The sequence below is a fragment of the Rattus norvegicus genome, chromosome 15 (genome assembly GCF_021556685.1).
Source record: "Rattus norvegicus strain SHRSP/BbbUtx chromosome 15, alternate assembly SHRSP_T2T, whole genome shotgun sequence".
NCBI lineage: Eukaryota > Metazoa > Chordata > Mammalia > Rodentia > Muridae > Rattus > Rattus norvegicus.
This window is the reverse complement of record NC_141548.1, coordinates 33,761,807-33,833,895: the sequence shown is the minus strand read 5'-3', so window position 1 is coordinate 33,833,895 and position 72,089 is coordinate 33,761,807. Positions and strand designations below refer to the sequence as shown.

At 41.4% G+C, this 72,089-nt stretch overlaps 1 protein-coding gene, 1 non-coding gene and 2 pseudogenes across 2 annotated transcripts; 3 read left to right on the top strand and 1 right to left on the bottom strand.

The window, feature by feature from the left end:
* The first annotated feature begins 31,454 nt into the window (after positions 1–31,454).
* On the top strand, positions 31,455–34,478 carry LOC134482224 (granzyme-like protein 1). The gene is made up of 5 exons (XM_087586857.1): positions 31,455–31,692; positions 32,560–32,710; positions 33,081–33,216; positions 33,352–33,612; positions 34,220–34,478. Exons 1-5 carry the CDS (start codon positions 31,638–31,640, stop codon positions 34,361–34,363), a joined length of 747 nt encoding a protein of 248 aa, XP_087442983.1. The 5' UTR covers positions 31,455–31,637; the 3' UTR covers positions 34,364–34,478.
* Positions 34,479–41,285: 6,807 nt separating this feature from the next.
* LOC120097241 (small nucleolar RNA SNORA17) lies at positions 41,286–41,414 on the bottom strand. Its single transcript, XR_015639198.1, has one exon. It is a non-coding gene; the product is annotated as a small nucleolar RNA SNORA17 (small nucleolar RNA).
* Positions 41,415–45,357: 3,943 nt separating this feature from the next.
* Positions 45,358–46,113, top strand: LOC134482068 (granzyme C-like; annotated as a pseudogene).
* Positions 72,046–72,089, top strand: part of LOC100361261 (uncharacterized) — a 2,937-nt pseudogene continuing 2,893 nt past the window's right edge.

The following is a 72,089-nucleotide window of genomic DNA, read 5'->3' as shown; positions in this document are numbered from 1 at the left end:
TCCGGGCTGCTCTTAATTCTAATTGGCCAGCCCTCGGGGCCAGCTTTACTAACTCCTAACCCATGGCAGATTCTCCTTCCTCTTCTTGAACCTTCTTCTGCTCCTGGTTTTCTTCTGACCCTAAACTGGGGAAACCTAAACACCATCTATGTCTCTTCTGGCCAGCTACTGTGCATTGGCATCTTGATTTACCACTCAGAAATAACTCAGGGCGCAGGATCACAGGTCTATATCCAGCTTCAGGTCTTGGGGACCCACATGTAGCATTGCAATAGACAGCAAGACCAAACCTCAACAGATGGATCTCAAGCTTTGCCAACTATTGCTTGGCTTTACCTCCATCTCTCTTCCATCCCCCATCCCTGAATTTCCTGTAGACAATTTTATTTTGAGTTGAAAGTTTTGTGGGTGGGTTTGTACTCCTATAGCTTCACTGGGGTTCCTGCTTGTCTACTTAAGGTGTCCTCTTCAGGTTCCATATCCCCAGTGCTGTGTCACTCTTGGGTTCCTCCCTTATCCCAGGTCTCTATCACATCCTGAAGATGCCCTCCCTACCTCACCACCCCTGCTGGATGCAGATTTGAATTTATCCTCATGGCCAGATAGCCATCTCTCCTGTTCCTTCCCCCAACTGATCCTGATCATTGCAATTTCCCTCCCCATCTACTCGCTCACCCAGTGCCCTCCCTCCATTTGCCTCTTATGGCAAATTTATTTTCCTTTTTAAGTGAGATTCACACTTCCTCACTGTGCCTTCCTTCTTGTTTTGCTTCCTTGGGTCTTTGGAGTGTAGTATGGGTAGCCTGTATTTCATGGCTAATATTTACTTATAAGTGAGTACATACCATGCATGTCTTTTTGGGACTGGCTTGCCACACTTGATATGATATTCTCAAATTCCATCCATTTGCCTACAAAATTCACAATGTATTTGTTTTTAATATTTGAAGAGAATTTCATTGTGTAGATGTACTACATTTTTTGCTCATTCTTCAAATCACCATGGACTGATGCTGGACTTCAACAAGAGAAACATCAGAAAGCCTACACACTCATCAAACGTGAACAAGTCTACTGAATGATCTCTGGGTCAGGAAGAAAGAAAGTAATTAAAGTCTTTCTGGAATTCAATGAAAATTAAGGCAAACATACCCAAATTTATGGGATAAAATAAAAGCAGTTCTAAAAGGAAAGTTCATCGCACTAAGTGCCTTCATAAAGAAATTAGATTGTTCTCATACAAGTGATTTATATTGAAAGCTCTATAAGTAAATGAAGCAAACACACCAAACAGGAGTAGAAAGGAGGAAATAATCAAAATCAGGGCAGAGATCAATCAGTTGGAAACAAAGAAAACAATACAAAGAATCAAGGAAACCAAAAGCTGGTTCTTTGACAAAATCAATAAGATACAAAACTCCTTTACCAAAGGAACCAAAAGACAGACAGTATCCAAATAAGCAAAATCAGAAATGAAAAGGGAGACAGAAAACAGAAACTGAGGAAATTGAAAGAATTATTAGGTCTTATTTCAAAAGCCCGTACTCCACAAAATTAGAAAATGTTAACAAAATGACGATTTACTAGACAGATGTCATGTACTAAAGTTAAATCAATCAAGGAAATTGTTTAAACAGCCCTATAACACCTCAAGATATAGAAATAGTAATCAACTGCCTCCAAACCAAGAAAAGCCCAGGGCCAGATGGTTTTAGTGCAGAATTCTAGCAGACATTCAAAGAAGAGCTACTTCCAATACTCTTCAAACTATTCCCCAAAATAGAAACAGAAGGAACACTGTGAGACTCCTGCCATGAAGCCGTAGTCAGTGGGATACCTAAACCACACAAAGACTGAACAAAGAAAGTGTACCTCAGACCAATATCTTTTTTAAACATTGATGCAAGAATACTCAATATGTTTTAATATTATACATCCTAAATCTATTCATTTACCTGCAAATTTTAACTTCATTTTATCTTTAGAATTGAGTAATATTCGCTCATACACACACACACACACACACAGACACACACACACACACACACACACACACTCACACGCACTCCTGTGAGTCTATGTATTCAATTTTCATTATCCATTAATATGTTGATGGAAAACTAGGTGGATTCCAATTATTTGGTGTGGTGAATAATTCATTAATAAATATGGGGGTACAAATACCTCTGAGATAGTGTACTGATATTTCTGGGTATATTTCTAGGAATAAAACAGCTGGGTCCTATGGTATTTCAATTTTTGATTTTTGACCAATCTCCAAATTGATCTTCTTTCTTTCCTTCCTTCTTTCCTCTTGAAATTTACTATTTCATTCATTTGCCCATATCTGGATTGGCAGTTTTATTTCTTTGGTGTTTAATTTCTGAAATTCTTTGTAAGTTTTGAATAAGTCTGTGATGGCTAATCTTGGTTGTCATCTTGACTGTATTTGGAAGTAACCAAGCCCAAACAGCTTGGCAAACCAGTCTTGATTAGGTTATTTGACATGGACAATGGATCCTAAATTTGGGTCAGCCCTTCTAGTGACAGCTCACATAAAAGGACACAGAGATAGGAAGGTTTGGTTTGCCTGCTTGTCCCGTCCTTTCTGGCTCCATCTATCCTGTTGCTAAGGTTTCCTTCCTTGGTTGGAGAACCCACTTCTTCAGGTCCCCATCACAGATGAGAGCAGCAGATCTCTAGGAATACTCAGTTGCTCCGGCATGTGACTGGGACAGCTGAGACATCTTGGACAGAACAACAGGCTCCTTGGCTTCCTGTCAGGAGTCAGCCATGATGGTTTCTTTTGCTACACAGCATCTTTAATTCAATTAGTCCTGCCTGTTGATACTTATGTTAATTCTTTTGCTTTTGGTGTTTTGTTTAAAAATACTTGCCTTTCTCAATAGCTTGAAAGGTTTTCCCTTTGTTTCCTTCTAAAAGTTTGTATTTCCTATCTTTGAAATATTAATATAGATATTTATTTTTAATCCTTACATTGAGAATTGGTCACATTAAACAATTCCTTTAATAGAAAAAATTAAAACAGTATGAACCAACATATAATTAACACCACATATAATAACTCTCCAAGTTAGAAGAGCCCTACTTTTTAGATTCAAATTTGTATTTTATTGTTTTTTTTTAATGAACGGATACAATAATTATTCACTGTATTCAAGATCTCAAGCTAAATATAGATGGTTAATAGTCAACATTTTTCATCCTGTGACTTAATTAAGGAAATGGATTACAGAACACTGAAAAGCAGAAATGAAGATAAAATGCATAATGTAGGTGATTTTTGGAAATCATCATCACTTTAATTACTGCCTAGTTAAAAATATTAAATTAAAATAAAAAGCAAAACAAATCAAACTGAAAGAAAGGATCATCTATGAAAACACTGAGTTATTTTATAGACACCCCTTCCAGAGTGGGATTGTTTTCAATCTGCTCAGTCATCACTGTCTGTCTGCAACTGGTCATCATTCTCATAAAGCAAAATTTTCATCCACTAAAATAAAGACTATGACTAGGCTGAAGAACCAAAACAGAACTAAGAACTCTTACTTCGTTTATGAAGGACACAATTTGACTTCCGAACATCTCTAAGAAAACTCCTAACCATCTGCCACTCATGCTCCAGGGGTTTATTACTCTCTTCTGGCTTCTGTGTGCACCTGCATTTATTCATGGGTGTGCATCTGCACATAGACACATAGGTATACACATACATGCATAGTTCATAATTTTTTCTATTTTCTGTTCTTTTATTGAATATTTTCTTTATTTATATTTCAAATGCTATCCTCTTTCCTAGTTTCTCCTCCAAGATACTCCCCATCCCATCTCCCAAACCCCTGCCTCCATGAGAATGCTCCCCCATTTACCCACCCTCTCCCTCCTGCCTCCCTACCCTGGAATTCCCCTACACTGGAACATCAGGCCCTCATAGGACCAAAGGCCTCTCCTCCAAGTGATGCCCTACAAGACCATCCTGCAGCTGGAGCAATGGGTCACTCCATGTGTACTCTTTCATTGGTGGTTTACTCCCCTGGAGCTCTGGGGGGTCTGGTTGGTTGATATTGTTGTTCTTCCTATGGGGATGCAAAGACCTTCAGCAACCTCAGTTTCTTAGTTCCTCCATTGGGGACCCCATTCTCAGTCCAATGGTTGACTGTGGGCATCGTCTCTGTATTTGTCAAGTTCTGGAAGAGCCTCTTAGGAGACAGCTATATCAGGATCCTGTCAGCAAGCACTTCTTAACATCCCTAATAGTGACAGGGTTTGGTGACTGCATGTGGGATGAATGCCCGTGTGTGGCAGTCTCTGGATGGCCTTTCCTTCAGTCTCTGCTCCACACTTTGTCTTCATATTTCCTCCTGTATTTTGTTTCCCCTTCTAAGAAGACCTGAAGCATCCACACTTTTTTTTCTTCTTCTTGAGTTTCATGTGGTCTGTAATTGTATCTGGGCAAGAGCTTTTTTTTTTTTTTCTTATTAACTTGAGTATTTCTTATTTACATTTCGATTGTTATTCCCTTTCCCGGTTTCCAGGCCAACAACCCCCTCCCCTCCCTCTCCCTTTCTATATGGGTGTTCCCAATCACATACTCATCCCATTACCACCTTCCCCTCAAGAATCACAGTCACTGGGGGTTCAGTCTTAGCAGGACCAAGGGCTTCCCCTTCCACTGGTGCCCTTACTAGGCTATTCATTGCTACCTGTGATGTTGGAGCCCAGGATCAGTCCATGTATAGTCTTTGGGTAGTGGCTTAGTCCCTGGAAGCTCTGGTTGATTGGCATTGTTGTTCATATGGGGTCTCGAGCCCCTTCAAGCTCTTCCAGTCCTTTCTCTGATTCCTTCAATGGGGGTCCCATTCTCAGTTCAGTGGTTTGCTGCTGGCATTCGCCTCTGTACTTGCTGTATTCTGGCTGTGTCTCTCAGGAAAGATCTACATCCGGTTCCTGTCAGCCTGCACTTCTTTGCTTCATCCATCTTGTCTATTTGGGTGGCCATATATGTATGGGCCACATGTGGGGCAGGCTCTGAATGGGTGTTCCTTCTGCCTCTGTTTTTTTTTTTCCTGAGTTCAATTCCCAGCACCCTAAGACATCTCATAACTCTAAATTGTAGTCCCAAGGGATCCTATGCTCTTTTTTTTTATTAACTTGAGTATTTCTTATATACATTTCAAGTGTTATTCCCTTTCCTGGTTTCCGGGCAAACATCCCCCTCCCCCCTCCCCTTCCTTATGGGTGTTCCCCTCCCAACCCTCCCCCCATTGCTGCCCTCCCCCCAACAGTCTAGTTCACTGGGGGTTCAGTCTTAGCAGGACCCAGGGCTTCCCCTTCCACTGGTGCTCTTACTAGGATATTAATTGCTATCTATGAGGTCAGAGTCCAGGGTCAGTCCATGTACAGTTTTTAGGTATTGGCTTAGTCCCTGGAAGCTCTGGTTGCTTGGCATTTTTGTACATATGGGGTCTCGAGCCCCTTCAAGCTCTTCCAGTTCTTTCTCTGATTCCTTCAACGGGGGTCCTATTCTCAGTTCAGTGGTTTGCTCTTGGCATTCCCCTCTGTATTTGCTGTATTCTGGCTGTGTCTCTCAGGGGCGATCTACATCTGGCAGCTGTCGGTCTGGCATCATCGGAGCCCAATACTCCCACCAAAATAAACATGGAATATCCAAACACACCAGAAAAGCATGATCTAGTTTCAAAATCATATTTGATCATGATGCTGGAAGACTTCAAGAAAGACATGAAGAACTCCCTTAGAGAAACACAGGAAAACATTAATAAACAAGTAGAAGCCTACAGAGAGGAATCGCAAAAATCCCTGAAAGAATTCCAGGAAAACACAATCAAACAGTTGAAGGAATTAAAAATGGAAATAGAAGCAATCAAGAAAGAACACATGGAAACAACCCTGGATATAGAAAACCAAAAGAAGAGACAAGGAGCTGTAGATACAAGCTTCACCAACAGAATACAAGAGATGGAAGAGAGAGTCTCCGGAGGAGAAGATTCCATAGAAATCATTGACTCAACTGTCAAAGATAATGTAAAGCAGAAAAAGCTACTGGTCCAAAACATACAGGAAATCCAGGACTCAATGAGAAGATCAAACCTAAGGATAATAGGTATAGAAGAGAGTGAAGACTCCCAGCTCAAAGGACCAGTAAATATCTTCAACAAAATCATAGAAGAAAACTTCCCTAACCTAAAAAAAGAGATACCCAGAGGCGTACAAGAAGCCTACAGAACTCCAAATAGATTGGACCAGAAAAGAAACACCTCCCGACACATAATAGTCAAAACACCAAATGCACAAAATAAAGAAAGAATATTAAAAGCAGTAAGGGAAAAAGGTGAAGTAACATATAAAGGCAGACCTATCAGAATCACACCAGACTCTTCGCCAGAAACTATGAAGCCAGAAGATCCTGGACAGATGTCATACAGACCCTAAGAGAACACAAATGCCAGCCCAGGTTACTGTATCCTGCAAAACTCTCAATTAACATAGATGGAGAAAGCAAGATATTCCATGACAAAACCAAATTTACACAATATCTTTCTACAAATCCAGCACTACAAAGGATAATAAATGGTAAAGCCCAACATAAGGAGGCAAGCTATACCCTAGAAGAAGCAAGAAACTAATCGTCTTGGCAACAAAACAAAGAGAAGAAAAGCACACAAACATAACCTCACATCCAAATATGAATATAACAGGAAGCAATAATCACTATTCCTTAATATCTCTCAACATCAATGGCCTCAACTCCCCAATAAAAAGACATAGATTAACAAACTGGATACGCAATGAGGACCCTGCATTCTGCTGCCTACAGGAAACACACCTCAGAGACAAAGACAGACTCTGCTTCTGTTTTAATCTTTGCCTCCCTATTCCCTGCCAAGGGTATTCTTGTTCCCCTTTTAAAGAAGGAGTGAAGCATTCATATTTTGATCATCCATCTTGAGTTTCATGTGTTCTGTGCCTCTAGGGCAATTCAAGCATTTGGGCTAATATCCACTTATCAATGAGTGCATACCATGTGTGTTTTTCTGTGATTGGGTTACATCATTCAGAATGATATTTTCCAGTTCTATCCATTTGCCTATGAATTTCATAAAGTCATTGTTTTTGATAGCTGAGTAATATTCCATTGTGTAGATGTACCACATTTTCTGTATCCATTCCTCTGTTGCAGGGCATTTGGGTTCTTTCCAGCTTCTGGCTATTATAAATAAGGCTGCTATGAACATAGTGGAGCACGTGTCCTTGTTATATGTTTGGGCATCTTTTGGGTATATGCTCAAGAGAGGTACAGCTGGGTCCTGATGTAGTTCAATGTCCAAGTTTCTGAGGAACCTCCAGACTGATTTACAGAGTGGTTGTACCAGTCTGCAATCCCACCAATGATAGAGTAGTGTTTCTCTTTCTCCACATCCTCGCCAGCATTTGCTGTCACCCGAGTTTTTGATCTTAGCCATTTTCACTGGTGTGAGGTGAAATCTCAGGGTTGTTTTGATTTGCATTTCCCTTATGACTAAAGATGTTGAACATTTCTTTAGCTTTTTTCTCAGCCATTCGGCATTCCTCAGCTGTGAATTCTTTGTTTAGCTCTGAACCCCATTTTTTAATAGGGTTATTTGTCTCCCTGCGGTCTAACTTCTTGAGTTCTTTGTATATTTTGGATATAAGCCCTCTATCTGTTGTAGGATTGGTAAAGATGTTTTCCCAATCTGTTGGTTGCTGTTTTGTCCTAACCACAGTGTCCTTTGCCTTACAGAGGCTTTGCAGTTTTAAGAGATCCCATTTGAAGATTCTTGATCTTAGAGCATAAGCCATTGGTGTTTTGTTCAGGAAATTTTCTCCAGTGCCAATGTGTTCGAGATTCTTCCCCATTTTTACTTCTATTAATTTGAATGTATCTGGTTTGATGTGGAGGTCCTTGATCCACTCTGACTTAAGCTTTGTACAGGGTGATAAGCATGGATCAATCTGCATTCTTCTACCTGCTGACCTCCAGTTGAACCAGCACCATTTGCTGAAAATGCTCTTTTTTCTATTGGATGGTTTTGGCTCCTTTGTCAAAAATCAAGTTACCATAGGTTTGTGGGTTCATTTCTGGGTCTTCAATTCTATTCCACTGGTCTATCTTTCTGTCTCTGTACCAATACCATGCAGTTTTTATCACTATTGCTCTGTAATACTGCTTGAGTTCAGGGATAGTGATTCCACCTGAAGTCCTTTTATTGATGAGGATAGTTTTAGCTATCCTGGTGTTTTTGTTATTCCAGATGAACTTGCAAATTATTCTGTCTAACTCTTTGAAGAATTGGATTGGTATTTTGATGGGGATTGCACTGAATCTGTAGATTGCTTTTGGTGAAATAGCCATTTTTACTATATTAATCCTGTCAATCCATGAGCATGGGAGATCTTTCCATCTTCTGAGGTCTTCTTCAATTTCTTTCTTCAGAGTCTTGAAGTTCTTATTGTACAGATCTTTTACTTGCTCGGTTAGAGTCACACTGAGGTACTTTATATTATTTGGGACTATTATGAAGAGTGTCATTTCCCTAATTTCTTTCTCGGCTTGTTTCTCTTTTGTGTAGAGGAAGGCTACTGATTTATTTGAGTTGATTTTATACCCAACCACTTTGCTGAAGTTGTTTATCAGCTTTAGTAGTTCTCTGGTGGTACTTTTGGGATCACTTAAATATACTATCATATCATCTGCAAATAGTGATATTTTGACTTCTTCTTTTCCAATGTGTATCCCCTTGATCTCCTTTTGTTGTCTGATTGTTCTGGCTAGAACTTCAAGAACTATATTGAAAAAGTAGGGAGAGAGTGGGCAGCCTTGTCGAGTCCCTGATTTTAGTGGGATTGCTTCAAGTTTCTCTCCATTTAGTTTAATGTTAGCGACTGGTTTGCTGTATACGGCTGTTACTATGTTTAGGCATGGGCCTTGAATTCCTATTCTTTCGATGACTTTTATCATGAAGGGGTGTTGAATTTTTTCAAATGCTTTCTCAGCATCTAATGAAATGATCATGTGGTTTTGTTCTTTCCTTTTGTTTATATATTTTTTCTTTTACCTTTGTTTATACAATGGATCACGTTGATGGTTTTCCATATATTAAACCATCCCTGAATGCCTGGGATGAAGCCCACTTGATCATGATGGATGATTGATTTGATGTGCTCTTGGATTCGGTTTGCCAGAATTTTATTGAGTATTTTTGCGTCGATATTCATAAGGGAAATTGGTCTGAAGTCTCATTCTTTGTTGGGTCTTTGTGTGGTTTTGGTATAAGAGTAATTGTGGGGGCTGGAGAGATGGCTCAGGGTTTAAGAGCACTGACTGTTCTACCACAGGTCCTGAGTTCAGTTCCCAGCAACACATGGTGGCTCACAACCATATGTAAAGAGATCTGATGCCCTCTTCTGGTGTGACTGAAGAGAGATAGAGTATACTCACATACATTGAATAAGTAAATCTTAAAAAAACGAGTAATTGTGGCTTCATAGAAGGAATTTGGTAGTGCTCGATCTGTTTCAATTTTGTGGAATAGTTTGGATAGTATTGGTATGAGGTCTTCTATGAAGGTCTGATAGAATCCTGCACTAAACCCGTCTGCACCTGGGCTCTTTTTGGCTGGAAGACCTTTAATGACTGCTTCTATTTTGTTAGGAGTTATGGGGTTGTTGTTTAAATAGTTTATCTGTTCCTCATTTAACTTTGGTACCTGGTATTTGTCTAGGAAATTGTCCATTTCCTGCAGATTTTCAAGTTTTGTTCAATATAGGCTTTTGTAGTATGATCTGCTGATTTTTTTTGAATTTCCTCTGATTCTGTAGTTATGTCTCCCTTTTCATTTCTTATGTTTTTAATTTGCACACACTCTCTGTGTCCTCTCGTTAGTCTGGCTAAGGGTTTATCTATCTTGTTGATTTTCTCAAAGAACCAACTTTTGGTTCTGTTGCTTCTTTCTATGGTCCTTTTTGTTTCTACTTGGTTGATTTCAGCTCTGAGTTTGATTATTTCCTGCCTTCTACTCCTCCTCGGTGTATTTGCTTCTTTTTGTTCTAGAGCTTTTAGGTGTGCTGTCAAGCTGCCGACATATGCTCTCTCCTGTTTCTTTCTGCAGGCACTCAGAGCTATGACTTTTCCTCTTAGCACAGCTTTCATTGTGTCCCATAAGTTTGGGTATGTTGTACTTTCATTTTCATTAAATTCTAAGAAGTCTTTAATTTCTATCTTTCTTTCTTCCTTGACCAGGTTATCTTTGAGTAGAGCATTGTTCAACTTCCATGTATATGTGGGCATTCTTCCCTTATTGTTATTGAAGACCAGCTTTAGGTTGTGGTGGTCTGATAGGACGCATGGGATTATTTCTATCTTTCTGTATCTGTTAAGGCCTGTTTTTTGACCAATTATATGGTCAATTTCGCAGATAGTTCCGTGATGTGCTGAGACGAATGTATATCATATTGCTTTAGGCTAGAATGTTCTATAAATATCTGTTAAGTCCATTTGGTTCATGACTTCTCTTAGTCTGTCTACGTCTCTGTTTCATTTCTGTTTCCATGACCTGTCCATTGATGAGAGTGGCGTGTTGAAATCTCCTAATATTATTGTATGAGGTTCAGTGTGTGCTTTTAGCTTGAGTAAGGTTTCTTTTTCATATGTAGGTGCCCTTGTATTTGGAGCATAGATATTTAGGATTGAGAATTCATCTTGGTGGATTTTTCCTTTGATGAATATGAAGTGTTCTTCCTTATCTTTTTTGATGACTTTTATTTGAAAATCAATTTTATTTGATATTAGAATGGCTACTCCAGCTTGCTTTTTCTGACCATTTGCTTGGAAAGTTGTTTTCCAGCCTTTCACTGTGAGGTAGTCTCTGTCTTTGTCTCTGAGGTGTGTTTCCTGTAGGCAGCAGAATGCAGGGTCCTCATTGCGTATCCAGTTTGGTAATCTATGTCTTTTTATTGAGGAGTTGAGACCATTGTGTTGAGAGATAATAAGGAATAGTGATTATTGCTTCCTGTTATATTCATATTTGGATGTGAGGTTATGTTTGTGTGCTTTTCTTCTCTTTGTTTTGTTGCCAAGACGATTAGTTTCTTGCTTTTTCTAGAGTGTAGCTTGCCTCCTTATGTTGAGCTTTAGCATTTATTATCCTCTGTAAGGCTGGATTTGTAGAAAGATATTGTGTAAATTTGGTTTTGTCATGGAATATCTTGGTTTCTCCATCTATGTTAATTGAGAGTTTTGCAGGATACAGCAACCTGGGCTGGAATTTGTGTTCTCTTATGGTCTCTATGACATCTGTCCAGTATCTTCTAGCTTTCATAGTCTCTTGTTAGAAGTCTGGTGTGATTCTGATAGGTCTGCCTTTATGTGTTACTTGAGCTTTTAATATTCCTTATTTTGTGCATTCGTTTTTTTGACTATTATGTGATGGGAGGACTTTCTTTTCTGGTCCAATCTATTTGGAGTTCTGAAGGCTTCTTTTATGTTTATGGTCATCTCTTTCTTTAGTTAGGGAAGTTTTCTTCTATGATTTTGTTGAAGATATTTACTGGTCCTTTGAGCTGGGAGTCTTCACTCTCTTCTATACCTATTATCCTTAGGTTTGATCTTCTCATTGAGTCCTGGATTTCCTGTATGTTTTGGACCAGTAGCTTTTTCCATTTTTCATTATCTTTGACAGTTGTTTCGATGATTTCTATGGAATCTTCTGCTCCTGAGATTCTCTCTTCTATCTCTTGTATTCTGTTGGTGATGCTTGTATCTATGGCTTCTTGTCTCTTCCTTTGGTTTTCTATATCCAAGGTTGTTTCCCTGTGTTCTTATTTCATTGCTTCTATTTCCATTTTTAATTCCTTCAACTGTTTGATTGTGTTTTCCTGGAATTCTTTCAGGGATTTTTATGATTCCTCTCTATAGGCTTCTACTTGTTTATTTATGTTTTCCTGCATTTCTCTAAGGGAGTTCTTCATGTGTTTCTTGAAGTCCTCCAGCATCATGATCAAATATGATTTTAAATCTAGATCTTGCTTTTCTGGTGTGTTTAGATATTCAGTGTTTGCTTTGGTGGGAGAATTGGGCTCAGATGATGCCATGTAGTCTTGGTTGCTTGGGTTCCTGTGCTTGCTTCTTGCCATCAGATTATCTTTGGTGTTACTTTGTTCTGCTATTTCTGACAGTGGCTAGAGCCTCCTGTAGGCCTGTGTGTCAGGAGAAATGTAGACCTGTTATCCTGTTTTCTTTCAGCCAGTTATGGGGACAGAGTGTTCTGCTTTCGGGCGTGTAGTTTTTCCTGTCTACTGGTTTTCAGCTGTTCCTGTGGGCCTGTGTCCTGAGTTCACCAGGCAGGTTTCTTGGAGCAGAAAAGTTTGTCTTACCTGAGGTCCTGTGGGGTGTTGCTTTTGAGCTCTCCATGAGGGCAGCAACCAGGAGGGCCTGGGACGCCTTTTCCAGGAGCCCTCCTGCATCGGGGTCCCAGATGGCGTTAGGTGTTTTCCTCTGGAGTCAGAAATGTGGGGAGAGTGTAGTCTATTCTGGCTTCCCAGGCATGTCTGCCTCTCTGAAGGTTTAGCTCTCCCTCTCACAGGATTTGGGTGCAGAGAACTGTTGATCTGGTCCCTTAAGGTCCGGGCGGTGTCTGGAGCGCAGGGGACCTGCAGCTCCAGTGCCCTTATCATCTGAGTAAGAGCTTTTGGGCTAGTACCCACTTATCAGTGAGTACATATTATGTTTGTTCTTTTCTGATTGAGTTATCTCACTCAGGATGATATTTTCTAGATCCATACATTTGCCTAAGAATTTCAGGAAGCCATTGTTTTTAATAGCTGAGTAGTACTCCATTGTGTAAATATATCACATTTTCTATATCCATTGTACTGTTGAGGGACATCTGGATTCTTTACAGAATCTGGCTATTATAAATAAGGCTCCTATGAACATAGTGGAGCAGGTGTTCTTATTATATGTTGGAGCATTTTTTGGATATATGCCCAGGAGTGGTAGAGCTATGTCCAATTTTTCTGAGGAACCTCCAGACTGATTTCCATCATGGTTGTACCAGCTTGCAATCCCACCAACAATGGAGTAGTGTTCCTATTTCTTCACATCCTCAACAGTATCTGCTATCACATGAGATTTTGGTCTTAGTCATTCTGACTAGTGGGAGGTGGAATCTCAGGATTGTTTTGAGTTACATTTCCCTGATGACTATGAATATTGAATATTTCTTTAGGTGTTTCCCAGCCATTCGGCATTCCTCAGCTGTGAATTTTTTGTTTCAGGGTGGCTCCACTGTAGGTCCAATGGCAGCATTGGACTAATGATGGCAACTGCTCTCCCATGCCTGTCACCTCATGACTCTAGTTCTGCTTCCCTCCACCGAGCACACTGCACCATCTCCCCACCCCCCAACACCCCAATTTCATAAAACTGCTTTTTAAAAGCATCTTTCCTTAAGAAAGACCTTCCTTTTTAAAAGTTGTTCTTGAGCTCTCAGAGTTTGAGCCACAAACCAAAGAGCATACAGGGCTGAAACAAGCCCTCCTCCCACATATGTAGCAGAGGTGAAGCTCAGTCTCTGTGTGGTTCCCCCAAAATCTGGAGTAAGGGCTACTCCTTAAGCTGTTGCCTGTCTGTGGGATCCATTCCCTTAACTGGGCTGTCTTGTCTGGCCTCAGTGGGAGAGAATGTGCCTAATCCTGCAGAGACTTGATGCGCCAGGGTTGAGAGATACCCAAGGGGCACCCCACCATCTCAGAGAAAAGGGGGAGGGGGGAGAGACTCTGAAAGGTGGGAAGTGGGAGAGGGAAAGAGATCAGGATGTAAAAACATGTTCTGGAGACATTGTGCTCCCTGCAGGCTAATCCTCCGCTACTCTGCCCGCCATCTTTCTCTTTTTCTACTGCTACATGAGTTTTAAGACTAAAATGCTTTCTTTATGCACACACCTTAGTTGCACAGTTTTAAAATAAGTTCCATTATTATTTCATGCAAAGCATTATATATCATATTAACTTCATTTATATTTGTTACTTGAAACTGTGTTTCCACTTTCTAAGATTATAGAGATTTTCTAGTTACCCTTATTAATTTCACAACGCATATATTGCGACCATGAGATATTTAAAACTCTTTACCTTTGGAATGCCTCAAGATTCATTCTATGACTCAGTATGTAATTCATTTTTTGGGTGTTTTTAAGTGTATTGTGGGGCAGTATTTGCATGGTGGGTGCCAAGTCCCAGCTGTTGGGTTCAGTGTGTCAAATGTTAGTTAAATGCCAAGGTATGATTGTTTTGGTTCATTCCGTAGAGCTCCTTCAACTTCTGTTTGATATGTTTTATGGTCGTATAATTCTATGCATGGCATTCAAACAACTATTTCTTCCTGATGAACAGGAGTAACCTGTGTCTGTGTGAAATGACCACTTACAGACATGATCCTTACAGAAGTGTTTTCTTAAAGTCAGCTTTCCCTGCTACTGATACTCACCTATGAGCACTTTCTCTTTCCTGTTTTCTGTTTTTATTTTTAGGTGTTAGACCTGATCACAGGACAGACTTGTGCTTTTGTAGCTTAAACTCCTTCTGACTTTCAGCTAGTGCTTAAGAGCACATGTATTGAATGTAGTAATTCTCTTGTTTCTCTTCCCTGTCCTGATCACTTCTATGGAGAGGGTTGTTGTTCTTGTTTTAAAGTCCCCTGTGTTTTACACATTTTTAGGTTCATAGCAAAATTAAGAAGCGGGTACAATGATGTGCTCCATGGCCCCTGGCCACACAAGTTCCATGTATAGTCTCCTCTACTCTCAGCGTTCTTCCCCAGCATGTGGTTTTTTATTTTTTAACAGTGAATCCATATATTGGCATACCACAACACTCATGTAGCATCACACAAAACAGCCTCACTGCTCCCAAAAATCTAGGCTCACATTTTCATGGCTTCCCACCCTCCCACCCACTGAGCATCAACTCTGCCAACCATATGATCCTTTACTGTCCCTGTGTAGTTTTGGTTTTCAGTATTTCTACTCAGAATCTTAGTTCACAGTCTTTTCAGACACTCTTTTTATCTGATTCTAAACATTTACAATCCCCCCATCTTTTTCATGGCACAATAACTTCTTTTCTTTCTTTCCTTCTCTCCTCTTTTTCTTCTTTAGTTGCTTGTCTCTCTTCCTTGCCTTCATTGGGTGGATTTTGTTTTTTACTTTGCCTTTCTCTTCCCCTCCCCTTATTTGGAGGTCACATGCTTTAAGTAGTTACATAAAATTACAGCACCAGCTACACCACTCCTGGGCATATACCCAAAATATGCTCCAACAGATAACAAGGACACATGCTCCACTATTTTCATAGCAGCCTTATTTATAATAGCCAGAAACTGAAAACAAACCAGATGTCCTTTAATAGAGGAATGGATACAGAAAATGTGGTACATCTACATAATGGAGTACTACTCAGCTATTTTTTTTTTTATTAACTTGAGTATTTCTTATATACATTTCGAGTGTTATTCCCTTTCCCGGTTTCCGGGCAAACATCCCCCTCCCCCCTCCCCTTCCTTATGGGTGTTCCCCTCCCAACCCTCCCACCATTGCCGCCCTCCCCCCATAGACTAGTTCACTGGGGGTTCAGTCTTAGCAGGACCCAGGGCTTCCCCTTCCACTGGTGCTCTTACTAGGATATTCATTGCTACCTATGGGGTCAGAGTCCAGGGTCAGTCCATGTATAGTCTTTAGGTAGTGGCTTAGTCCCTGGAAGCTCTGGTTGCTTGGCATTGTTGTACTTTTGGGGTCTCGAGCCCCTTCAAGCTCTTCCAGTTCTTTCTCTGATTCCTTCAATAGGGGACCTATTCTCAGTTCAGTGGTTTGCTGCTGGCATTCGCCTCTGTATTTGCTGTATTCTGGCTGTGTCTCTCAGGAGCGATCTACATCCGGCTCCTGTCGGTCTGCACTTCTTTGCTTCATCCATCTAGTCCAATTGGGTGGCTGTATATGTATGGGCCAAATGTGGGACAGGCTCTGAATGGGTGTTCCTTCAGTCTCTGTTTTAATCTTTGCCTCTCCCTTCCCTGCCAAGGGTATTCTTTTTCCTCATTTAAAGAAGGAGTGAAGCATTCACATTTTGATCATCCGTCTTGAGTTTCGTTTGTTCTAGGGATCTAGGGTAATTCAAGCATTTGGGCTAATAGCCACTTATCAATGAGTGCATACCATGTATGTCTTTCTGTGATTGGGTTAGTTCACTCAGGATGATATTTTCCAGTTCCAACCATTTGCCTACGAATTTCATAAACTCGTTGTTTTTGATAGCTGAGTAGTATTCCATTGTGTAGATGTACCACATTTTCTGTATCCATTCCTCTGTTGAAGGGCATCTGGGTTCTTTCCATTTTCTGGCTATTATAAATAAGGCTGCGATGAACATAGTGGAGCACGTGTCTCTTTTATATGTTGAGGCATCTTTTGGGTATATGCCCAAGAGAGGTATAGCTGGATCCTCAGGCAGTTCAATGTCCAATTTTCTGAGGAACCTCCAGACTGATTTCCAGAATGGTTTTACCAGTCTGCAATCCCACCAACAATGGAGGAGTGTTCCTCTTTCTCCACAACCTCGCCAGCATCTGCTGTCACCTGAGTTTTTGATCTTAGCCAATCGCACTGGTGTGAGGTGAAATCTCAGGGTTGTTTTGATTTGCATTTCCCTTATGACTAAAGATGTTGAACATTTCTTTAGGTGTTTCTCAGCCATTCGGCATTCCTCAGCTGTGAATTCTTTGTTTAGCTCTGAACCCCATTTTTTAATAGGGTTATTTGTTTCCCTGCGGTCTAACTTCTTGAGTTCTTTGTATATTTTGGATATAAGGCCTCTATCTGTTGTAGGGTTGGTAAAGATCTTTTCCCAATCTGTTGGTTGCCGTTTTGTCCTAACCACAGTGTCCTTTGCCTTACAGAAGCTTTGCAGTTTTATGAGATCCCATTTGTCAATTCTTGATCTTAGAGCATAAGCCATTGGTGTTTTGTTCAGGAAATTTTTTCCAGTGCCCATGTGTTCCAGATGCTTCCCTAGTTTTTCTTCTATTAGTTTGAGTGTGTCTGGTTTGATGTGGAGGTCCTTGATCCACTTCGACTTAAGCTTTGTACAGGGTGATAAGCATGGATCGATCTGCATTCTTCTACATGTTGCCCTCCAGTTGAACCAGCACCATTTGCTGAAAATGCTATCTTTTTTCCATTGGATGGTTTTGGCTCCTTTGTCAAAAATCAAGTGACCATAGGTGTGTGGGTTCATTTCTGGGTCTTCAATTCTATTCCATTGGTCCATCTGTCTGTCTCTGTACCAATACCATGCAGTTTTTATCACTATTGCTCTGTAATACTGCTTGAGTTCAGGGATAGTGATTCCCCCTGAAGTCCTTTTACTGTTGAGGATAGCTTTAGCTATCCTGGGTTTTTTGTTATTCCAGATGAATTTGCAAATTGTTCTGTCTAACTCTTTGAAGAATTGGATTGGTATTTTGATGGGGATTGCATTGAATCTGTAGATTGCTTTTGGTAAAATGGCCATTTTTACTATATTAATCCTGCCAATCCATGAGCATGGGAGATCTTTCCATCTTCTGAGGTCTTCTTCAATTTCTTTCTTCAGTGACTTGAAGTTCTTATTGTACAGATCTTTTACTTGCTTGGTTAAAGTCACACCGAGGTACTTTATATTATTTGGGTCTATTATGAAGGGTGTCGTTTCCCTAATTTCTTTCTCGGCTTGTTTCTCTTTTGTATAGAGGAAGGCAACTGATTTATTTGAGTTAATTTTATACCCAGCTACTTTGCTGAAGTTGTTTATCAGCTTTAGTAGTTCTCTGGTGGAACTTTTGGGATCACTTAAATATACTATCATGTCATCTGCAAATAGTGATATTTTGACCTCTTATTTTCCGATCTGTATCCCTTTGATCTCCTTTTGTTGTCTGATTGCTCTGGCTAGAACTTCAAGAACTATATTGAATAAGTAGGGAGAGAGTGGGCAGCCTTGTCTAGTACCTGATTTTAGTGGGATTGCTTCAAGTTTCTCTCCATTTAGTTTAATGTTAGCAACTGGTTTGCTGTATATGGCTTTTACTATGTTTAGGTATGGGCCTTGAATTCCTATTCTTTCCAGGACTTTTATCATGAAGGGGTGTTGAATTTTGTCAAATGCTTTCTCAGCATCTAATGAAATGATCATGTGGTTCTGTTCTTTCAGTTTGTTTATATAATGGATCACGTTGATGGTTTTCCGTATATTAAACCATCCCTGCATGCCTGGGATGAAGCCTACTTGATCATGGTGGATGATTGTTTTGATGTGCTCTTGAATTCGGTTTGCCAGAATTTTATTGAGTATTTTTGCGTCGATATTCATAAGGGAAATTGGTCTGAAGTTCTCTTTCTTTGTTGTGTCTTTGTGTGGTTTAGGTATAAGAGTAATTGTAGATTCGTAGAAGGAATTCGGTAGGGCTCCATCTGTTTCAATTTTGTGGAATAGTTTGGATAATATTGGTATGAGGTCTTCTATGAAGGTTTGATAGAATTCTGCACTAAACCCATCTGGACCTGGGCTCTTTTTGGTTGGGAGACCTTTAATGACTGCTTCTATTTCCTTAGGAGTTATGGGGTTGTTTAACTGGTTTATCTGTTCCTGATTTAACTTTGATACCTGGTATCTGTCTAGGAAATAGTCCATTTCCTGAAGATTTTCAAATTTTGTTGAATATAGGTTTTTATAGTAAGATCTGATGATTTTTTGAGTTTCCTCTGAATCTGTAGTTATGTCTCCCTTTTCATTTCTGATTTTGTTAATTTGGACGCACTCTCTGTGTCCTCTCGTTAGTCTGGCTAAGGGTTTATCTATCTTGTTGATTTTCTCAAAGAACCAACTTTTGGTCCTGTTGATTCTTTCTATGGTCCTTTTTGTTTCTACTTGGTTGATTTCAGCTCTGAGTTTGATTATTTCCTGCCTTCTACTCCTCCTGGGTGTATTTGCTTCTTTTTGTTCTAGAGCTTTTAGGTGTGCTGTCAAGCTGCTGACATATGCTCTTTCCTGTTTCTTTCTGCAGGCACTCAGCGCTATGAGTTTTCCTCTTAGCACAGCTTTCATTGTGTCCCATAAGTTTGAGTATGTTGTATCTTCATTTTCATTAAATTCTAAGAAGTTTTTAATTTCTTTCTTTATTTCTTCCTTGACCAGGTTATCATTGAGTAGAGCATTGTTCAATTTCCACGTATATGTGGGCATTCTTCCCTTATTGTTATTGAAGACCAGTTTTAGGCCGTGGTGGTCCGATAGCACGCATGGGATTATTTCTATCTTTCTGTACCTGTTGAGGCCCGTTTTTTGACCAATTATATGGTCAATTTTGGAGAAAGTACCATGAGGAGCTGAGAAGAAGGTATATCCTTTTGCTTTAGGATAGAATGTTCTATAAATATCCGTTAAGTCCATTTGGCTCATGACTTCTCTTAGTCTGTCGACATCACTGTTTAATTTCTGTTTCCATGATCTGTCCATTGATGAGAGTGGGGTGTTGAAATCTCCCACTATTATTGTGTGAGGTGCAATGTGTGTTTTGAGCTTTAGTAAGGTTTCTTTTACGTATGTAGGTGCCCTTGTATTTGGGGCATAGATATTTAGGATTGAGAGTTCATCTTGGTGGATTTTTCCTTTGATGAATATGAAGTGTCCTTCCTTATCTTTTTTGATGACTTTTAGTTGGAAATTGATTTTATTTGATATTAGAATGGCTACTCCAGCTTGCTTCTTCTGACCATTTGCTTGGAAAGTTGTTTTCCAGCCTTTCACTCTGAGGTAGTGTCTGTCTTTGTCTCTGAGGTGTGTTTCCTGTAGGCAGCAGAATGCAGGGTCCTCGTTGCGTATCCAGTTTGTTAATCTATGTCTTTTTATTGGGGAGTTGAGGCCATTGATATTGAGAGATATTAAGGAATAGTGATTATTGTTTCCCTTTATATTCATATTTGGATGTGAGGTTATGTCTGTGTGCTTTCATTCTCTTTGTTTTGTTGCCAAGACGATTAGTTTCTTGCTTCTTCTAGGGTATAGCTTGCCTCCTTATGTTGGGCTTTACCATTTATTATCCTTTGTAGTGCTGGATTTGTAGAAAGATATTGTGTAAATTTGGTTTTGTCATGGAATATCTTGGTTTCTCCATCAATGTTAATTGAGAGTTTTGCTGGATACAGTAACCTGGGCTGGCATTTGTGTTCTCTTAGGGTCTGTATGACATCAGTCCAGGATCTTCTGGCCTTCATAGTTTCTGGCGAGAAGTCTGGTGTGATTCTGATAGGTCTCCCTTTATATGTTACTTGACCTTTTTCCCTTACTGCTTTTAATATTCTTTCTTTATTTTGTGCGTTTGGTGTTTTGACAATTATGTGACGGGAGGTGTTTCTTTTCTGGTCCAATCTATTTGGAGTTCTGTAGGCTTCTTTTATGCCAATGGGTATCTCTTTTTTTAGGTTAGGGAAGTTTTCTTCTATGATTTTGTTGAAGATATTTACTGGTCCTTTGAGCTGGGAGTCTTCACTCTCTTCTATACCTATTATCCTTAGGTTTGATCTTCTCATTGAGTCCTGGATTTCCTGTATGTTTTGGACCAGTAGCTTTTTCCGCTTTACATTATCTTTGACAGTTGAGTCAATGATTTCTATGGAATCTTCCGCTCCTGAGATTCTCTCTTCCATCTCTTGTATTCTGTTGGTGAAGCTTGTATCTACAGCTCCTTGTCTCTTCTTTTGGTTTTCTATATCCAGGGTTGTTTCCATGTGTTCTTTCTTGATTGCTTCTATTTCCATTTTTAATTCCTTCATCTGTTTGATTGTGTTTTCCTGGAATTCTTTCAGGGATTTTTGCCATTCCTCTCTGTAGGCCTCTACTTGTTTATTAATGATTTCCTGTGTTTCCCTACGTGTGTTCATGTCTTTCTTGAAGTCCTCCAGTATCATGATCAAATATGATTTTGAAACTAGATCTTGCTTTTCTGGTGTGTTTGGATATTCCATGTTTGTTTTGGCGGGAGAATTGGGCTCCGATGATGGCATGCAGTCTTGGTTTCTGTTGCTTGGGTTCCTGCGCTTGCCTCTCGCCATCAGATTATCTCTAGTGTTACTTTGTTCTGCTATTTCTGACAGTGGCTAGACTGACCTATAAGCCTGTGTGTCAGGAGTGCTGTAGACCTGTTTTCCTCTCTTTCAGTCAGTTATGGGGACAGTGTGTTCTGCTTTCCGGCGTGTAGTTTTTCCTCTCTACAGGTCTTCAGCTGTTCTTGTGGGCCTGTGTCTTGAGTTCACCAGGCAGCTTTCTTGCAGCAGAAAATTTGGTCTTACCTGTGGTCCCGAGGCTCAGGTTCGCTCGTGGGGTGCTGCCCAGGGGCTCTCTGCAGCGGCAGCAACCAGGAAGACCTGTGCCGCCCCTTCCGGGAGCTTCAGTGCACCAGGGTTCCAGATGGTCTTTGGCTTTTTCCTCTGGCGTCCGAGATGTGTGTGCAGGGAGCAGTCTCTTCTGGTTTCCCAGGCTTGTCTGCCTCTCTGAAGGTTTAGCTCTCCCTCCCACGGGATTTGGGTGCAGAGAACTGTTTATCCGGTCTGTTTCTTTCAGGTTCCGGCGGCGGTGTCTCAGGCGCAGAAGTCCTGCCGCTCCTGGGCCCTCCCCCACGGGAGCCCAGAGGCCTTATACAGTTTCCTCTTGGGCCAGGGATGTGGGCAGGGGTGAGCAGTGTTGGTGGTCTCTTCCGCTCTGCAGCCTCAGGAGTGCCCACCTGACCAGGCGGTTGGGTCTCTCTCTCACCGGGTCTGGGAGCAGAGAGCTGCTGCGGGCAGGGATCCGCGGGTGTGGGACTTCCGGTAAACACAGAACGTGCCCGGTTCTAGAGAAATTCTGCTTCCGTGTCCCAAGCTCACCAGGCAGCTTTCTTGCAGCAGAAAGTTTGGTCTTACCTGTGGTCCCGAGGCTCAGGTTCGCTCGTGGGGTGCTGCCCAGGGGCTTTCTGCAGCGGCAGCAACCAGGGAGACCTGTGCCGCCCCTTCCGGGAGCTTCAGTGCACCAGGGTTCCAGATGGTCTTTGGCTTTTTCCTCTGGCGTCCGAGATGTGTGTGCAGGGAGCAGTCTCTTCTGGTTTCCCAGGCTTGTCTGCCTCTCTGAAGGTTTAGCTCTCCCTCCCACGGGATTTGGGTGCAGAGAACTGTTTATCCGGTCTGTTTCTTTCAGGTTCCGGCGGCGGTGTCTCCAGGTTCCGGCGGCGGTGTCTCCAGGTTCCGGCGGCGGTGTCTCCAGGTTCCGGCGGCGGTGTCTCTACTCAGCTATTAAAAACAATGACTGCATGAAATTCTGAGGAAAATGGATGGAAGTAGAAAATACCATCTTGAATGAGATAACCCAGTCACAGAAAAACACACGGTGTGCACTCACTGATAAGTTGATATTAAACCAGAAGCTAAGATTACCTAAGATACAATCCCAGACCATATGAAGTTCAAGAAAAAGTAAGACCAAAGTGTGGATGCCTCAGTCCTTCTGAGAAGGAAGAACAAAAATATTCACAGGAGGAAGTACGGAGACAAAGTGTGGAACAGAGACTGAAGGAAAGGCCACCCAGAGTCTGACCCACCTGGGCATACATCCCATATACAGCCACCAAACCCAGACAATATTGCGCATGCCAAGAAGTGGATGCTAACAGGAGCCTGATATAGTTGTTTCCTGAGAGGCTCTACCAGAGCCTGACCAATACAGAGGCATATGCTCACAGCCAACCATTGGACTGAGAATGGGGTCCCCAATGGAGAGGTTAGAGAAAGAACTGAAGGGGTTTAAGGGGCATGCAACCCCAGAGAAAGAACAACAATATTATCCAGCCATATCGCCCAGAACTCCCAGGCCTAAACCACCAACCAAAGAGTACACTAGGACCTACCCATGGCTCCAGCCACATATGTAGCAGAGGATGTCCTGGTCGGGCATCAATGGGAGGAGAGGACCTTGGTCCTGGGAAGGCTCGATGCCCAATGTAGGGGATGCCAGGGTGGGGACGTGAGAGGGAATGGGTAGGTGGAGGGGAGCTCCCTCATAGAAGCAGGACTAAGGGGTACTGGATGTGGGTTTCTGGAGAGGAAAACATGGAAAGGGGATAACATTTGAAATGTAAATAAAGAAAATATACAATAAAAGAAAAGAAAAAAGTTAAAATTTAATCAAGGAACTCGGGACTTTTAACCTAACACATTTTTCTCTGGACATTTACTCATTTAGGTCTATCCTTTTCTTAATGCCATTAGAAATTGTTTATAAATTACACATGCATAAACAATGCTCATGTTCCCTGGTGGCTTTTAATTGCTTGAGTAGTTTTAGGTTTCTGCATTGTATTCCAGTGATGTCTTCTGGTAGCTCTTCAAGTTAATGATTATCCTTTCTGTTGTCTTTGTTTTAATTACATAATTTTTATTATTTTAAAAGTTCTCTCACTCTCTTTCCATGTGTGTGTTTGTGGGGGGCACGCACATGCTTGGTGCATGTGTGGAGGTCAAAGGACAATCTTGGGTGTTCATCCTTGTCTTTAAGCAGGATCTCTTTGTTGTTCACTGCTGTATAATCCTAGCCTTGGATCTTATGGGATTATCTTGTCTTGACCCCTTATCTCACTGGGATTACAGGTGAACAATACCTAGCTGTACATGGGTGCCCGGGACGCACAGTCAGTCCTCACACTTGTACAGCAAGTGATCTCACCGACAGAGACATCGACCTATGCTCCTGTTTGTTATTTCTTGAAAATTATGGAACTGAAGAGATGGTTTAGTGGTTAAGAACATTGGCTGCTCTCCCAGAGTACCCAGGTTCAATTCCCAGCACCCACATGGTGGCTCACAGCTGTCTGTAACTCCAGTTTCGGGGGATCCAACACCCTCACACAGACATGCAAGCAAAACACCAATGCACATAAAATAAAAAAATCATAAAAGGAAATCACATTTATCAGTTATAATTTTTAAAGAAAGTTATGATGTTTCATAAATTCCTATTCCCTCCATTGCTATTCCTATTCCATTATCTTCAGTTTTGTGATGATTTGGCTCAGGCAGTTCCAAAATCTCAGGCACTTGCTGATCCATCTGCCCTAATGTTCTTTTTGCTGCCTCTCCTTCCTGTATTTTCTAAGTTGTTATTTTAAAATGGGGAGTTGTGTAAAGGTAAAGGGGGGGTGGTCTTGTGGGAGAGGGGTCAGGAGTAACAGGATCTCAAAGTCTAGAAATCCCATTTGATGGTCAGGGAACAAGCAATGGAGAAACAAATGAGTGAGACTACGGACACCAGGGGAAGTGCTCTGAGCAAAGATAAGGTTCAATGTTAGAGCCAAAGAGAAAGGCAAACCCTGCTGCCCCTTGCTCCTAATGAACAGAAACAGGAATTATGGCTTTTATTCCTACTCCTGAGAATTAGCATCTGGTGGGAGCCCTGGCTTCATCAACCTGCATTCATGAGAGAACATCCCAGGCAGTAATGTCTCTGATACTAGAGATGATCTGATACAGCAGGGCTCCTGGGTGTCTCTCCTGGGTGTCTCTTCTCTTTTGTAAGTCTCGCGTAGTAAAGAGAGAGTCTTAAATAATTACCAGTGTTTTAATGTTTATATAGTGCGGAAATGATTCTGTTGAGAATATCCCCTAAGCACAGGGCCCAACACACACACACACACACACACACACACACACACACACACACTTTTTGTCTCCTCCCATCATAAACACTCCCCATCATACATTCTCTCCCCCACACACTCTTCTCCCCAATTCTGTTTAACACATACTCACTTCCTCTCTTTCTCTTTCTCTCTCTCTCTCTCTCTCTCTCTCTCTCTCTCTCTCTCTCTCTCTCTAACACACACACACACACATACAGACACACACAGTGTATATAAAACTTATCTTCACATGGTAATTCCTTCCTCATGACTTATTGCCCATAAAGACCTTTCCACCAGAGGATCTTAATAAACTAGTCCACCTTCACAATGAGGGAAAGTAGTATCATCTGTTTGAATACTTCAAAATATTCCGAAGAAATACTCCTAAGATTATGCTTATACGAGAAAATGAAAGGATACAGACAGAACACTTTATCAGCAATATGCATGCCCACACACCAATATACATATGTAACCACATTATAGAATTATATATAGCTTAATACACACATTATATAAATACATATGTAAAAAGTATAGATATGGTTTAATTTAGTCATGGAGAAAAGTAGAATGTATAAGATATCAAATGATACCTTGAATCATGTATATTTATATTTTATATATAATTTTTACACATCATGTATATTTATATTTTATACATAATTTATTTGAGGAAATGTTCACATGGTGTAAATTTTTAATCCTATACTGTAGTCAACACTGCCTTTTGATAGATAAAGATCATACAGTTTGAACTTGGCAATCAAGCCTCATAACTGAAGAGGAAATCAAGACCCCAAGGCCTCAGAACAACCAGGAGAGAGATATTCAGAACTGAAGAAGGCCCCAAAGGGATTTGGGCTCACATTCATGGCCACCTCTCAGAATGAAGACTGAGATGTTCTCCAGTTTCTATAGATCCCTAGAGAGAAAGCACTTGGCCTCCCCAGGGCAAGCATTCTCAAATGAGCTCTGAATATTAAGAATGCTTTTCTCTACTGAAATCTGCCCACTGTGGCTTCAACTACTTTGAGAAGTTGTAAAGAAGAAAATTTCACTGTGGTGGGCACATATTTTACACATGTATGTTCACATATATCTGAAACCATGCGGCCTTTGGGTACATCACTTAGTGTTGCTGAGTCTCTCTGATTTTAGAATTTGATAGATGATCACCTCCATGCAGAGTAAGACAGTGAGATGACAGCACTGTCACACGAGCTTCAAAACACTTTAAGGCATAGATTAATCCCAATCCACTTACCTCCTTTCTTCTCACACTTCCATCTCACTGTATTTGTATAAGATGTGATTTAAACGAAATCTGGTACCAAATATCAGCCTCAAATTATTCTGGGCTAGGGAGATGGCTCAGTGACTAATATGCTTGTTAGACATGAGTTTGGATCCACATTACTCATGTAAAAGCTGAGTGGTGGTGTACTCCTTTAATCCCAGAACTCTAGACACAGATACTGGCAGATATCTATGAGTTCAAGGGCAGCCTGAGTCACAGATCAAGCACTAGACCAGACAGTGAAACTCTGAATTTGAAAATAATCTTTAAAACTTTACAGGTGTCTGAATTGCCTCAGAAATCTCTAAGCCTAACCCTGGGAGGCAGAGTCAGGTAGATCCCAGGGCCTCATTGACCAGCCAGTCAGGCTAAAACAGCAAGCTTTATGTTCAGTGAAGAAATGCTCTCCACAAGAAGGCTGGAGAGCACTGTCAATGAAGACATACTGACATCAGTTTTTCCTCTTTACACACGCCTGTGTACGTGTGTGCACACACCCACACACATAAATTGTTTCAGATATCTATGTAGTGTGCTGCTCCATTTCATCTTTCTCTTCATATAAATGGCCTGGGAATTGAGAGACAGCAAAACACTTTTCAGAGACACCTGACAGACACCAGGCTGAGTATCATGTTTGTAGAGGGCTTTCTGTCTCCTTCTTAATTCTTGTAACCTCAATGGGGAAATGAAAACACCCATCCTCCTCTCCTCTGTGAAGACTAGGTTGGGTCTGAGGTGACATTTCTGTATAGAAAGGAACTAAGTTAAAGGCATGCACTAACATTTGACACCATCATGACCTGTCCTCACTGTCCCAAGACTTATCGAGCAATTTGTGTAGCTGTTATACTACTCTTAGCTATAGAGTCAGATCTTTAGTATATGACACCAAAGTGAATTAAATGCAGGATTTCTTAAACCCCTTAGGAAATATTCAGTGCTTTGGTAGATTGACACAGCCTAGCAACCGATTCTCATCCTTCCACACTTATAAACTTAAAATGGGAAAACATTCAAAATCTGTAGAGTTTCTAGACATATCAGAGGCTCTAATAAGTGATTCACAGCAAAAATGTGGTCAGAACAATGTTGTCACTAATTGTCAAGCATTACCAGTGTCAAGGTAAAGCAATGCTACTGTGCTGTGCATGCACAGTTCCCATAGACAGGTTTATGCAATACATAGTTTCTCATAGAGCATACTTGGCTCAGTTTCTCTACTATGATCATGTGTATTTCATAGCTCTCTTGTGAATTATTTGGTCAGAAACAGAGAAACTAAATACAAGAGTTCCTTATAACCAGGACATCTCATGAAGATTGGATGATAAATGATAAGATACAAGAATTATTATGCACGAGTCAACATGATAAAGCAAAACCACAAGCTTTGCAGTTACAAACCCATGTTTCCTGTAAGTCATTCAGCAGCATTCATCTCTTCTGCCTCAGACCAAACTATTTGCCACATCCTAAGAAGATGTGGTTAGACTGTGCACAGCATGAGACTGTGAGAGAGGTGATGGGAAAAGCTCATTGTTCTAGGTTAAGATGTGAGTTCCAGCTTGCCATCTGTAACAACAGACACCTTTAAGAAAAGAACTCATGGGCAAAATCCAAAAGCTCCAGTTTTTAACACAAAGTTACAAAGGAAATGAAGAAGGATTAAAAAAATGACCTTGTTAGTCACCCAGGAGACACTTTACATGAAATACTTTTAAGGGATCTTAGATGTTATAAAGTTCACAGAGGTTTTTAGTTTCTTAAAAAGTATTTGTTGCTGAGGGAAACTTTGGGAAGGAACTAAAGGGAATCAGTAGGGGCATGTGAAAAAGTAGAAACTATTCATAAACACATCGATGTTTCAACACTGCAAAGGACAATAACCAAGACGATAGCTTCGCTAATGAGATGTAACAGCAAATTGGGGCAGAGGAAACAATCAGGGAGACTCATGCAGGAGATGTGGCTCAGCAGTTAAGAATACTTACTTCTCTTATAGAGTATTAAATCCATTTCCCAGTACTCACATTATATAATTCTCAGCTGCTTGCAACTCCAGATCAAGGGGCTCCAATGCCCTGTCCTCCACGGGCACCGCCTCACGTACACACAAGGATACACACAATGCTTGCATTTGAAAGTAATTAGAAATAAAATAAATCTTCTTTTTAAGGATGTTAATGCATCACCAATAGACTAGCTCAGGAAGACGAAATATATAAGTTGGAAGATGAACCTGATGCGTGTGATATTCAGAAACAATAAAAAATGAGGCATTATCATAATTTGTTAAAAATTCTATGATGTGATCAAGAAACAAAACCTAAGAATCCATAGGCTAGAACAAGCTGAGATTAAAAGAAAACCTTAAAGTCATAGAAGACGTATTCCATAAAATTACAAAAGAAAAATTACCAAATCCATGTAAAGAAGTGGACATCTAAACACAGGATGCATTTAGAAACCCAGGGAAAAATGAACAGAGAATACTCTCTCCCCAACACATATTAGTTAAATGTGAAAACTACAAACAAAAGACACTAAAGCTGAAGGAGAAAACCAGGAACTCATTTACAAAGACAAACCCATCATGATAATTCAGACCTCTCAGCAGAATCAATAAAAGGTAAGGAAGAATGGAATGTGTATTTTTCAAGTCATAAGAGTAAATAGTGTCAACAAAGATTATTATGACCAGCAAAGTTACTTCTTAAGGTCAATGGAGTAATAAATACAAGATAAATACAAACTGAAGCAACTCATGATCAATAAGTCAACATTGCAGAATATGATTAAATATTCAAGTACTGTGTTTACACAGTTTCTGACCCACACTCTCCCTCCTACAACTCCTCCCATATCCACCTCACTCCCTCTCAAATTTATGATTTCTTCTTTACTTATAGCACACACACACACACACACACACACACACACACACACACACACACCTATGTAAATAGATCCTGAGAGTCTACTTAGTGTTTCTTTTAGATAACCTATCAGGAGGTTTATTCCCATAGATGATTGATTCTCCCTCACTTATTAGCCATTAATTCACTGTAATTCTTTATCTAGGCACAAGACCCCACCCACACTGGAATGTCAGTTGTTGTTGTCATTGTGCATGTCTTGTGTTAGGCAACCGTGCTGTTTAGACTTCATGAATGCAGTAGCCCTGCTGTGTCCTAAGCAGACATCCCAGTCCTCTGCTCCTTACAATCTTTCTGCTCCCTTTTCTGTGATGTTTCTGGAACTTTGTGTAGAGGAATTGTGCTGTGGATACATCCACTGGGGTGGGCTCTCCACGGTCTGTTGTTCTCTGCATTTTGACAGGTGTGTGGATGACTGTAATGGTCTCTGTCTGCTGCAAACAAGCCTTCTTTGATCAGAAGTGGGGTAGAACATAGTTGGTGATCACTGTTTTAGGAAAGTGTCAATTGCAGGTTCTCTTGTACTTGGGTCCATGATCTCATAGCCACAGGTAGTTGACAAGGTTTCTAGTCTCACACATGAATTCTCTCCTACTTGGTGGGCCATAAGTCTAATCAGAAAGCTCTTGGTTACCTCCAGTGCATAGGGGCCACTATTACACTCTTGGGTATTTGTTGCTGTGCTGGTCATTGTTGTGGTTTTATATCAAGTTGCATTTTGCTTTGGCATAGTACCATTAGATATTTTGAGAGTTAGTCCTCAAAGAGAGGCTCAAAGATGGTTCCAGCTTGAGTCCTCCAAGTCCTGAGTCAAAAGCGTAGGATGTGTCCAGAAATTCTTTTTTTTTCTGCTAGGAAACTCATTGCATGAGGGAAGATTTTCTTCACTAAATTCTGATATATTAGTTTTTCTTTTAAGAAATATCAACTTAAAGCACACTTGTCTTTGCAAGACTTATTTCGTTCATTAGCAATGATTGCCAATAAAGCCAAGGGAATACATTTTAAATTTAATGGTGGTGTGGCTCTGTAGACTTTGTGACCTGATGCACAGGTAAAGATGAGATTATTGACGCTGTTCATTGTATGACTCTAAACCATTGTCGATTGTGATACAGGTGAGCTGAAAGGATGGACTTCCTAGACATGTTTTGTGGTATCTTATGAGCCAATAATTACTTTCTTTAACATTGGAATAAAATGATTCACTTTTGTATCATGAGGTGATATTTTGATTTGGTTTCTTTGTTATTACAGGCTGACTTGGAATAAATAATGAATATCTACTGATATGGATATAAAGGGATTCATTTATACTAAATAAATATATTTCTTTCTCTGCACATTAAGTAAGAATAGCCACATAGAATTCTCAAGACACTAAGAAGAAGTTGGGGAAAAATTCTTTAGACACTAAGAGGAAGTTGGGGAAGCAGCTGGGTCTGTAAAGTGGTTTCCATGTAAATAAGAGGACCTGAAGTTCATTCCCAGAGCCTATGTGATAAAGCTGTGTGTGCTGACACTTACAATCCAAGCTCTGAGAGAAAGAGGCAGATACCTGAGATTCTCTGGCCAGCCAGTTTAGCATAATCAACAAGCTAAGTGAGAGGCCATGCCTAAAAAGAAAAACAAGTCAGACAGAATGTGAGAACGATCCCCAAGGTTCACCTCTCTGCACACACACACACACAGACACACACACACAGACACACACACACACACACACACACACACACACACACACACACACAACTTGAATAGCTATTGTTGAGTTTTAACACCCTGGCTTTTCAAATGTTGCACTATGTCAGCAATTTAGTGATTTGATTGTCCTTTGGGGAACCAGATTCTTCCCATCCTTAGTTCACAGGTTTGCATCAGACAATGTCATCTTTCCCAAAGAAGTAGGAATGACTGGGTGATTCAATATTCAGCCAGTGATTCCCCTCTCAGATCCTGCAGCCATCTCTATTTTTCTTTGTCAGTAAGGGTCAGATGCAGGCTTTTCATAAGAAAGGGCTTTGCCACATGGAACATTTGAAGCTGTGATGCTAAATAGGTTGACAGGTGCTTGGTAGTCCTGTCTTTTCCTGCCTTGTCCAACACTCTTCCATGGCTCTCCCAAAACTGTACACTGGTAATTGATGCTCCTGATTATCCTCTCTAGAAGGTCATGCTTGGTCCGGGGATAAAAGATGAGCCCAAAGGCACATCTGTCCTGATGGTCTCAGCAGGGTTGCATCAAAAACAGATGGTCCACCACTGGGAACTTGGGTGTTTGGGACCCTAATACCACATGCTAGAACCCCACCCTATGCTTTTGTGGTCCTGCAATGGGCTGTAAGTGGTGGTTCTTTGAGTCATTAGCTGTGGGTTCTGCTGTGGTTACTTCATGGTTCTCACACAGGCACTCGGAAGACGTCATTAGGCATAAGCAGTAGGGCAGACGTTTTCATAGAAAGCATGTGATGAAGCATTATAAAAGCAGAGAGGGGTTCCAAGGCCACAGAGCTCACTCTGCCTTCCTCCTCTTCTAGAGCTGAAAAGAGAGCAAGGACAACACTCTCGACGGTGGGACCTAGGTGGCCTTCCAGGGAAGATGAAGGTCCTCTTGCTCCTGCTGACCATCTCTCTGGCCCCCACGACAGAGGCAGGTGAGAGCAGCACATCCCTTTAGTGGTCTAACCCCACTATCACCGGTAGTAGGAGGGTAAAGGTCTTTCTCGGGAAGAGCCACTGATTGATATCCCCTCCCTGAGCCATATCCTTATCATCTGGAAAGTGGATTTCCCTAGAAATACTTGGTAAAGGATAGGATCCTGCAAAACAGAAACCATGTTCTCCTGGAGCACATAGAATAGACCTGGCTTCTGCATCTGTGATGATACAGGCCTTCCCCTCACCACAAACTCATCAAAGAAGCTAAGGTACTGGTGACCCCCTAGTAAATGGAATTGCTGTCTTCAGAAGAAGTGAATTTGCTTGACTCAAACCACTTGATCCCTTCCTCTAACTCAGTGCTTCCCAGGTTTCTGGTGGTTCCCCAGTGTTCAAGTATGAGCCACTTGGCACTCTGCTCTTTGGAATGCCAACACCTGCATCTAGAAATGAAAGTGAGTGAGGAGGCCTGAAGAAATAAGATGCCTCAAAGTGTGAACTGAAGCCTTGGTCCCTAGAAAGCAGCAGTATTCCAGGAATCACAGGGCTTGGAGTGAGAGAGAGGAGGCCTTAGAATCTCTCTGGGACCAGAAGTCAGAAGATAGACAATCTGAATCCTTAGGACTTCCTTGTCCAGAATAGTATGCTTACCTCTAACTGTGTGGAAGAAGATTTATAGACCAAGACCTATCTTTCTCTCCTTTTTAAGAAGGAGAACATGAGGGCACCCTGGCCCTCCAAAGTCCCTTTCAATGCCAGGCCTCCCTGGCTCCCAAATGCCTAGAAAGTCTGGAGCCACCACGCAAAACTCATCTGGTGGACGGACTAGCAGTTGCCCACAAAAAGGTTGGCTTTCCCTTCAGGGGAGATCATCGGGGGACATGAAGCCAAGCCCCACTCTCGACCCTACATGGCCTATCTTCAGATCATGGATGAGGATTCTGGGAGTACGATGTGTGGCGGTTTCCTTATACAAGAAGACTTTGTGCTGACTGCTGCTCACTGTTTGGGGAGGTAAGGAACAGCAAAGCCCATGCCCTCTTGGGAAGATTCCATGGAGGCCCTGCCTTCACCCTAAGCTGCTTGAGGTGAGAGGGGGCCCAGCAAGTCTCATGAGGGAGAAACAGTCTCACACCAGTCACCGATAAGGAATCAAACACATTTCAACCAAGGTTCACATTGAAATATGAGCGGAACTATGCAATTTGTGTTCTTAGGGATGACTCGCCCCTGAGCACCTCTAATGCAGCAACTCGTGCTTCAGATTACCCATTAACTCCCCGCAGCTGGAGCCCCACCCTGCAGAGCTGCCTGTCCTTCACACCTCCTGGCCTGCCTCCTCTCTGAGTCCACATCTCTTATCTCCACTCTGCTCTCTTTGCAGCAAAATAACTGTCACGTTGGGGGCCCACAACATCAAAGAACAGGAGAAGATGCAGCAAGTCATCCCTGTGGTGAAAATCATTCCCCACCCAGCCTATAATTCTAAGAAATACTCCAACGACATCATGCTATTAAAGGTGAGACATTACCCCATCCCTCCACAGACTGTCTCTCCTGCTCCCATCCCTCTCAATTCACCCCCTTCCATCCTGGCCTTCAGGGTGTCTCAGCTCAGCAGGCCATGAGCTGAACTCTTGCTTCTTCCCCAACAGCTGAAGAGTAAGGCCAAGAGGACTAGAGCTGTGAAGACGCTCAGTCTGCCCAGAAGCAACTTCAAAGTGAAGCCAGGAGATGTGTGCAATGTGGCTGGTTGGGGAAAGCTGGGCCCAATGGGCAAATTCCCAGACAAACTGCAAGAGGTTGAGCTAACAGTACAGGAGGATCAGGAGTGTGAGACTTACTTTAAAAAAGCTTACAACAAAGCCAATCAGATATGTGCGGGGGACCCAAAGATCAAACGTGCTTCCTTTGGGGTAAGTTTGGTTTCAGTCCCCTCTGGGCTCAGTGGGAGGGGAAAAGGAATAGAGACCTAGAGTCCCAAACAGCAAGGGACTCCTTTACCCATTGGCTATGCTCTTTCTCTCTGGTAACAGCAGGAACCAATAACTAAGTAGGGCCCCAGAGCTGACTAAGAGGCTCTGCTGAAGGTAGTTTGTATAAAAGGAGGTGTTTGCAACAGAACGCCTATCTCCAGGCCCAGGCTTTAGAGAACTGGGCTCCCTGAGTGTGTGCCAGGTGTTTCCTCTGAGCAAACACACACTTTGTCGATGGGCTTCCCCTCCATGCTCCCATCAGGCCCACTCACTGTCCCCATATCCTTAAACAACAGCCTGAGGAGAAGAGTCCCACACACCTTCACAGAGTGGATCACAGACCCAGGAAGGTCACCTCAGGAGGGAGGTGCAGCTCTAACCATATCCACAGTCAGAGCTGGGAAGGCCAGGGGCCCCAGGCCTGCCTTCTGACCTCCTACAAGCAGAGAAAACAAGTCATGCTTCTCTGCGAGGAGCCTTGGCATGAGAGGGAGGTTGGGACTACAGTGAATACTATCTTAGTACCCTGTGCCCCCTCAATTCACAGGGGGACTCTGGAGGGCCTCTTGTGTGTAAAAAAGTGGCCGCGGGCATCGTCGCCTATGGATCTAAAAATGGTTCAGCTCCAGAGGCCTTCACCAAAGTCTCAACTTTCCTATCCTGGATAAAGGAAACTATGAAAAAGAGCTAACTACAAGAAGCAACGTGGATCATTTCCAGACTAACCACCTTCCCCATAGCTGAGTCCAGGATTGCTCTAGGACAGATGGCAGCAACTGAATAAAGCACTTTTTTCTGACTGGAAAGACTGGTTTCATGTCCATTCACAGTGATCAACCCTGTCCTTGGCAGATGAATGGAATACTTCTTCTGCCACAAGGCTGTGACAACCCAGCTGACATCTGTTAGTTCACCCTCTGTACAAGAGAAGAAGAAAGTTTGATTGTCCCAAACATTTACTACTTCCCCTCAAAGTCCTTAGAATGTTATTTAATGCAAGTCATCATTAACAGCTACCTATAGTATTTTCATACAGTTTGACCCAAGTCACTGGTGTGTTCTCTGGAACAGAGGAAGAAGTGAATAGATAGAATTCCTATTGCTTCTCTGTGCTATTTTTCCCCAATAGAAGACTTTTATGTTTTATAAACTGATTTTCCTTATCAAATGAAACCTTTAAAGTTTTATATTAATTGCTCATTTTCAAGGTACAACGCGATCTTTTATGTAAAGGATATAAAATGATTAAAGAAAACTAATTAACATGTCCACTAATTTAAATACTTTTCATTTTTGAAGGGAGTACATAAATTTTTCTGATAAAAGTTATGAAACATACAAGGCATTATTTTTTTCTTTTTTTCTCCATCTTTATTAACTTGGGTATTTCTTATTTACATTTTGATTGATAATCAAACCCCTAGTCCCTCCTCCCCTTCTATATGGTTGTTCCCCTCCCCATCCTCCCCCCATTACCATCCTCCCCGCAACAATGACCTTCAATGGGGGTTCAGTCTTGGCAGGACCAAGGGCATCCCCTTCCACTGGTGCTCTTACTAGGCTATTCATTGCTACCTATGAGGTTGGAGCCCAGGGTCAGTCCATGTACAGTCTTTGGGGAGTGGCTTAGTCCCTGAAAGCTCTGTTTGGTTGGCATTGTTGTTCATATGGGGTCTCGAGCTCCTTCAAGCTCTTTCAGTCCTTTCTCTGATTCCTTCAATGGGGGTCCCAATCTCAGTTCAGTAGTTTGCTGCTGGCATTCGCCTATGTATTTGCTATATTCTGGGTGTATATCCCAGGAGAGATCTACATCCGGTTCCTGTCAGCCTGCACTTCTTTGCTTCATCCATCTTATGTAGTTTGGTGGCTGTATATGTATGGGCCACAAGTGGGGCAGGCTCCGAATGGGTGTTCCTTCTGCCTCTGTTTTAAACTTTGCCTCCCTATTCCCTCCCAAGGGTATTCTTATTTCCCTTTTAAAGAAGGAGTGAAGCATTCCCATTTTGGTCATCCTTCTTGTGTTTCATGCGTTCTGTGCATCTAGGGTAATTTGAGCATTTGGGCTAATATCCACTTATCAATGAGTGCATACTATGTGTGTTTTTCTGTGATTGGGTTACCTCACTCAGGATGATATTTTCCAGTTCCATTCATTTGCCTATGAATCTTTTCCCAGACTGCTCCTCAGTTCCTGTGTCCAGAGGTCTCCAGGCAGGTTCCTGTTGGGCCAGGAATGTGAGCAGAAGTGGTGATCTCCCCTGAGATCTCAGGATTGTCTGTACTTCTGAAAGCCCAGCTCTCTCTCCCACAGGAGGGTACAGAGAGCTGTGGGATCAGGTCAGCTCCAGGCACAGGCAGAAATTGGAAGGGTCCTGTTCCAGACTGCTCCTTGATTCCTGTGTCCTGAGGGCTCCAGGCAGGTCCCTCAGAGCAGATGTGGTAGTCTTTCTTCTGCTCTCAGGTGTGTAAGCATTACTGACTGGCTTTAACCTGTGGGTGCAGGCAGAGACCGGAAGAGTCCTGTCCCAGACTGCTCCTCAGTTCCTGTGTCTAGAGTTCTCCAGGGGTGTTCTTCTTGTGCCATGAATCTGAGCAGAAGTACTGTTCTTCCCTGAGATCTCAAGATTGTACACATTTCTGAGAGTCCAGCTCTTTCCCCCACAGGATTTGGGATTTACATTTTTAAACACAAGTGAGATCATGCATTATTTTTTCTAGTATGCTGGCTTATTTGACTTAGGATTGTATCTCAGTGTGAACTGTATCATTGTAAAGGATAGAATTTTATCATCTTAATGTCTGGATAATGAGCTAAAGAGATGGCTGAACAGTTTAGAGCATGTGTTGCTCTAATAGAGGAGTCTGGTTCAATTCTCAGAACCCACAGGATGTCTCACAACGATGTTAACTCCAACCTCCAAGGCAACACACACACACACACACACACACACACACACACACACACACACACACACACACACACACACACAGCATGTACAAATATTTCCACATACATAAATACAATTTTCAAGTTTAATTTCTGGATAATGCATATCTTACATATGAACCCCACTGTCTCTACACTCCCATTCACTGATGGACATGAGTCAACCTCTAGCTGTTTGGGAATAATGTTACCAAAAGCATGAGAATAGAGTTGTAGGGGACCGGGAGAACATACCCAGACACTAAGTTCTCAATACAAAGGAGACTTACCCAGGAGGGACAAGCAGGTTTAGGGCCAGGGAGGTAGATGCTTTTGTACTGGACAAAGGTAGCACTAGGTGTTTCTACAAAAGTGGTTTTTGAGGGAAGTCCATGCTAGGGTTAGTAGGTAGCTTCTGATGGGATTGCTTAGCTAGTGTAATTAAACAACCAAATTTTGATTGGTAGACCTTGGTGTTTAGTCTCAGGAATGAGTCAGTGGCCAAATAAAGGAATAGACATTGAGGGCTAGCTTTAGGAATGCAATCTAACAGTTTAGCAAGAGAGAAGTGATGGGGGTGGGCAATACATTCCAGCACCATGTTTGGTATGCTTGGCCTGTTAGAGAGCCACTCACTTCTGCCCTTTCGTTTTATTATTGGGATGTTGGGCATCAGGTAATAGGCTATTGGTTTCTGTTTGCTCTCTATTGACATTGGGGTGTCATTGTTAGGGACCTAAGTGTTGCAGTAAATATTAAAAAACCCACAAACTCTCATTAACCATCATTATCAAGTCATATGGCATTTGCAGGGCACATTCATCTCAGTGGCGGCTGGTTCGAGTGTGGCACCATGCCCCACTACCCCCAGGTACTCTGTGGCCTCGACGGTCTCTCTGCCCCCATTGCTAGCTGCCCTCTCCTGGCTGTCTCTCTGCCAGCTTGGAACTCTCTTGTCCCAGCAACCCTGTAAAATCAGGACTCTAGAGGTCCCATCAGTAGTTGGTCCCCCACCCCCACCCACCCTGTGGCTCTATGATGTGCTCTGGTCCCAGTGGATGCTGTCCTATCTTGGATCCCTGCTGCAGACTATGCCCACACTTCCAGCAAACACCTTTGGGTCCCAGGGGTGGGTACCCTCTTGCAGCTCTCTGCCACTGCTCTGTTTATATTCCCAGCATCCACCCCCTAAAGACTAAAGTATCAATTCCTAGCCAACCCATTAAAGTCAAAACTTCAAATGCTTGTAATTTAGCAATCAGATTTATATCAGTAAATTCAAACCCCAGAAAACATCTGCACAATAAACTCATAGCCAATTGATAGTGATAAGAAGTACCCACCTAAATAAGACTGATTGTCCTATAAAAATCTATTTCTTAAGTTAAAAACATTCATAACTCTCTGTAGCCACTTACGGACACATGGATTTGGGTCGTCCTTTTCTGCCTTCATTTTGGTTCTTCTTCTTTTCTCCTCTCTCTCCCCTTACAAACTCTGTTCCCACCCTACCTTCTCACTTTCCAATCCTAGGCCCTGCCCCATTCTTTGCCAGCCCTCACCTACATAAAGACAACGAACCAACCCCAGGGAGCTGGAATGGTGATCAAGACCAGGGAGTGTATGCTGTGTGATTTGATGCCAATCTCTGTGGGACCATATTGGTCTAGTTGCTTTGGGATTGTCTGGAATGCAGATTCTGAGGGAGCCTTGGGAACTCTGAGTTGCTGGGGTATTTTACAATTGATTTGAAACCTGTTGGGATCTATAGATTAGGAAAAGAAAGCACAGTTAAGGAATTTAGGGGAAATAATAAAAACCTTTTTATTGGTTCTTTGTTAATTTCATGTCATGCATTGTACTGTCAGGAGCCATTTAGGAGAAGCTAAGGCTAGCAGGTGGCCTTCCTGAAGGTGGCCTACCATTTTAGCAGATTTCTTAAAGAACAACATAAAGATGAACTTTAATGAATTAATGTTGTTTGATGAGTTAATGGTTTTATAGAACTTCTGATTTGATTCAAACAATTTTAGGAAGAAAAATTTAAAGTTTAATTTTATTTTTTACTTATTCACTTTACTCCCTACTCACTGCCCCCTCCTGGTAACCCTCTCCTAGAATCCTCCCCAGTACTTCCTCATCGTCTCCTCTGAGCAGATGGGGGTCCCAGAGAATTGTCTGGCACGTCAAGTCTCTGCTAGGTTAGGGGCTTAAGAAGAAATCTTTAAGAGTTGGTCTTAGTTGTTTTGATAGAAAGATGTAATAAAAAAGTAGAATCAAGACTAAAATGTGCCCTCTCCTCATAATAGTAAGTAAAGGCTGCATAATAAGAAATACAATGAGCTTTCATAATTACACTAAAAAGACAAATAAGTTTGGGAAAATTTGTGTTCAAGGAAAACATTTAGATCCAAGGATATAGCTACAGATGTGCACTGTAAGTCAACGCCATGTACAAACTGTTGCTTTGAACTTATAAGGAGTATATTAGAATGAAACACTGCTTTGAACTTCATATCAACATCTAGCTGTAACTCCCAATTTATGTAACATTTTATCTTTGAGGAAATCCTCTAAATATCTTTTTATCTAAGATTGTATAAAAACTCCAAGGAAAAGAAATAAAGTTGTTGGTTAAGTAGTTTTACTTCGGTAGCTCTGCCTTATCCATCCATCCATCCATCCATCCCTCCAAATGTATATGTCTGTCTATATATACATGTGTAGGTACTCATGCATATATAAGCACGCATGAACATTTGTGGAGCAAATGAGACAGGTGGTTGGGCCCAACAAAAATGTGAATGTGTTAATGTGTAAGTGAGAATGTAAATGAAAATGTATGTATGAATGCATATGTGTCTGTCCTCTTCATATTGACTATAAAACACATCTTAATTCTTTTCCTTTCCTTTTTCTCTGGTTCACAGAGTTTACCAGCCATTCCAGTGAAGGGCTTCTCGCTGCCTGGCCCTAGATGGGAACAATACTGATAAATCCTTTATCTAACCACCCACTGTTAGCAACAAGTGTCAGTAAATCCAGAAGTCTGCAGCTTCTGGCTGCAGAGTAACTAAAAGTCAAGATAGTTATATGTTCTTATAGAAAGCAATTCAACTGTAGCCCCCAGCTTCAGAGAGGACCCAGCCTGGGGCTGGCCTCAGGCAATGCACCTTCCCCTCCCCTTAATTCCCAACCTCCACCATTGCAACCACTGCTGCTCAACAGAGAAAAATATCTCATAGTGGACTCTGTAGTGTGCTGCAGTGTGTCCTACACTGTACCCTTTTGTACACCTCTTTACTTGTAAGCGTTCATTGCAATGACTCATTGGTCTGGTATGAATCCTCCGGTTTCTGCTACTCTAGTAATACAGGAATCTCACTGGGACTTCTCTCAGATACTCTGTTCCTGCCCTGCATCATGGAGATCCTTTAGTTTTAGAATTGTAGGACAGCCTCTTCATGTACTCAGGCAGTTCACTGATGTTGTGACAGGTCAATTCAAAGCCCTGAATCTGGGCCTGAGAGGCATCTGAGATGGTCAGCCTGCTGGCTCTCAGCTTTCATGTCCTTCATGACAGCTCACTTGCAAACCCTGCAATCGGGGGCAGCTTTACCCTTCTGCCCAGGTGAGGTACAGGGTCTGCTCAGGGTGCTGCCAATGAGGGATATGGCCAGCTCTTTGGTCTGCCATAAATGGGAGGGCTAAGGGAGGGGAAAGGGTGTCTCTCCCTCACCAGCACCACTGTCCAGCAGCCACAAGGCAGAGCCAGCTCGTCTGTACTCAAGTCCTGCAGTTGGCTCTCCTGCAATCATTTATCCAGGACTAGCTCTCCTGTGCTGCTCAGTTGAAGTATAGGGCTTGCTTTCCAGGTTTCTCTAGCAGGTTAGGGGGTAGGGAGGGCTACCTCTCCTATCCTAAAGACCCCAGAGCTGGTTCTTGCACCTGCCACAAGTGGTGAGGGGTGAGAGGGAAGAAAGGTATCCTTCATTCATTCATGTCACCACAGAAAAACGAGTGATAGAGCCAGATCTCCCACACCTGCATCCTCAGGGCCAGATCCCTCACAACTCCTGTAATTGTGTGCAGCTCAGCTCCTCTGAGTACTGAAGCAGGAGGGTGAGGTCTGCTCTCCTGCTCTTATGCCTCTAGGGCCAGTTCTCCCATCATGCCCAGGTGAGGGGTGGGACCAGCTCTCCACAGTCTTCAGACAACGAAATATCCCTGGGTAGCAGACCAGACCAAGGACATCCACCTGGCCTTTGATGGTAACAGAACCCTGCTACTGCAGGGCCATGGACCCAGATGTGCCCCCCAGTGGCAGCACAGGCTATGTGCTCATCAGGTGGCATCACCAGGTATCTACAACAGGCTGTTTCTCACTACCTTGGGTCTTCAGTTCTGCTTTTCTTCATTGTGCTCACATCTTTCTGTTTCTCTTTTCTTTCATTTCTCCACTAATACTTGTTTTTCTTAGTAGTGCCCATGGTCTCTGAGTGCCTGGTGTCATCCAGGAGTAGTCTCAGGAGTGCTGTACCCTGCTCATGCATTATGGTGCCACACATGGGTCATCTGCCCTCTTCTAGGCCTGCATGTTGCCAGACTGTTGTTCATGTCAGGCTAACTCTCTGTCTGGACCCTTGGTGCTGTACTGGAGGTGGTCTTAGGCTTCCTTTCTGTAGGGAATGTTACATTAATCATTTAGATATTCATAGGTCAGAACACTGAGTGTGGACATAGTCTCTCTCCTCTCTGCCACCTACTGATGTACATGTGAAAGAGCAGCCACATCTACAATGACTCTAAGGGCAGCAAGCAGAAACCTTTTAAAAAAATCTTTGGTGTACATATGAAATTTCCACTCCCATGGTCCTGGTAGTTAGGGGGAGAAGACCACGAAAAGGGAGAGAGATCCCATGCTCAAAAATAGGTGGGGAAATTTTAGGCTGTTGATTGACAGAAGTCAATTTGGAGTTCATTTGATCTGTAGGAGGTAGATTAAGTCCACTTATGAGAATTCTTAGATTTATAAAAAGAGATAAAATTGTACCATTTTTTGTAATCTTACTGAACTATATATTGTAGATAGAGCAGTGGATTTAAATCTTTGTGTTAAAGTAAAGTCAAACAATAGGATAGACAGAGAGAAAGGAATCTTAAACACCTTTTTATTTATTTCAGATTCATAAATAAACCCTCACAACTTACTTAAGCTTCCACATCCTTAGAACTTAAAACACTACCTTAGACCATCTTACAGGCTCTCGCGGGTTAGCTTTTATAGTCTCAGATCTTTACCCTTGCATTTTATACCTTAGAACATTGTTTTAGATTTTATAACTTCAAGCTTTTATAACTTGGTGAGTAGGAATATGAGGGCATCATATAGTGGAGGTGGTATTATTTTGCTGACATACATTGCAGGTTTGAGTTAGGTTCTTATCTAATGGGGTGAGAGTCAGATGGTTTTGAGGAAAGGAGAAAAGTGATTTATTATTAGAGTGAAATATTTGATCTAAGTAGAGGGTTGTGTCCTGTGCTAAAAGACGGTTGGTTATATATGTTGTTTTCTTGGTTATGTAGTAGGGTGGTCCAGAGAGAAGTGTGATGAATTGTAAGGGATAAAAAGGCAGCTTGACAGGCTGTCGTGTTGGTGTGATTATTGTCTTTACTGATGATGGAGGGGTGTGCCTCATGTGCCTTGCAATGAACTCAGACAATTTGAGAAAACAAAAGTAAGACCTTGATGAGTATATAAAGAGTTAGTAATTGCACTCAATTACTTTTGTGTTTTGTGTTTGAAGTCCTTGTTTCTTCCAGATGGTCAAGTGTGTTAAGTCAAATATATATGGAGTCTGTATACTCCATCAATAATGTACGTTTGGCAATTTGGAAGACTCTGGTGAAGGCTATTAATAATTGATAGTGTGTGGGGGTGAAGGAGGCCTCCTTGATGATAGCATAATCTGGAACCACTGTGTATCCTGCAACATTGTGGCCTCTTGGGAGAAGAGAGGGGCATATGTATAAAGAGTATAAGAAGAAGTTGCTAGAGGAGCCTCTTTATGTGAGAGGGATGATGGAGGAGATCGTTGGGAGTCTCTGGATAGGAGTGAACAGGGTCTGGGAAATGTTGTGGTAAAGGGAAAACACGGAGGAATTGCATTAGGACAGGAAAGAAATGAGGGTAATGAGTTTTTGAAAAGAGAAGGTGGAGGGATAGAATCTAAGAGAGGAGGGTTTAGAGACCTTTGTAAGTTAGAGAGAGAGAGAGAGAGAGAGAGAGAGAGAGAGAGAGAGAGAGAGAGAGAGAGGAATACACTGTGAGGGGGAATCCCAGTTAGTTTGTTTGATTTAGAGATGAGCAGAGATTTGTGGCAAGAGCCCTCAGGCAGGGATGCCACCCTAGAATGACGTTTCTTAGATTCTGAAGAGGTAAGTTACAGGGGTAAACGCCGGTACTAGAAAGTGTTCCAAGATTTACAGGCATTGCTCTTTGGAAGTGTAAAGATGGAAAGTTCTGCATAGATTTGGAGGCTGAGGGCCAGGGTTGCAAAGAGATTTTGTATGTTTGTTTAAGGAATTGCTTGTCAAGAAATGTTCATGCAGAAGCAACTTAGTATAGAGGATGTAGAAGTGAGTATCCAGAGACCCCTGAACAGAGGAAACTGACCCCCCCCTCCCGTGAAAAGTTGTTCACATTTTGTTGAGGGCAGAAATAGGCAAGGCGATTTTGAGTGAAGTGTTTATGGGTTGGAGTGAGAGAAATTCCAAGATAGGTGACTGTAGGAGAGGAGAGTTTAGCTTTGGAACCCCTGGAACTCAGGAAAGCAATGAGTGAGGCAGTATTGGCTGTCTGAGAGGGAAGGACTACAAAGGAGGAAGCTATTGACATATTGTAGCAGGCAGGAGAATATCCACATACTAAAGCAGGCAGGAGGTCATCCACATACTGTAGTAGGCAGGAGGGAAAAGGGGGAAATAGACCAGTACCTTAGTGATTGCCTGGCCTGAAAAGGAGGGACTGTGTCTGAATCCTGGGGAAAAGACAATCCTGGTTGTTGGGCATGGTAATTATGAGAATCTGTCCAAGTAAAGGCAAAAAAATTATATCAAGTATGAACTTCTAGGGATATTGAAGGGAGAAAGCACCTTTAAGGTCTAGGATTAAGAAGTGATTAGGGTTTCCAGTGGTCATGGAAAATATAATGTAAGGTGGATAGGGACACAGGCAGTGCTGATGAAGCAGAGGCTTTGAATAAGTGGAAGGTTCACTTAGGCTTTTGACTGACCATGGGAGTATTGTAGGTGAAGAGGTAGGATGTAGAATCCATTTAGTTAAAAGATATTGAATGATGGGTGGGAGGCCTCTGAGACTGGTGAAGTGTAAGGGGCATTGGAGTTTGGAGATGTAGGCAGAAGGGTCTTTGCACAGAATATCAAAAAAGCTTATGAAGAGAGAAGAAGGTCTGAGTGGGAATTAGATGGGATAAGAGGGGCATGAGAGGCGGTGATTGTGGGTAATCAAATAATCAAAATACATTGAAAACATGTATAAAGTTGTTAAAGAATTTCATAAGGTTCACAGGATAAGATCATCTCCCATGTCAAAAACTCTTAAGGAGTGACTGGGCTGACTCTGGTGACATCATTCTCATTTCAGTAGGATGGCCAAGCCGAGGACACTCTGGCAGCAATATCAAGTTACTTACCACAAAACAAACAAAATCGGGGACAGACTTCACAGTGAAAACTTAGTTGCCACTTTAACTTTCCAGTGTATTTAACTACTCATTTCATCTTTAATGTGAAATTCAACTTGCCATGAATGTTCCAAGTGAAGAAGGAATTATGGTGAGCTCAAATTGAACCATATTAAATATACAAATATCAACCCAGCAGAATGGAGTTTTGTGAACAGTGATGTAGCCTTGCTTTGAAACTTAATATGAGAATTTAAAATCATATTTCAAGATGTCCAGAAATATTGTCATGTATTTTCATAAGTCCGTTTTTGGTCCGTCAAATGGGATGCATAGAACTATAATCCTTCATTCAAATTAAAAGTATTTTTATCACGTCCCTTCATGACTTTTTGGGGGCTTTTATGGGTCTTTTTCTGGCACAGATGCTCACACACTAGCATTACACTGTATGCATACTACCACGTTTCACAGCACATACAGTTGTGAGCAACTAGTCTCAAGAACTGAGCACAAGGGACTGCCCACAGGGCTCAGAAGTCTTAACAGTATACGCCGCATTTTTAGACCACCATGTTGATAGCTCATCACCGCTTGTAGCTTCAGTTCCTCTGGCTTAAAAGTTTACTAACATCAGAGCTATGTCCATCAAGCCATAGAGTGAAACATTTGTTTTTCAAAGCAACATAGAATATCCACCCTGATCTTTTTGTCCTCCTTTGTTAGTAAAAGGGTGAGAGATTACAGCAAGCAGGAAGAGTAAAAGTAAGAGTTGATTAATTACACTGGTAAACGAAAGCAGTGGTTGAGTTTGAAAGTTCACATTAAAAGTCGATGCAAATCTCAGAATATTGCCTAGATGCAAGAGGGAGCCCCCAGGAATCTTATGTTCTTGAGAATCAGAGAGCAGGAGGTCAAACCCTGAGGCCCTCCTGTGTCCTCAGGTCCCTGCAGTTGGAATACCACCCTTCCTCTCTTGCCTTTCGCAGTTCCTGGACTGTGTCCGCTCTGACTCTCTGTCTCCCCTCCACATTCTGCTCTATTCACAGATCAATGACAGTCACACTGGGGACCCACAACATCAAGGCTAAAGAGAAGACACAGCAGACTATCCCTGTGGCAAACGACACTCCCCACCCTGCCTATAATCCTGATAAACGTTCCAATGACATCATGCTATTAAAGGTGAGACCTGCCATTCTCCCACCCACATACCTCCACACATCCTTCAGCCCTCACTCCTAATCCCAGCCCTGGTCACTGTGCTCTGCTTGGTGCAGGACTTCTCCCTGCCCTCCTTATCTCATCTTACTTCTTCCCTCCTTCCACCCTGAGTTTCAATGTGACCCAGAGCGCCAGCCTCTTGGTTGAGCTGCTCTCTTCTGTCTCTTCTCTATCAGCTGGTGAGAAGTGCCAAGAGGACTAGCGCTGTGAGGCCTCTCAACCTGCCCAGGCACAATGCCCATGTGTAGCCAGGGGATATGTGCTACATGGCTGGTTGGGGAAAGATAACCCCACAGGGGGAATTCCCAAACACACTGCGGGAGGTTGAGCTGACAGTACAGAAGGATCGGGTTTGTGAGTCCCAGTTCCAAAGTTCTTACATCAAAGCGAGTGAGATATGTGTGGGAGACTCAAACACCAAGGGAGCTTCCTTTGAGGTAAGTTGGATTGCCTTCAACTCTGGGGTCAGTTGGATGGGAAAGGAATCTGGGGGCCTATAGAATCAAACATAAAGAGACTCACTGGCTATTATCTTTCTCTCTGGTAACAGCAGGAACCAGTAATGAACTAGGGTCCCAGAGCTGACTTGCAGGCTTTGTTTAAGGTAGATTGTATAAAAGGATGTGTGTACAAAACAACACTTGACTGAAGGCTCAGGCTTTAGAAAGTTGGAATCCTGAGTGTGTCATAACCATGGCCAGATGTCTCTGAGCAGACACATATTTTGTCTATGGGCTTCCCCTACATGCTGTGAGTCTATGTCCTTGACGGCCTGGAGACAAGAGTCCCACACACCTTCACAGAGAGTGGATCATAGATCTGGGAAAAGGGCAGGGGCTTGCCTCAGGAGAGAGTTGCAGCCCTAACCATGTCCAGTCACAGGTGAGAAGGCCAGGGGCCCCAGGCCTGCCCTTTGACCTCCCACAAGAGGAACTTAAAAGCTGTACTTCTCTGGGAGGAGCTGTAACATGAGAGAGGATGAACAACAGCTCACCGTGTGCCCCCTCCATTTACAAGAAGATTCTGGAGGGCCTCTTGTGTGTAAAAAAGCAGCTGCAGGCATCGTCTCCTATGGGAAAACTGATGGATCAGCTCCACAGGTCTTCACGAGAGTTTTAAGCTTTTTATCCTGGATAAAGAAAACTATGAAAAACAGCTAAATACAAGAAGCAGCATGGATCATTTCCTGTCTAATCATCTTCCCTATAGCTGAGTCCAGGATTGTTTTAGGACAGATGGCAGCAACTGAATAAAGCACTTTTTCTGACTGGAAAGACTGGTTTCATGTCCATTCACAGGGAACAACTCTTTTAGGGTGGCCAACAGCACATTTTTGCATTCTACTTGCCCCGTCTCCATACATACATCTACTCAAAGCCCAGGCAAGTCCAATGCTCAGCACATTTTTCTTTTTTTTTTTCCTTTTTTTTTATTAACTTGAATATTTCTTATATACATTTTTTTATTAACTTGAGTATTTCTTATATACATTTCATGTGTTATTCCCTTTCCCGGTATCCGTGCAAACATCCCCCTCCCCCCTCCCCTTCCTTATGGGTGTTCCCCTCCCAACCCTCCACCCATTGCCGCCCTCCCCGCATAGTCTAGTTCACTGGGGGTTCAGTCTTAGCAGGACCCAGGGCTTCCCCTTCCACTGGTGCTCTTACTAGGATATTCATTGCTACCTATGAGGTCAGAGTCCAGGGTCAGTCCATGTATAGTCTTTAGGTAGTGGCTTAGTCCCTGGAAGCTCTGGTTGCTTGGCATTGTTGTACATATGGGGTCTCGAGCCCCTTCAAGCTCTTCCAGTTCTTTCTCTGATTCCTTCAACGGGGGTCCTATTCTCAGTTCAGTGGTTTGCTGCTGGCCTCTGTATTTGCTGTATTCTGGCTGTGTCTCTCAGGAGCGATCTACATCCTGTCGGTCTGCACTTCTTTGCTTCATCCATCTTGTCTAATTGGGTGTGGCTGTATATGTATGGGCCACATGTGGGGCAGGCTCTGAATGGGTGTTCCTTCAGTCTCTGTTTTAATCTTTGCCTCTCTCTTCCCTGCCAAGGGTATTCTTGTTCCCCTTTTAAAGAAGGAGTGAAGCATTCACATTTTGATCACCCGTCTTGAGTTTCATTTGTTCTAGGCATCTAGGGTAATTCAAGCATTTGGGCTAATAGCCACTTATCAATGAGTGCATACCATGTATGTCTTTCTGTGATTGGGTTAGCTCACTCAGGATGATATTTTCCAGTTCCAACCATTTGCCTACGAATTTCATAAAGTCGTTGTTTTTGATAGCTGAGTAATATTCCATTGTGTAGATGTACCACATTTTCTGTATCCATTCCTCTGTTGAAGGGCATCTGGGTTCTTTCCAGCTTCTGGCTATTATAAATAAGGCTGCAATGAACATAGTGGAGCACGTGTCTCTTTTATATGTTGAGGCATCTTTTGGGTATATGCCCAAGAGAGGTATAGCTGGATCCTCAGGCAGTTCAATGTCCAATTTTCTGAGGAACCTCCAGACTGATTTCCAGAATGGTTGTACCAGTCTGCAATCCCACCAACAATGGAGGAGTGTTCCTCTTTCTCCACATCCTCTCCAGCATCTGCTGTCACCTGAGTTTTTGATCTTAGCCATTCTCACTGGTGTTAGGTGAAATCTCAGGGTTGTTTTGATTTGCATTTCCCTTATGACTAAAGATGTTGAACATTTCTTTAGGTGTTTCTCAGCCATTTGGCATTCCTCAGCTGTGAATTCTTTGTTTAGCTCTGAACCCCATTTTTTAATAGGGTTATTTGTTTCCCTGCGGTCTAACTTCTTGAGTTCTTTGTATATTTTGGATATAAGGCCTCTATCTGTTGTAGGATTGGTAAAGATCTTTTCCCAATCTGTTGGTTGCCGTTTTGTCCTAACCACAGTGTCCTTTGCCTTACAGAAGCTTTGCAGTTTTATGAGATCCCATTTGTCGATTCTTGATCTTAGAGCATAAGCCATTGGTGTTTTGTTCAGGAAATTTTTTCCAGTGACCATGTGTTCCAGATGCTTCCCTAGTTTTTCTTCTATTAGTTTGAGTGTGTCTGGTTTGATGTGGAGGTCCTTGATCCACTTGGACTTAAGCTTTGTACAGGGTGATAAGCATGGATCGATCTGCATTCTTCTACATGTTGCCCTCCAGTTGAACCAGCACCATTTGCTGAAAATGCTATCTTTTTTCCATTGGATGGTTTTGGCTCCTTTGTCAAAAATCAAGTGACCATAGGTGTGTGGGTTCATTTCTGGGTCTTCACTTCTATTCCATTGGTATATCTGTCTGTCTCTGTACCAATACCATGCAGGTTTTATCACTATTGCTCTGTAATACTGCTTCAGTTCAGGGATAGTGATTCCCCCTGAAGTCCTTTTATTGTTGAGGATAGCTTTAGCTATCCTGAGTTTTTTGTTATTCCAGATGAATTTGAAAATTGTTCTGTCTAACTCTTTGAAGAATTGGATTGGTATTTTGATGGGGATTGCATTGAATCTGTAGATTGCTTTTGGTAAAATGGCCATTTTTACTATATTAATCCTGCCAATCCATGAGCATGGGAGATCTTTCTGTCTTCTGAGGTCTTCTTCAATTTCTTTCCTCAGTGTCGTGAAGTTCTTATTGTACAGATCTTTTACTTGCTTGGTTAAAGTCACACCGAGGTACTTTATATTATTTGGGTTTATTATGAAGGGTGTCGTTTCCCTAATTTCTTTCTCGGCATGTTTCTCTTTTGTATAGAGGAAGGCAACTGATTTATTTGAGTTAATTTTATACCCAGCCACTTTGCTGAAGTTGTTTATCAGCTTTAGTAGTTCTCTGGTGGAACTTTTGGGATCACTTAAATATACTATCATATCATCTGCAAATAGTGATATTTTGACCTCTTCTTTTCCGATCTGTATCCCCTTGATCTCCTTTTGTTGTCTGATTGCTCTGGCTAGAACTTCAAGAACTATATTGAATAAGCAGGGAGAGAGTGGGCACCCTTGTCTAGTCCCTGATTTTAGTGGGATTGCTTCAAGTTTCTCTCCATTTAGTTTAATGTTAGCAACTGGTTTGCTGTATATGGCTTTTACTATGTTTAGGTATGGGCCTTGAATTCCTATTCTTTCCAGGACTTTTATCATGAAGGGGTGTTGAATTTTGTCAAATGCTTTCTCAGCATCTAATGAAATGATCATGTGGTTTTGTTCTTTCAGTTTGTTTATATAATGGATCACGCTGATGGTTTTCCGTATATTAAACCATCCCTGCATGCCTGGGATGAAGCCTACTTGATCATGGTGGATGATTGTTTTGATGTGCTCTTGAATTCGGTTTGCCAGAATTTTATTGAGTATTTTTGTGTCGATATTCATAAGGGAAATTGGTCTGAAGTTCTCTTTCTTTGTTGTGTCTTTGTGCGGTTTAGGTATAAGAGTAATTGTGGCTTCGTAGAAGGTATTCGGTAGTGATCCATCTGTTTCAATTTTTTGGAATAGTTTGGATAATGTTGGTATGAGGTCTTCTATGAAGGTTTGATAGAATTCTGCACTAAACCCGTCTGGACCTGGGCTCTTTTTGGTTAGGAGACCTTTAATGACTGCTTCTATTTCCTTAGGAGTTATGGGGTTGGTTAACTGGTTTATCTGTTCCTGATTTAACTTCGGTACCTGGTATCTGTCTAGGAAATTTCCTGTAGATTTTCAAGTTTTGTTGAATATATGTTTTTATAGTAAGATCTGATGATTTGTTGAATTTCCTCTGAATCTGTAGTTATGTCTCCCTTTTCATTTCTGATTTTGTTAATTTGGACACACTCTCTGTGTCCTCTCGTTAGTCTGGCTAAGGGTTTATCTATCTTGTTGATTTTCTCAAAGAACCAACTTTTGGTTCTGTTGATTTTTTCTATGGTCCTTTTTGTTTCTACTTGGTTGAGTTCAGCTCTGAGTTTGATTATTTCCTGCCTTCTACTCCTCCTGGGTGTATTTGCTTCTTTTTGTTCTAGAGCTTTTAGGTGTGCTGTCAAGCTTCTGACATATGCTCTTTCCTGTTTCTTTCTGCAGGCACTCAGCTCTATGAGTTTTCCTCTTATCACAGCTTTCATTGTGTCCCGTAAGTTTGGGTATGTTGTACCTTCATTTTCATTAAATTCTAAAAAGTCTTTAATTTCTTTCTTTATTTCTTCCTTGACCAGGTTATCATTCAGTAGAGCATTGTTCAATTTCCACGTATATGTGGGCATTCTTCCCTTATTGTTATTGAAGACCAGTTTTAGGCTGTGGTGGTCTGATAGCACGCATGGGATTATTTCTATCTTTCTGTACCTGTTGAGGCCCGTTTTTTGACCAATTATATGGTCAATTTTGGAGAAAGTACCATGAGGAGCTGAGAAGAAGGTATATCCTTTTGCTTTAGGCTAGAATGTTCTATAAATATCTGTTAAGTCCATTTGGCTCATGACTTCTCTTAGTCTGTCTACGTCTCTGTTTAATTTCTGTTTCCATGATCTGTCCATTGATGAGAGTGGGGTGTTGAAGTCTCCTACTATTATTGTGTGAGGTGCAATGTGTGTTTTGAGCTTTAGTAAGGTTTCTTTTACGTATGTAGGTGCCCTTGTATTTGGAGCATAGATATTTAGGATTGAGAGTTCATCTTGGTGGATTTTTCCTTTGATGAATATGAAGTGTCCTTCCTTATCTTTTTTGATGACTTTTAGTTGAAAATTGATTTTATTTGATATTAGAATGGCTACTCCAGCTTGCTTCTTCTGACCATTTGCTTGGAAAGTTGTTTTCCAGCCTTTCACTCTGAGGTAGTGTCTGTCTTTGTCTCTGAGGTGTGTTTCCTGTAGGCAGCAGAATGCAGGGTCCTCATTGCGTATCCAGTTTGTTAAACTATTTCTTTTTATTGGGGAGTTGAGGCCATTCATGTTGAGAGATATTAAGGAATAGTGATTATTGCTTCCCGTTATATTCATATTTGGATGTGAGGTTATGTTTGTGTGCTTTTCTTCTCTTTGTTTTGTTGCCAAGACGATTAGTTTCTTGCTTCTTCTAGGGTATAGCTTGCCTCCTTATGTTGGGCTTTACCATTTATTATCCTTTGTAGTGCTGGATTTGTAGAAAGATATTGTGTAAATTTGGTTTTGTCATGGAATATCTTGCTTTCTCCATCTATGTTAATTGAGAGTTTTGCAGGATACAGCAACCTGGGCTGGCATTTGTGTTCTCTTAGGGTCTGTATGACATCAGTCCAGGATCTTCTGGCCTTCATAGTTTCTGGCGAGAAGTCTGGTGTGATTCTGATACGTCTGCCTTTATATGTTACTTGACCTTTTTCCCTTACTGCTTTTAATATTCTTTCTTTATTTTGTGCGTTTGGTGTTTTGACAATTACGTGACAGGAGGTGTTTCTTTTCTGGTCCAATCTATTTGGAGTTCTGTAGGCTTCTTGTATGTCTATGGGTATCTCTTTTTTCAGCTCATTTCTCTTTTCCAGGTCTCTGTAGTGCCTGCCATTCTGACAGGTCTAAAGTGAGCCCTTCAAGAAAAAAGTTGGGTGTCTCCTGTCTTGGGGCTCAGGGTCGCCTGCTACTTCCTCTGTGTCATACGGAAAACATGAGAGAGAAAGCTTGGTTGTGTGTGAGACACAGAAGAGATAGCTGAAGTCACTTGTAGATGGGCCTTCCTGGGTAGTGTGTCTCTCTCCCATAGCTTTACCATTAAGGGACAACTCTTGGATTTTCTATCCTCTTCTGGAAACAAGGCCAGGCTTTCTCTGCCCTCCCAGCTCCACCCCATCTCTTTCATTCCCAGTCAGCTAAATCTAGAAACTTCTGTGGTTTAAAGTCCACGGGGGTCTGAGCAGGTCCTACCTCTTCCCCCTACTAAGGACACTCAATGCTGCATGTGATTTAGTCCATTAGGGCCTCAGCCCTGTGTTCACAGACCAGCTTGTCCCCTCTTAGAGAGATTTCTCCCAAAAGCTCAGACCAGAAGTGAGATCACAGAGGGACCATGGAGGCCAGGACTTCAGTGTCTCTCCCCAAAACCTGTACTCCAACTCCCACCAATGCAAAGCTCCTCCCAATCAGCTCTGTACCCGCCTGTGTGCTCAGTATCCATAGCAACAGGGTGGTTCAGCACCATGGGTCCCCCTAAGCTTCTTCATCTCAGTCACTGCTGCCTCTAGGCTAAAATCATCTGAACCACATCCATCTTTTATATCCCAAAGGTTGAAAGGACTAGAAAATTCTACTGCTTCATGAGTCATCATAGAAGGGTGTGAGGTTTGGAAATAACTTCAGTCACTTAGCTTCTAGTGGGAAGCTAGAGAGAAAAGCAATGTTTTTGCCTAGGGGAGGGGGCCATTGCTAGAGAACCACACAGCTGGGAAAGCCTTGGTGTGTTTATTCTAAAGAGAACATACATGACAAATGTGCTGGTTTAAGTCCTAAGAGATGCACATGGGCAAAAGCATAATTCACAAGCAGAAATGAGTGTGCATCAAGGAGGATGTTAAATAATGAAACTTGGAGGGGCTGGGGATTTAGCTCAGTGGTAGAGCACTTACCTAGGAAGTGCAAGGCCCTGGGTTCGGTTCCCAGCTCCGAAAAAAAAGAACCAAAAAAAAAATAATGAAACTTGGGATGGAGAAATAACTCTACTATTTAGAAACTCTCAGTGACTGCTGTGTCCATAGTGTGCAAGATGTCCTGGGCTTCTCTCCATGTTAGGCAGGTCTTTGCTTGAGGTTGTAGGAAGAATGTGTGCCTTTGTGTTAAAAAAGTCTCCCTTTGTTGGCTTCACATTGCTAAGAAGTGCAAGCTGTGAGGCTTCGGTCTCATACCTATAATCCAGCACTTGGAAGTCAGAAGCAAGCAGATCCCCATTAGTCCACTAAACAGTGCTTGATTTAACTTAAGGAAAATGAAAACCCCAAGTAGCCTTAGGTTGAGGGTCTTGTAGCACGAGAAAGGTCAGAGATGACATGACTTGTAGCTACAGTTTAATGTCTCTCCGCATTCCTACTAGTCACAGTGATACATTCTCTTGTGAGATGCAGTAGAATGTCCCTTTGGATCCCATAACCTCCAAAGGCATGCATGTATGTAGGAAGAGAAGTTAGTGCCACACAGTTTGAAAGGAAACTGGAAACCAATCTTTGCCCTGTAGACACGCTATGGACCTAGCTCCTTTGTTGACGACAAAAGCAAAGACGGATATAGAATCAAAGAACAATGCATGTTTGAAAGTCATACAGACAAATATGTATTCAATGTAGGTGCTATATTACTTTGAGGCAGTGGTTCTTTGTCTGAAAATAACTTTGAAAATCACAATCGTGTACCTTTAAGGAGATAAAATATTTCTACAAAAGGGTTGTAGTTGAGCCAGCGTCAAACATGCTAGGATAGAACTTGAACTGAGCCTAGGATTCCCTGGCTATCGAGACACAGTTACCTACAAGTGTCATCTACTCTATAGTCAGTAACTTCCTGGCATCCCACACACAGGATGAGCCCATGCTCAGACCATTGTTTCCTCCCACAGTTGCATGTTTAAAGGTATGCAAAGCCAAGTGGACTTCATGCCCATGAGCACACACTTGAGTTGACTCAGACACAGGTAAATGCCTTAAACACAGCCTGCTTCAGATCTCTCCATCCTTACCATTGGCAAAAGAGGACACTGTCCTCCCTTAACATCTCTGTGTTGCTCCAGCTGAACCTAGGAAAGAAAATGCTTCAAGTGACCAAGACCCAACTTCTCTGCTCTTACAGGCCATTGCAGTCCCATGACAGCAAGAGAGGACTGTATGATACCCCTGAAGGACACAGTCCAGAAGCAAAACTCCTCAAGGTTTTCCTGGTTTGTGCTTGGAAATAGTATACTACTATTCTTCCTTTGTTCTGCCCCTGTTCACAATCTGCAAGCAGATTTTTCTACGGAGTTAGATAATACATAGCATCTGGTCTCTATTTTTGTCCCATCCTACCTTTATTTGGTGAATATTTCAGTGAGCCTCATGGGCTCATGTATTTGAACACTTGGTTTGCAGTTGTGGGTGCTATTTGGAGAGGTTTAGGAAATAGACTTTGCAGAATATTGCTGGGGGTTTGAGGTTTTGAAACTCCAAACCATTCTCAAGCCTCCCCTCCCCTATCTTTCTTGCTCGCATGCTGTGTGTGTGTGTGTGTGTGTGTGTGTGTGTGTGTTTATAGTAAATGGTTTGAGCCCCTCAGCTCCCTGCTCTATGTCTGCCACTTTTTACAATGCCCCTAACCGAGATTGATTCATATGCCTTTGGAGCTGTGAGTGCTAGACAATCTCCTAGAAGTTGCCTTCATAGTGTTCTTTAACCAGTGATACAAAGGTAAGAAATCACATGCTTTCACCCAACGTAGTCAGGAAAGACTAACAGGAATCGGTTTATTTGCCATATTGCTCAGGGCTGCCTGGCCTGAAAGCATTATGGGATTGCCCAGGAGGAAAATAGCCACAGCAGAATGACAACTGTCTGCAGGATGAGGCTGCTGGTCTGCTCAAAATAGTTTATCCTTTAAGCCAAAACTGTCTCCCCATTAGCTGCAATCCATGGTTTCCATATCAAAGGTGTGTGCAGACAAATCATCCCTCTGAATATGATTACGTTCAATTGTTTTGGCTTCTGAGTTAGGTATGGTGATATTGACCTGCCACCCTTGGGGTTGGGGAAAACCATGCAACTAATAAAACAATTCTCCCTGCCTCTTAGATTTAAACGGACAATGTGTGTTTTCATCTTGAGAATCTGAAATTAATTTCTTTTTAAAAAGTGAAATTTCCAGACATTGTGGTATCAATAGGTTGTAAAAAATTTTTAATCCTGTCCCATGGTTTCTCTTCTGACTTTCACCATTCAGGACCCAGGCAAAACACACACACAGTCTTTATATTTACAATAAGCCTTAAACAGCACAAGAGCCGGGTAGATACCTACCCTCTATACTATTATAATCTACTTTTCTACTGATAACCCCAAGTTATTACTCTATTTCATCCGGGCTGCTCTTAATTCTAATTGGCCAGCCCTCGGGGCCAGCTTTACTAACTCCTAACCCATGGCAGATTCTCCTTCCTCTTCTTGAACCTTCTTCTGCTCCTGGTTCTCTTCTGACCCTAAACTGGGGAATCCTAAACACCACCTATGTCTCTTCTGACCAGTTATTGGGTATTGGCATCTTGATTTACCACTCAGAAATAACTCAGGAGGCAGGGTCACAGGTCTATATCTAGCTTCAGGTCTTGGGAACCCACACATAGCATTGCAATAGACAGCAAGACCAAACCTCAACAGATGGATCTCAAGCTTTGCCAGCTATTGCTTGGCTTTACCTCCATCTCTCTTCCATCCCCCATCCCTGAATTTCCTGTAGACAATTTTATTGTGAGTTGAAAGTTTTGTGGGTGGGTTGGTGTTCCTATAGCTTCATTGGGGTTCCTGCTTGTCTACCTAAGGTGTCCTCTTCAGGTTCCATATCCCCAGTGCTGTGTGTCACAGCTAAGCCATTGACTCTTGGGTGCCTCCCTTATCCCAGGTCTCCATCACATCTTGAAGATGCCCTCCCTACCTCACCACCCCTGCTGGATGCAGATTTGAATTTATTCTCATGGCCAGATAGCCATCTCTCCTGTCCCTTCCCACAACTGATCCTGACCATTGCAATTTCCCTCCCCATCTACTCGCTCACCCAGTGCCCTCCCTCCATCTGCCTCTTATGGCAAATTTATTTTCCTTTTTAAGTGAGATTCAAGCTTCCTCACTGTGCCTTCCTTCTTGTTTTGCTTCCTTGGGTCTTTGGAGTGTAGCATGGGTAGCCTAAATGGGTATTTTATGGCTAATATTTATTTATAAGTGAGTACATACCATGCATGTCTTTTTGGGACTGGCTTGCCACACTTGATATGATATTCTCAAATTCCATCCATTTGCATACAAAATTCACAATGTCCTCATTTTTAATATCTGAATAGTATTTCATTGTGTGGATGTACTACATTTTTTGTTCTTTCTTCACATCACCATGGGCTGAAGCTGGACTTCAACAAGAGAAACACCAGAAAGCCTACATACTCATTAAAAGTGAACAAGTCTACTGAATGATCTCTGGGTCAGGAAGAAATAAAGTAATTAAAGTCTTTCTATAACTCAATGAAAATTAAGGCAAACATCCTCAAATTTATGGGACACAATAAAAGCACTTCTAAAAGGGAACCTCATCGTACTAAGTGCCTTCATAAAGAAATTAGAATGTTCTCTTACAAATGATTTATATTGAAAGCTCTGTAAATAAGTGAAGCAAACATACCAAACAGGAGTAGAAAGGAGGAAATAATCAAAATCAGGGCAGAAATCAATCAGTTGGAAACAAAGAAAACAATATAAAAAATCAAGGAAACCAAAAGCTGGTTCTTTGAGAAAATCAATAAGATACAAAACTCCTTAGCCAAGCAAACCAAAAGACAGACGATATCCATATAAGCAAAATCAGAAACAAAAAGAGAGACAGAAAACAGAAACTGGGGTAATTGAAAGAATTATTAGGTCTTATTTCAAAAGCCCGTACTCCACAAAATTAGAAAATGTTAACAAAATGACAATTTACTAGACAGATGTTATGTATCAAAGTTAAATCAATTAAGGAAATTATTTAAACAGCCCTATAACACCTACAGAAATAGAAATAGTAATCAAATGTCTCCCAACCAAGAAAAGCCCAGGGCCAGATGGTTTTAGTGCAGAATTCTAGCAGACGTTCAAAGAAGAGCTACTTCCAATACTCTTCAAACTATTCCCCAAAATAGAAACAGAAGGAACACTGTCAAACTCATGCCATGAAGCCATAGTCACCCAGATACCTAAACCACACAAGGACTCAACCAAAAGTGAACCTCAGACCTATATATTTTATAAGCAGTGATGTGAAAATACTCATTAAATTTTAATATTATACATCCTAAATCTATTCATTTACCTGCAAATTTTAACTTCATTTTATCTTTAGAGTTGAGTAATATTCACACACACACACACACACACACACAGACACACACACACACACACACACACTCTCACTCACACCTGTGATTGCGTGTATCCAATTTTCATTATCCATTAATATGTTGATGGAAAACTAGGTGGATTCCAATTATTTGGTGTAGTGAATAATTCATTAATGAATATGGGGGTACAAATACCTCTGAGATAGTGTACTTAGATCTCTGGGTATATTTCTAGGAATAAAATAGCTGGGTCCTATGGTATTTCAATTTTTGATTTTTGACCAATCTCCAAATTGATTTTCTTTCTTTCCTTCCTTCTTTCTTCTTGAAATTTTCTATTTCATTCATTTGCCCATATCTGGATTGGCAGTTTTATTTCTTTGGTGTTTAATTTCTGAAATTCTTTGTAAGTTTTGGATGACAGTCTCTGATGGCTAATCTTGGTTGTCATCTTGACTGTATTTGGAAGTAACCAAGCACAAACAGCTTGGGAAACCAGTCTTTATTAGGTTATGTGAGTGATAGCTCACATAAAAGGACACGGAGAAAGGAAGGTTTGGTTTTGCCTGCTTGTCCCTTCTTTTCTGGCTCCATCTATCCTGTTGCTAAGGTTTCCTTCCTTGGTTGTAGAACCCACTTCTTCAGGACCCCATCACAGATGAAAGCAGCAGATCTCTAGGAATCCTCAGGAGCTCCAGCATCAGATGGGAACAGCTGAGACATCTTGGACAGAACAACTGGCTCCTTGGCTTCCTGTCAGGAGTCAGCCATGATGGTTTCTTTTGCTACACAGCATCTTTCATTCAATTAGTCTGGACTGTTGATACTTATGTTAATTCTTTTGCTTTTGGTGTTTTGTTTTAAAAATACTTGCCTTTCTCAATAACTTCAAAGGTTTTCCCTTTGTTTCCTTCTAAAAGTTTGTATTTCCTGTCTTTTAAATATTAATATAGATATTTATTTTTAATCCTTATACTGAGAATTTGTCACATTCAACAATTTCTTTAGTGGAAAAAAATTAAAACAGTATGAACCAACATATAATTAACACCACATATAATAACTCTCCAAGTTAGAAGAGCCCTATTTTTAGATTCAAATTTTGTATTTTATAGTTTTTTCAATGAACTGATACAACAATTTTTCACTGTATTCAAGATCCCAACCTAAATATAGATGGTTAATAGTCAACATTTTTCATTCTGTGACTTAATTAAAGCAAATGGATTACAAAACATGAAACACAGAAATGAAAATAAAATGCAAAATGTAGGTGATTTATGGAAATCATTATCACTTTAATTACTGCCTAGTTAAAAATATTAAAATAAAATAAAAAGCAAAACAAATCAAACTTAAAGAAAGGATCATCTATGAAAACACTGAGTTATTTTATAGACACCCCTTCCAGAGTGGAATTGTTCCCACAGTATTCATCACTGTCTATCTGCAACTGGTCATTATTCCTATAAGGAAAAATTTTCATCCACCAAAATAAAAAGACTATGACTAGGCTGAAGAACCAAATCAGAACTAATAGCTCTTACTTCGGTTATGAAGGACACAATTTGACTTCTGAATATTTCTAAGAAAACTCCTAACCACCTGTCACTCATGCTCCAGGGGTTTTATTCCTCTTTTCTGGCTTCTGTGTGCACCTGCATTCATTCATGGGCATGCATCTGCCCATGAATAGAATTTTTTCTATTTTCTGTTCTTCTATTGAATATTTTCTTTATTTATATTTCAAATGCTATCCCCTTTCCTAGTTTCCCCTCCAAGATACCCTCCATCCCATCTGCCCACCCCCTGCCTCCATGAGAGTGCTCCCCCATTTACCCTCCCACTCCGTCCTGCCTCCCTACCCTGGAATTCCCCTACACTGGGATATCATGTCCTCATAGGACCAAAGGCCTCTCCTCCAAGTGATACCCTACAAGACCATCCTCTACTACATATGCAACTGGAACCATGGGTCACTCCATGTGTTCTCTTTGGTTGGTGGTTTACTCCCCTGGAGCTCTGGGGTTTCTGTTGGTTGATATTGTTGTTCTTCCTGTGGGGTTGCAAACACCTTCAGCTACCTCAGTTTTTTAATTCCTCCATTGGGGATCCATTCTCAGTCCAGTGGTTGACTGTGGGCATCGTCTCTGTATTTGTCAAGTTCTGGCAGAGCCTCTCAGGAGACAGCTATAACAGGATTCTTTCAGCATGCACCTCTTAACATCCCCAATATTGACAGGATTTGGTGACTGTATGTGGGAGGAATGTCCGTGTGTGGCAGTCTCTGGATGGCCTTTCCTTCAGTCTCTGCTCCACACTTTGTCTCCATATTTCCTCCTCTATTTTGTTTTCCCTTCTAAGAAGTACTGAAGCATCCACACTTTTGTCTTTCTTCTTCTTGAGTTTCACGTGGTCTTTAAATTGTATCTGGGTAAGAGCTTTTGGGCTAGTACCCACTTATCAGTGAGTACATATCATGTGTGTTCTTTTCTGATTGGGTTACCTGACTCAGAGTGATATTTTCTAGCTCCATACATTTGCCTAAGAATTTCAGGAAGTTATTGTTTTTAATAGCTAAGTAATACTCCATTGTGTAGATGTATCACATTTTCTGTATCCTTTGTTCTTTTGAGGGACATATGGATTCTTTCCAGAATCTGTCTATCATAAATAAGGCTGCTATGAACATAGTGGAGCATGTGTCTTTGTTATATGTTAGAGTATCTTTTGGATATATGCCCAGGAGTGGTAGAGCTATGTCCAATTTTTCTGAGGAACCTCCAAACTGATTTCCAGAATGGTTGTACCAGCTTGCAATCCCACCAACAATGGAGTAGTGTTCCTGTTTCTTCACATCCTTTACAGCATCTGCTATCATCTGAGATTTTGTTCTTAGTCACTCTGACTAGTGTGAGGTAGAATCTCAGGGTTGTTTTCATTTGCATTTCCCTGATGACTATGGATGTTGAATATTTCTTTAGGTGTTTCCCAGGCATTCGGCATTCCTCAGCTGTGAATTCCTTGTTTCAGGGTGGCTCCACTGTGGGTCAAATGGCAGCATTGGACTAGAAATGGTAACTGCTCTCCCATGCCTGTCACCTAGTGACTCTAGTTCTGCTTCTCTCCATCGAGCACACTGCACCATCTTCTCCCCCCACCCCAATTTCATAAAAATGCTTTTTAAATGCATCTTTCCTTAAGACCCGCCTTTTTAAAAGTTGTTCTGGAGCTCTCAGAGATTGAGCCACAAACCAAAGAACATACAGGGCTGAGCCAAGCCCTCCTCCCACAAATGTAGCAGACATGAAGCTCAGTCTCTGATGGGTCCCCCAACATCTGGAGTGAGGGCTACTCCTAAAGCTGTTGCCTGTCTGTAGAATCCATTCCCCTAACTGGGCTGTCTTGTCTGGCCTCTGTGGGACAGGATGTGCCTAAAACTGCAGAGACTTGATGCGCCAGGAGTGAGGGATACCCAAGGGGCACCCCACCATCTCAGAGAAAAAGGGGAGGGGAGAGAGAAGCTAAAAGGTTCTGGAAGAGGGGAGGAGATCAGGATGTAAAAACATGTTCTGGAGACATTGTGCTCCCTGCAGGCTAATCCTCCAATACTCTGCCTGCAATCTTTCTTTTTTTCTATTGCTACATGAGTTTTAACACTAAAATGCTTTCTTTATACACACATCTTAGTTGCACAGTTTAAAAATAAATTTCATTATTATTTCATGCAATGCATTATATAACATATTAACTTCATTGATATTTGTTACTTGAAACTATGTTTCCACTTTTCTAAGATTATAGAGATTTTCTAGTTGCCCTTATTAATTTCATAACGCATATGTCGCAACCAGGAAATATTTAAAACTCTTTACCTTTGGAATGCCTCAAGATTAATTCTATGTCTCAGTATGTAATCTATTTTGTTGGGTGTTTTTAAGTGTGTCATGGGGCAGTATTTGCATGGTGGGTGCCAAGTCCCAGCTGTTGGGTTCAGTGTGTCAAATGTTAGTTAAATCCCAAGGTATGATTGTTTTGGTTCATTTCTTAGAGCTCCTTCAACTTCTGTTTGATATGTTTTATGGTCGTATAATTCTAGGCATGGCATTCAAAAAACTATTTCTTCCTGATGAACAGGAGTCACCTGTGTCTGTGTGAAGTGACCCCTTACACACATGGTCCTTACAGAAGTGTTTTCTTAAAGTCAGCTTTCCCTGCTACTGATACTCACCTATGAGCACTTTCTATTTCCTGTTTTCTGTCTTTATTTTTAGGTGGTAGACATGATCACAGCACAGACTTGTGCTTTTGTAGCTGAAATGACTCCCTCTGACTTTCAGCTAGGGATTTACAAGCACATGTATTGAATGTAGTAATTCTCTTGTTTCTCTTTCCTGACTTGATCACTTCTATGGAGAGGGTTGTTTTACTTGTTTTAAAGTCCACTGGATTTTACACATTTTTAGGTTCATAGCAAAATTGAGAAGAGGGTACAAAGGTGTGCTCCCTGGCCCCTGGCCACACAAGTTACATGTATAGCCTCCTCTACTTTCATTGCTCTTCCCTAGCAGTGTGGTTTTCATTTTTAACAGTGAATACATATATTGGCATACCACCACAATCGTGTAGCATCACACAGAACAGCCTCACTGCTCCCAAAAATCTAGGCTCACATTTTCATGACTTCCCACCCTCCCACCACTGGGCATCCACTCTGCCAACCATATGATCCTTTACTGTCCCTGTGTAGTTTTGGTTTTCAGTATTTCTACTAAGAATCTCAGTACACAGTATTTCCAGACACTGTTTTCATCTGATTCTAAACATTTACAATCCCCCCATCTCTTTCATGGCACAATAACTTCTTTTCTTTCCTTCCTCCTCTTTTTATTCTTTAGTTTCTTGTCTCTTTTCCTTGCTTTCATTGGGTAGAATTTGGTTTTCATTTTGCCTTTCTCTTCCCCTCCCCTTTTTCGGAGGTCACATGCTTTAAATGGTTACACAAAAGTATGGGACCACCTACACCACTCCTGGGCATATACCCAAAAGATGCTCCAACAGATAACGAGGACACATGCTCCACTATTTTCATAGCAGCCTTATTTATAATAGCCAGAAACTGAAAACAAACCAGATGTCCTTTAATAGAGGAATGGATACAGAAAATGTGGTACACTACACAATGGAGTACTACTCAGCTATCAAAAACAATGACTTCATAAAATTCTAAGGCAAATGGGTGGAACTAGAAAATACCCTCTTGAACAAGGTAGCCCAATCACAGAAAAACACACATGGTGTGCAGTCACGGATAAGTTGATATTAACCCAAAAGCTCAGATTACCCACATACAATTCCAGACCATATTAAGCTCAAGAAAAAGGAATACCAAAGTGTGGATGCCTCAGTCCTTCTGAGAAGGAAGAACAAAAATATTCACAGGAGGAAGTACAGAGACAAAGTGTGGAATAGAGACTGAAGGAAAGGCCACCCAGAGTCTGACCCACCTGGGCGTACATCCCATATACAGCCACCAAACCCAGATAATATTGTGGATGCCAAGAAGTGGATGCTACCAGGAGCCTGATATAGTCGGTTCCTGAGAGGCTCTACCAGAGCCTGACAAATACAGAGGCATATGCTCACAGCCAACCATTGGACTGAGAATGGGGTCCCCAATGGAGAGGTTAGAGAAAGAACTGAAGGGGCTTAAGGGGCATGCAACCCCATAGAAAGAACAACAATATTAACCAGCCATATCCCCCAGAACTCCCAGGCCTAAACCACCAACCAAAGAGTACACTAGGAGCTACCCATGGCTCTAGCCACATATGTAGCAGAGGATGACTTGGTTGGGAATCAATGGGAGGAGATGCCCTTGGTCCTGGGAAGGCTTAATGCCCAATGTAGGGGATGCCAGGGTGGGGAAGCGAGAGGGAATGCGTAGCTGGGGTGAAGCACCCTCATAGAAGCAGGACTAACGGGGAGGGGATGTGGGTTTCTGAAGAGGAAAATGTGGAAAAGGGATATCATTTGAAATGTAAATAAAGAAAATATACAATAAAAGAAAAGAAAAAAGTTAAAATTTAATCAAGGAACTTGGGACTTTTAACCTAACACATTTTCCTCTGGACATTTATTCATTTAAGTCTATCCTTTTCTTAATGCCATTAGAAATTGTTTATAAATTACACATGCATAAACAATGCTCATGTTCCCTGGTGGCTTTTAGTTGCTTGAGTAGTTTTAGCTTTCTGGATTGTATTCCAGTGATGTCTTTGGATAGTTCTTCAAGTTAATGATTATCCTTTCTGTTGTCTTTGTTTTAATTACATAATTTTTTAAAGATTTATTTACTTTATGTATACAAGTACACTGTAGCTGTCTTCAGACCAGAAGAGGGCATCGGATCCCTTTACAGATGGTTGTGAGCCACCATGTGGTTGCTGGGAATCAAACTCAGGACCTCTGGAAGAGCAGTCAAGTGCTCTTAACCACTGAGCCATCTCTCCAGTCCACATAATTTTTTTTATTTTAAAAGTTCTCTCACTCTCTTTCCATGTGTGTGTTTGGGGGGGGGTACGCACATGCATGGTGTATGGGTGGAGGTCAAAGGACAATCTTGGGTGTTCATCCGTATCTTTAAGCAGGATCTCTTTGTTTATACTGCTGTATAATCCTAGCCTGGGAGCTTATGGGATGATCTTGTCTTGACCCCTTATCTCACTGGGATTACAGGCGAACAACACCTAGCTTTACATGGGTTACCGGGACTCACACTCAGTCCTCACATTTGTACGGCAAGTGATCTAACCCGCAGAGACATCGACCTATGCTCCTGTTTGTTTTCAAAATTATGGAATTGAGTAGATGGTTTAGTGTTAAGAACATTGGCTGCTTTCCCAGAGGACCCAGGTTCAATTCCCAGCACCCACATGGTGGCTCACAGCTGTCTGTAACTCCAGTTTCAGGGGATCCAACACCCTCACATATGTATGCAAGCAAAACACCAATGCACATAAATTTAAAAATTATGAAAGGAAATCATATTTATCTGTTATAATTTTTATAGAAAGTTATGACATTTCATAAATTTCTATTCCCTCCATTATCTTCAGTTTTGTGATGATATAGCTCAGGCAGTTCCAAAATCTCAGGCACTTGTTGATCCATCTGCCCTAACGTTCTTTTTGCTGTCTCTCATTCCTGCTGCTGTATTTTCTAATTTGTTACTCTTAAAAGGGGAGTTGTGTAAAGGTAAAGGGGAGGTGGTCTCGTGGGAGAGGAGTCAGGAGTAACAGGATCTCAAAGTCTAGAAATCCCATTTGGTGGTCAGGGAACAAGCAATGGAGAAACAAATGAGTGAGACTAAGGGCGCCAGGGGAAGTGCTCTGAGCAAAGATAAGCTTCAATGTTAGAGCCAAAGAGAAAGGCAATCCCTGCTGCCTCTTGCTCCTGATGAACAGGAACAGGAATTATGACTTTTATTCCTACTCCTGAGAATTAGCATCTGGTGGGAGCCCTGACCTCATCAACCTGCATTCATGAAAGAGCATCCCAGGCAGTAATGACTCTGATACTAGAGATGATCTGATACAGCAGGGCTCCTGGGTGTCTCTCCTGGGTATCTCTCCTGGGTGTCTCTTCTCTTTTGTAAGTCTCGTGGAGTAAAGTTAGAGACTTAAATAATTACCAGTGTTTTAATGTTTATAGTGTGTGACAATAATTCTATTGAGAATATACCCTAAACACAGGGTCCAACACACACACACACACACACACACACACACACACACACACACACACACACTTCTTTGTCTCTTCCCACCATACACACTCCCCCTCATACATTCTCTCCCACACACACTCTTCTCCCCCAGTCTCTTTAACACATACTCACCTCTCTCTCTCTCTCTCTCTCTCTCTCTCTCTCTCTCTCTCTCACACACACACACACACACACACACACACACAATGTATACAAAACTTATCTTCACATGGTAAATTCCTTCCTCATGACTTATTGCCCATAAAGACCTTTAGAGCAGATCTTAATAAACTAGTCCACCTTCACAGTGAGGGAGAGTAGTATCATATGTCTGAATGCTTGAAATTATTCCGAAGAAATACTCCTAAGATGATGCTTGCAAAGAGAAAATGAAAGGATACAAACAGAACATTTTATCAGCAATATGCATGCCCACACACCAATATACATATAGAACCACATTATAGAATTATATATAGCTTAATACACACATTATATAAATACATATGTAAAAAGTATAGATATGGTTTAATTTAGTCATGGAGAAAAGTAGAATGTATATGATATCAAATGATACCTTGAATCATGTATATTTATATTTTATATATAATTTTTATAAATCATGTATATTTATATTACATACATATTTTATTTGACAAAATGATCACACGGTGTAAATTTTTAATCCTATACTGTAGTCAACACTGCCTTTTGATAGATAAAGATTAGACAGTTTGAACTTGGCAATCAAGCGTCATAACTGAAGAGGACATCAAGACCCCAAGGCCTCAGAACAACCAGGTGAGAGATATTTAGGACTGAAGAAGGCCCCAAAGGGATTTGGGCTCACATTCATGGCCACCTCTCATCAATGAAGACTGAGATGTTCTCCAGTTTCTATAGTTCCCTAGAGAGAAAGCACTTGGCCTTCCCAGGGCAAGCATTCTCAAATGAGCTCTGATTATTAAGAATGCTTTTCCCTACTGAAATCTGCCCACTGTGGCTTCAACTATTTTGAGAAGTTGTAAAGAAGAAAATTTCACTGTGGTGGGCACATATTTTACACATGTATGTTCACATATATCTGAAACCATGCGGCCTTTGGGTACATCACTTAGTGTTGTTGAGTCTCTCTGATTTTAGAATTTGATAGATGAAAACCTCCATGCAGAGTAAGACAGTGAGATGACAGCACTGTCACACGAGCTTCAAAACACTTTAAGGCATAGATTAATCCCAATCCACTTGCCTCCTTTCTTCTCACACTTCCATCTCACTGTATTTGTATAATATGTGATTTAAACAAACTCTGGTACCAAATATCAGCCTCAAATTATTCTGGGCTAGGGAGATGGCTCAGTGACTAATATGCTTGTTGGACATGAGTTTGGATCCATAGTATCCACCTAAAAGCAGAGTGGTGGTGTACTCCTTTAATCCCAGAACTCTAGAGACAGAGAGAGGCAGCTATCTATGAGTTCAAGGGCAGCCTGGGTCACAGAGCAAGCACTATACCAGACAGTGAAACTCTGTATTTGAAAAAACATCTTTAAAACTTTACAGGTGTCTGAATTGCCTCAGAAATCTATAAGCCTAACCCTGAGAGACAGAGTCAGTTAGATCCCAGGGCCTCATTGACCAGCCAGTCAGGCTAAAACAGCAAGCTTTATGTTCATTGAGGAAATGCTCTCCACAAGAAGGCTGGAGAGCAATGTCAATGAAGACACACCAACATCAGTTTTTGACATTTACACACGCCTGTGTACGTGTGTGCACACACACACACATAAATTGTTTCAGATATCTATGAAGTGTCCTGCTCCACTTCATCTTTCTCTTCATATAAATGGCCTGGGAATTGACAGACAGCAAAACACTTTTCAGAGACACCTGACAGATACCAGGCTGAGCATCGTGTTTAGAGAGGATTTCTGTCTCCTTCTTAATTCTTATAACCTCAATGTGGAAATGAAATCACCCATCCTCCTCTCCTCTGTGAAGACTAGGTTGGGTCAGAGGTGATATTTCTGTATAGAAAGGAACTAAGTTAAAGGCATGCACTAACATTTGACACCATCATGACCTGTCCTCCCTCTGTCCCAAGACTTATCGAGCAATTTGTGTAGCTGTTATACTACTCTTAGCTATAGAGTCAGATCTTTAGTATATGTCACCAAAGTGAATTAAATGCAGGATTTCTTAAACCCCTTAGGAAACATTCAGTGCTTTGGTAGATTTACACAGCCTAGCAACCGATCCTCATCCTTCCACACTTATAAACTTAAAATGGGAAAACATTCAAAACCTGTAGAGTTTCTAAACATATCAGAGGCTCTAATAAGTGATTGACAGCAAAAATGTGGTCAGAACAATGTTGTCACTAATTGTCAAGCATTACCAGTGTCAAGGTAAAGCAATGAATGCTACTGTGCTGTGCATGCACAGTTCCCAGTGACAGGTTTATGCAATACGTAGTTTCTCATAGAGAAAATTGGCTCAGTTTCTCTACTATGATCATGTGTATTTCATAGCTCTCTTGTGAATTGTTTGGTCAGAAACGGAGAAACTAAATATAAGAGTTCCTTATAACCAGGCTATCTCATGAAGATTGGATGATAAATGATAAGATACAAGAATTATTAAGCACGAGTCAACATGATAAAGCAAAATCCACAAGTTTCGCAGTTACAAACCCATGTTTCGTTTAAGTGACTCAGCAGCATTCATTTCTTCTGCCTCAGACCAAACTATTTGCCACATCCTAAGAAGATGTGGTCAGACCGTGCACAGCATGAGACTGTGAGAGAGATGATGAGAAAAGCTCATTGTTATAGAAGGTTAAGATGTGAGTTCCATCTTCCCATTTCTAACAACAGACACCTTTAAGAAAAGAACTCATGGGCAAAATCCAGAACCTTCAGTTTTCAACACAAGTTACAAAGGAAACAAAGAAGGATTAAAAAAATGACCCTGTTAGTCATGCAGGATACACTTTACATGAAATACTTTTAAGGGATCTTAGATATTATAAAGTTCACAAAGGTTTTTAGTTTCTTAAAAAGTATTTGTAGCTGAGGGAAACTTTGGGAAGGAACTAAAGGGAGTCAGTAAGGGCATGTGAAAAAGTAAAAACTATTCATATACAGGTCAATGTTTCAACACTGCAAAGAACAATAACCAAGATGAAAACTTCACTAATGAGATTTAACAGTAAATTTTAGCAGAGGAAACAATCAGGGAGACTCATGCTGGAGATGTGGCTCAGCAGTTAAGAATACTTACTTCTGTTGTAGAGTATTAAAATCCATTTCCCAGTACTCATATTATATAATTCACAACTGCCTGCAACTCCAAATCGAGGGGCTCCAATGCCCTGTCTTCCACGGGCACCGCATCATGTACAGGCAGAGATACACACAATGATTGCATTTGAAAGTAATTAAAAATAAAATAAATCTTTCTTTTTAAAATGTTAATGCATCACCAATAGACTGGCTCAAGAAGACAAAATATATAAGTTGGGAGACAAACCTGAAGCGCGTGATATTCAGGCACAATAAAAAATGAGGCATGATCTTAATTTGTTAAAAATTCTGTGATGTGATCAAGAAACAAAACCTAAAAATCCATAGGCTAGAACAAGCTGAGATTAAAAGAAAACGTTAAAGGCGTAGAAGACGTATTCCATAAAATTACAAAACAAAATTTTCCAAATCCATGTAACGAAGAGGACATCTAAGCACAGGATGCATTTAGAAACCCAGGGGAAAATGAACAGAGAATACTCTCCACAACACATTTTAGTTAAATGTAAACATTACAAACAAAAGACACTAAAGCTGAAGGAGAAAACCAGGAACTCATTTACAAAGACAAACCCATCATGATAACTCAGACCTCTCAGCAGAATCCATAAAAGGTAAGGAAGAATGGAATGTGTATTTTTCAAGTCATAGGAGTAAATAAGTGTCAACAAAGCTTATTATGACAAGCAAAGTTACTTCTTAAGATCAATGGAGTAATAAATACAAGGTAAATATAAACTAAAGCAACTCATGATCAATAAGTCAACATTGCAGAATATGCTTAAATATTCAAGTACTGTGTTTACATAGTTTCTGACCCACACTCTCCCTCCTACAACTCCTCCCATATCCACCTCACTCCCTCTCAAATTTAAGACTTCTTCTTTAGTTATAACACACACACACACACACACACACACACACACACACACACACCTATGTAAATAGATCCTGAGAGTCTACTTAGTGTTGCTTGTAGCTTATTCCCATAGATGATTGATTCTCCCTCACTTATTAGCCATGAATTCACTGTAATTCTTTATCTAGGAGTGGGGTCTTGTGCCCCCACCCACACTGGAATATCAGTTGTTGTTGTCATTGTGCAAGTCTTGTGTTAAGCAACCGTGCTGTTTAGACTTCATGAACGCAGTAGCCCTGCTGTGTCCTTCAGCAGATATCCCAGTCCTCTGCTCCTTACAATCTTTCTGCTCCTTTTTCTGTGATGTTTCTGGAACCTTGTGTATAGGAATTGTGCTGTGGATGTATCCACTGGGGTGAGATCTCCATGGTCTGTTGTTCTCTGCCTTTTGACAGGTGTATGGATGACTGTAATGGTCTCTGTCTGCTGCAAACAAGCCTTCTTTGATCAGAAGTGAGGTAGAACATAGTTGGTGATCACACTGTTTTAGGAAAGTGTCAATTGCAAGTTCTCTTGTACTTGGGTCCATGACCTCATAGCCACAGGTAGTTGACAAGGTTTCTAGTCTCACACATGTATTGTCTCCTACTTAGTGGACCATAAATCTCATCAGAAAGCTGTTGGTTAGCGCCAGTGCATAGGGGCCACTATTACACTCTTGGGTATTTGTTGCTGTGCTGGTCATTGTTGTGGTTTTAAATCAAGTTGTCTTTTGCTGTGGCATAGTACCATTAGATATTTTGAGAGTTAGTCCTCAAAGTGAGGCACAAAGTTGGTTCCGGCTTGAGTTCTCCAAATCCTGAGTCCAAAGTGTGGGATGTGTTCAGAAATTATTTTTTTTTCTGCTAGAAACTCATTGCATGAGGGAACATTTTCTTCACTAAAATCTGATTATATAATTTTTCTTTTAAGAAATATCAACTTAAAGCACCCTTGTCTTTGCAAGACCTATTTCGTTCATTAGCAATTATTGCCAGTAAAGCCAAGGGAATAAATTATAAATTTAATGGTGGTGTGGCTCTGCAGACTTTTTGACCTGATGCACAGGTAAAGATGAGATTATTGACACTGTTCATTGTATGACACAAAACCATTGTCGATTGTGATACAGGTGAGCTGAAAGGATGGACTTCCTAGACATGTTTTGTGGTATCTTATGAGCCAATTATTCCTTTCTTTAACATTGGAATACATTCATTCACTTGTGTATCATGAGGTGATATTTTGATTTGGTCTCTTTGTTATTACAGGCTGACTTGGAATAAATAATGAATATCTACTGATATGGATATAAAGGGAATCATTTATACTAAATAAATATATTCCTTTCTCTGGACATTAAGTAAGAGTAGCCACATAGAATTCTCAAGACACTGAGAAGAAGTTGGGGAAGAATTCTCTAGACACTAAGAGGAATTTGGGAAAGCAACTGGGTCTGTAAAGTGTTTTCCATGTAAACAAGAGGACCTGAAGTCCATTCACAGAGCCTATGTGATAAAGCTGGGTGTGCTGACAACACTTACAATCCAAGCTCTGAGAGAAAGAGGCAGATACCTGAGGTTCTCTGGCCAGCCAGTTTAGCATAATCATCAAGCTAAGTGAGAGACCATGCCTAAAAAAAAAAAAACAAGGCAGACAGAATCTGAGAACGATCCCCAAGGTTCACCTCTGTGCGCGCTCACACACACACACACACACACACACACACACACACACACACACACAACTTGAATAGCTATTGTTGAATTTTAACAGCCTGGCTTTTCATATGTTGCACTATGTCAGCAATTTAGTGATTTGATTGTCCTTTGGGGAACCAGATTCTTCCCATCCTTAGTTCCCATGTTTGCATCAGACAAATGTAATCTTTCCCAAAGAAGTAGGAATGACTGGGTGATACAATAATCAGCCAGTGATTCTCCTCACAGAGCCTGCAGTTATCTCTCTTTTTCTTTGTCAGTAAAGGTCAGATGCAAGCTTTTCATAAGAAAGGGCTTTGCCACATGGAACATTTGAAGCTATGGTGCTAAATAGGTTGACAGGTGCTTGGTAGTCCTGTCTTTTCCTGCCTTGTCCATCACTCTACCATGGCTCTCCCAAAACTGTAATGGATGCTCATGATTACCCTCTCTAGATGGTCATGCTTGATCCTGGGATGAGAGATGAGCCCAAAGGTACATCTGTCCTGATGGTCTCAGCAGGGTAGCATCAAAAACAGATGGTCCACCACTGGGAACTCGGGTTTCTGGGACCCTAATACCACATGCTATAAACCCCACCCTATGCTTTTGTGGTCCTGCAATGGGCTGTAAGTGGTGGTTCTCTGAGTCATTAGCTATGGGTTCTGCTGTGGTTACCTCATGATTCTCACACAGGCACTCAGAAGACGTCATTAGGCATAAGCAGTAGGGCAGAAGTTTTCATACATAGCATTGATGATGCATTATAAAAGCAGAGAGAGGGTACAAGGCCACAAAGCCCACTCTGCCTTCTTACTATTCTAGAGGTAAAAAGTGAG

Coding starts and splice junctions, on each gene's coding strand:
- LOC134482224 (XM_087586857.1), top strand. CDS start 31,638: ATGAAGGTCCTCTTGCTCCTGCTGACCATCTCTCTGGCCCCCACGACA. Junction 33,217..33,351: donor ACGACATCATGCTATTAAAG/GTGAGACATTAC, acceptor CTTCCCCAACAG/CTGAAGAGTAAGGCCAAGAG. Junction 33,613..34,219: donor TCAAACGTGCTTCCTTTGGG/GTAAGTTTGGTT, acceptor CTCAATTCACAG/GGGGACTCTGGAGGGCCTCT.